At 38.7% G+C, this 72,089-nt stretch overlaps 1 pseudogene; it reads right to left on the minus strand.

Annotated features, from left to right (window-relative positions):
• Positions 1-2,067: 2,067 nt before the first annotated feature.
• On the minus strand, positions 2,068-53,789 carry LOC149263301 (uncharacterized; annotated as a pseudogene).
• Positions 53,790-72,089: the final 18,300 nt, after the last annotated feature.

The raw sequence follows: 72,089 nt of genomic DNA on the forward strand, positions 1-72,089 counted from the left end.
GTCAAGTGTTAAAAGTCCCCTACAAGGAGGCATGAGGATATATTTATAGAGGTGAGGAGGATCACCCTTCACCTCCTCCTATGACCGTTCATCTGCCTCCATGACTCTTGACCTTCCTGATTATTCTCTCATGTTCAATTATTATTACATCCTTAATTCACCTCAACATGGTTGTTGGCATTATGATGAGAAATATTTGCATTATAATAACATAGGAGACATAAAACTGTTGTTGGAAACCTTATAGTCCTTACTTCAATGGTGCTATGAAGCCATGGAGACTTGCATGAACTACTGAACAATATTTCGGTGTTCATCTCCTATATTGAATGTATACTCGCTTGCTACAGCATTTGTCATTAAGGTTAACACTGTGCCTTGGTCCACTACATGGATCTAGATAGCTTATTTGTTGAAACCCTAGTTATGTTGCCTCTATGGCAAACCCTGGCCCCCTCTATTCTACCTGTAAATAAAACATATAGGTCATATACATAAGCAATCAAAGAGAAATGAAGAAAACATAACATGTTCACGAAAATCACATATCAGTTTTGGACCCCTATGTAGCCCCTTTTGTGTGGCTATGTTCTGAGAGAAATTGGCCTTTGGAGGGTCTTTCTTAATCATTTTTTCATCCATAGAACTACTATCATGCAAATTCATTACCATGTAGTTCCAAGAGGCATGTGTGCCCATCTCTTTGAACCTATTTATTGGACAACTATTCATCAGGAAGAGGATCTTCCTTCTTTGTGGCCTCTTCAGTATCTCCTTCATCATCTTTGTAGATAATCTACCAACCTTGTTTGCATCCTGCAGTTGTCCTTTTTTTTTATCTCGATATAGCTCCTTTCAAGTACATCAAACATAACTACAGACTCTCTTAGACATCTCTCAAAGATTGGAACTAGGTTGCTACTCAATGGCTCCAATGTTATTAACTTACATAGCTCTAGTCATATTTCTGTCCACATCATCATGTGTTCCTAAAACCCTTAATTTGCATGGATATATCCTATGTATCTGTTAGAAGTATGGCCCATTTTGGTAAAGGCGACACCACTTATTTGTTTCTAATGGTCATATAATGAAAGGCCAACCATTCCCTTCTCAAATCGTAGGTTTGGAGTCATGTATGGGTGCAATGTTTTCCTTCTAAGATTATGTTTTGCACTGCTCTAAGGAAAACAACAAGGGATGGTGTAACTTTATAACATTTATGAGATAAGCAATGTCGAGACTGATTGCAAGAGTACGTCATATGCTCTTCGCTTCACTTAATTCCCTGTCCAACCTCTGCATTGAGTGTGTTTACTTGGCATTGTCTCTTCAATTTTATAAAGCGTTGCCATATGTAGACTATGCCAAAACAATGTCTTAATTTATTATATTAGCACATGTGATATCGCTTTCCCTCTAGCACAATACTTTCTTTGATAACTACATAAATCTAGTGCAAATGATCAACTATTTTTTATAGTTTGATTGAAGGAATGAGGAGTTGTGAGCACAAGGGAAATATGAGTGTTGGAGGATATAAATAATCATGGAGAGGGTATATGAAATGAACATTAAACAAAGGTGGTCAAAATGTAACTTTTAAACATGGGCCGCATCATTGAAGGGGTCGCTGGAGAGGGATGCGACCCCTTCCATTGAACGGTTCACTAGAGAGGGATGCAAATTAGGCAAGTCGCATGGTCGCATTTTGTTTCGGGTCATATTTCTAGTCATTTTGTTGGGGCTAAAAATTACGATTATGTGACCAGCGGTGTTAATCGAATAATCTAAAGGCAAGATAGGTCGTGAGTTCACATTACAATGGATGTCACATTCTCTTACTGCATTTTTGGGCTCATCATTGCAACATTGCAACCTGAAGAGAGGTCACAAAGTTGCAGTTCGGCTAGGTCGCATTTTCTGGTTGTAAGTTGAAGCTCTAGGATGCAATCTAGTGATCTTTGGTCAATAGCAATCGTGTCCTGCGAACAAAGTTTTATCTGCAATTCTGTGAGGTGTTGCCTCTTCTTTTCTAAATCAAGTTTTGAAAACAAACTTCCTTTCCTAGTATGGAATTTTACGAAACATAGCTTCATATGCATATGGCCTTTGCTCTTTGACTGACGTAAATATTATGATGGGTCTAACATGAGCTTCATCACCATTGACACTATATGGACTAAACACACACATAGTCATGATCCCAACTAAAAAATAGGAGCCTTTTTTCTGGTACTTTGGTCTTATCAGTAACAGTTTCTTCAAGCAATAATGCACTTTGTTGGATAAACATAAGTGTGGCACCCATTCCCTTCCTCACAACCTAGTTAGAAATTGGAATGGGATATTCTATATTGAACAATAAAATTATGGCAACCTACTCTGATTTCAATTTGCCACTATTGTCAACAGGGACGGGTGCGAGAACAACAAAATTGGGCCTGTTGGAATCAGCGTCCAAGGCTTCTACTAGTAGATTATATGACCACCAGACACACAGTGTTGATAGGTTCCAAATAGAAAGTCATGGGTTTGAACCTTTTTCGACTGATAAAATGATGTGACTTCAAAATAAATGATAACATTGAGATAGAGGTTAAGTACAATGACTTGCCAATGACTGAAACGTGACTATTTCTCTCTGGGTTCCAAAAAGTGATAAGATGTCCAACACCCGTAGCCATAAGGCATCCATCTGCAGAATAGCTAACACATAACATAGCTTTATGTTTGTATGATCCAATCGATCAACATCTCCAACCACACCCCTGTCCAAATTCTTGTTTGCTCGGAACCTTTTCATGTTCAACCCATACCTTGAAATTTCCACCATAGGGGCAACTCACTGCCATATCCTTTAATGGATGTAAAATGAGGGTTGAAATTATAATATCACTGTGAGATTCATCAATAATAGTTGATAAGGAGAAATGTCCATTTCTGGCTTTGGCTTCCCAGAACTTAAGAGAAAACCTGCCACCAACCCCACCTTCTGGAACTTTCATTTCAACTGTACCCATTACAGATCCATCTGATGAAAGTGTCACAAGAGTTACAAAAACTGAAATATCATTTGTCAGAATATAATTTCTCTCAGAAACCTTAACCTCTGACACTGGCCTATCATAGTATACATCATAAAATTGAACGTTGTGATTTTCTACTAGTAGGGCAAGCATTCTTGCTTTATAATGGACTTGATACCATCAAACAACTTCTCAGTAGTCATAGTTGATAAGTTCATGAACAATATTCAGTTATCTGCACACGAAATCTTAATGTACTTATTGATTGCAAACGTAGTATGTTGGCATCATGAGCATTCCTTGAAAAATTGTAACGCATGGCAAAGTGTTCCTTACATGCATTGGCATGTTGTTGATTCTAGCACGTGTGTTTGACATGTGTTACGCCCTCCCTTTACTGCATAGCTTTATCACATGTCACATGATTATAATTGACAAGTGACTTTAATTTCCTTGCGATATGGCTATTATGGGCACTGGTAAGGTTGGTCAAATTTCTTTTGGACTGAAATTTTGCCACGACTTTTAAATTTTTCGCATTGTTTGGGGCTAATAAACGACCTATACTCCTTATGCCATGGTTAACACCTCATCGAACCTTTGACCATTCACCTTTAGTCCTAGTATCTTTATGAGGTGTCATTCTTTGCATGATTTCAAGAAAATGATATTTTATATTTTAAAAAGTACCACACCAAGTGGTATATTGTCTAATGGCAACGCATGTCATTTAATATTCAACCCATATAGATCCTTCAAATTCTTTAATGAGATTGCATTGAGTATGAGTAACCAAGGGGCACGCTAATATTAATTTTCAACAAGTCTCTTGTCGTTGTACTCCAATCACTATCATACATTGTATCTTTGACACTTTAGGCCACCTTCATCAATGATCCAGGTCTTTTAAGTCATTGAACACAACTCCAACTACTCTCTAGCTGATCATAGGTCCACCAATGACTCAACACTTAGGGTCTTCTCAACTGCCCACTTGTTCCTCCTTAGTCCTTCAAGAAGTCAACACACTTTCGAACTCCTTTCCCACTAGCTACACCTTAGTCCTTCAAGGACAACTCTTAGGGAATTCTTCCCAATGAAGATAAACTTGTGGCATGGAGGGCTACCCACTTCTGATGTAGATTTCCTTCACTTACAAGCAATCTAGGGCTAGTCAAACTACTCCCTTTGACCTCCTTCTTTTGTCCTTCAAAGATCAGTCCTGAGCATCCTCAAAATCTGCCTCTCCTAATAGCTCATTATCCCTTCAATGACTACACTTAAGGCTCCCAAGATCATCTACTTTCTACCCTCCAAATAGCCTTAAGATGACCTTCAACTTCTGTCTTAAAATAAGACAACCATCCACTAGCAAATCACATCAACTCAAGAGGATAACATACCTTGTTATGTAACCTTCTACTACTCCTCTTAACCTCAACACCTATGCAACTTCTGATGATGAATTTTATCTTTGGATGATCCAACCATTTTCCAATACTTGGACCCAATCTTGCACCCTTTCTTCCTAGAATGTGTACTTCATTATCCCTCCAAACACAACAGATCAGGCTTGAAATTTTTGAGGTATGTGGCTCTAATTATGGCATCATTATATATAAAATATACAATATAAAAACCCTCATAAAGGAACCCTCCTCCTGCGCAAATGTCACAAGGAGATTCAACCTTGTTTTGGGAGGCCTCATCCCCCAAAACAATCCCTTTCTCCAGCCTCCAATTACACAGAAAAATATCAAACCTTCTCACTATGAGAATCCTCCTTTTCTAGCTCGGAACCAACCTCTTGTACCTGGGCCTAATGTCTTCTGCTCCTGCCTAGATCGCTTTCCTCTTTGTTTCCCTTTCCCTGCTTAAAACCTCCCTAAACAATCTTGAAGGAACACACCAAAAACCAGGTCAGATTCCTCCTTTGTTAGGTCTCTTATAGTTGTGGTTATCTCAAAGGAACTCAAGCTCATATTTTAGTCTTCAATTGAGAAAGAAGTGCTATGATTGAATGAGGAATGAGGCTTCTCCTCACTCATATTTACATCCTTCCTTAGGGTGATGTCTAGCCTTCTCAAATGGTCTCCTCAAGCCAAGTCTAACTTGCAACTTCAAAAAAATTCACCCACATAGTCACAAAAAATTATTTTATCTCAATTCACAAGGCCTCTCTTGGTGCAACAAGTCGCCCCTTATTCCTTTAATGGTTCCCTCCAATCTCAGAGTGCCAAGTGTCCAAATATCTCCTTGGTCTTGGCTCAACTCCTTTGGGTGCAAAAACCCCATGATTGGGTTCTTAGCCCACAAGTGGCTTTATGGTGCCAATTCCTCCACAACCATCTAGCGTAGGGTTTGAAGTACCTCCCAAGTTACAAATCTTAGCACCTATCATTATCAACAGATCATGTTCTACTTGGAAATCCATGCTCGTGTATAAGTACAACTCTATAACTATAGTTGCTTATGTAAGTAGGAAAAAAGGCCAAGGTGAATGCCTAGCCCATAGAGCCATCACCTAGATGGGCCATCGAATCACCTTAGCGATACATCCATTAATCCCAAATGCCTCAAGCCATAATTTCATATTACAAATGAATAGGGAACTCACTTAAGGAAAAAATAATATATGAAGGAACCGAGAGAAAATTGTGCCCCATCCTACCCAAAGCACTAGGTTAGTTCTACTTGTAGCACTTCCAATAAAGTGAGGCCCACACAAGGAGATTCCCTACTAAGACCTACTTTATGAGCCTCATCTAACCACCAAAGGTCCTATGTAGGCCATGTGAACCCAACATTTTCACCATTGTAGCTACATTGTTTCTCATTCCAAAATATTTGATCCTGGCAATTGATATCACCATATCACCATATCCACTACCTACCAAACGGGATGTGTCTCTCTCTTCAATTGTTTGATGAGGATTCCAGCCAAAAATTGTATATCCAAAAGGATTAGCTTCAAATGTTAATCCCTCATATCAAAATTTGACCCATCAAGGTGCTACATCCCAACAATCCTCCATAATCACAGAGTGCATAAGTGGGTACTGAAAGAACTCAAGTAGAAAATAAGTAAATAGTTGTCTCTGAGCTAATGAAATTTAGGACACCTCTATATGGATGTAGTCATAATCTCACTCTCTCTGGCTTGTCGACATTCTTGCTCACCTACCAAATAAAATAAAATAAAAAACCTTTGTATCAGTCCCCCACAATCTATACATTTCCTCGCCACATCATTTGTGCATTTGTTTCATTAAATAAAGGTGCCAATGTAGAAACACCCAATAGTGATCATGCTCGAGTTAAGTGCACAACCCATACATAGAATGACCACATGGGTACACACATATTCCATAACAACTATGCGTAATTACGCACACCACTCCCATCAATAGATATATGCCTTGGTTGCTTAGGCAAGAGTCTCATTAACCATGTGGTTGCATAATTGTTAATCAAAGCAATTTTGCAACTTCACACTTATCCATCCAATAACGGTTTGAAGTGCCCACATGGATGAGATCCTAGTGTCTTCATGAATATCAAGGAACCAACCACACCATTCATACAACCATTCCTTCAATGTCCATGTGATCTAGTGGAAATCCTAGTGGGATTTTGTATGTCACTGGAGCCCTACTCTGAGAAACCAAACAAACAAAAATGAAGAGAATAATGAATCCTCTCACCTTGTGGTTATGGAATCAAATTACAACAATACAATATGGTGTAGCAAGTTTGGGGAGTTTTAGGGAATCAACAAACTTACGAACTTGAAAATGCACAAATAATTACTGATTTGTGTGCTTAAACCCATTTATAAGATTGACAATACATTAATTTTTGTTAGTATGAGATCTCAAGAGCTTCATTTTTTGCACCATTCACATTGATTGACTCATTTTCTCCAAGTCTTCCATGGCATAGGATCTATTTTTACAACATATTTACTACATAGAGAAGCCATTATCCCACCATTTTCATGTTAATATTACATAGCTCAGGAACCCAGTTATTTTAACTATTTGTAATGTTGGATTCATTTTCATGAGTTATATTTCGTTGTAGTATATATTTTACATGTGCAAGTGTTTCATATAGGAGCCATTTCCTACCATTTTAATTAAGGCACGTTTCCAATCCCTTTAGGTATACTTTTTCAAAATAAAATTTAAATATCATATCCCCTCCATTTACAATGCATTTCCCTATCCCCCCCCCCCCCTTGAATGTGACTTTAGGCTTCCCTCCCACCTTGATAAGTAGCCTCACTTATTCAAATCGCTCAAAATATTTCTCGATTGTAGTACTCCACTTTCATAGGTTGCCCTAGTTTAATCCCCATTGAATGTTAGCACCCTTATCACTTCTTCCCAGTGCCATTGAATGTTAGAACTCGATCTACACCATATCTTCATTGTATTGAATGAACTTGAGAGTTGCATGTGTTGTTGCTTTAATGATCACGCAAAGGATAACTTCGCACCTCATGAATACTTATGAAAGAGCATCATACTTTGATGAGTTTTATATTAATGGAACAAAGAGGACATAAAAAATAATTACTCTTTGTAAAAATAAGTATATCTAAAAATCCATTTGATTAAACTTAGTTGAACCAAAAAATTATTATATATAGTAACACTACAAACTACATGAAAGGTAATTAGGTAAAACCTTGCTTATTTATTCAACTCACTCATACATCTTGTGATTATCATTATACCAGTGATAGGAAGGATGTTATTCTGGAATATATATATATATATATATATATAGATATTGTCAAATGACAAACATCCATACTTAATCTACCCACGACCTTACCTGACAATCCTTGTTCTCCCTCAAATCATGGAACCATGCCATTGAATATCAACTTTTAAAGTCATATTAAAGGGGTCATTATATACTTTGTCATTTATTTTGGTACTTTACAAGGGGAGCATTTGGAGCTATTGATTTGGGGTTGTAGAACCTCCATAACTCACTTCAGGCGTTGAATTACTATTTTGGGATCAAACTTTGCAAACAAAGTTTTCAAACCCTTGCATGTTATTCTATGTATTGAGAGCTTATAACAATGCAATTATCACCTCTATAGGAGTTGTTGTTGAAGTATGTAGCTATGGTCAGTCTTCATAATTGTCATTGTACTTGTGTTAATATGTATTTAATGTAAAAATGAAAAGATGAAAAATTATTATTATTATTATTATTATTGTCAAGCATGTTCTTCATGCTTTATTTTGGTCAAAAGAAAAAATCAAAGGGCATGTTCTTCATGTCCCTATGAAATGAAGAAAATTAGAATTTTTGTAAGTGTCATTTGTTCCTCCAAAGTTTTCAAGTCGGCTCTCCTACCCATCAAGTTTTCTCTACTATTTAAGGCACGTTTTCACACGTAGGAACAAGTATATATTGGCACCAATCCTTCATCATTTGGCGACCATCCGGATCTCCTTCTGAAGAAAACAACTTAGGTCTATGGTGTGGAAATCTTAAGCATATTCTCAAGAAAAGCAAGCTTCCTGTAATATCTTTTGTCTCTAACAATGCATTTTCCTAAGGTATTTTCTCTTATTGACAATGTTGGAAACCACCAACATACAAGGGGTCTTCCCAATATGAAGTCCCAACTAGACCTCACACCGTTGGGAGTAGACGCCCCATCTAGGAAATGGGATCGATTGCCACTATCATATTCTTAATGGTTTGCATTGGCGGAATTTTACAACATAAGAGAGCATGCATATACTTTTGAGATAAGCGAGTAAAGAGGTTTTATGAAAAAAATAGTTGCAATGTGTACAAGGTTCTTTTGTAGAGGGGAAAAGAAAGAGTGAGCCTTTGGAAGAAAAGCAATATTAATATCCTAATAAAGACACACACATATATGTAGGAAGAATTGTCAGTTAACCTGTGAAATGGTTCATTTTCTTTAGTATGTATGAACAAAAACACTTATCATAAACATTAAAATAATAGTCTTACAACATCCACGATACATCAATGAAAGTGTGTCAGCTCTGAGAGCTTCAAATTATAAAGTGAAAGTTCCAAGATACACAATTACAAAAATGCAACACTAGCCCCAAAAGTGGAAAGTTAAGCCACCACTTGATCCTCAAAAGAATGATATTCTCTCTTATGCCTAGCTTGAGAAGCCAAGGTGAAATGCCTTTTGATTGAGCTATGAGGGTTTGTTTATAACGAACAAGGTGACTATTCACCTCCCATGTGACTCTTGACCTTCCTCATGACTCTTGAGCTACCATGTAACTTTTGAGCTCCTACACGACTCTTGGACTTCCTAATGACTCTACACATTACATGTGTGACCCTTGATATTCCACACATTTTTCATTTTCCAATTTTCGAAATTACATATTTAACTTCCACCAATAATGTGTCGAAAATACATGAGACAAGGCAACACTCTTGTGTTGACACTTTGAAGAGTTACAATTTGGCGACTGTGACATGAGACTTCATTATAGTGTATCAATGCCAATTTATCTCTTTATTTGTTGCCATGTCTTCAATCCTTCATGGTAGATATTGCCTGTACTTCATCTTCACCCTTCCAAGGGCTTTGTTTTAGCGTCAGAGTCTTCCATGTTATCTCTGTCTTCATCCATCTGTTGTACTTCATGTTTCCTTTGTCTTCCTTGTATGATGATCTCTTTGTGTCTCACCTCCACAAGTGTATTCTTGCAACCTCTCTTTGATGAATTCCTTAAAAATTATCTGCCATGTAAAGATGATTTTGCCTGCAAGTGAAGTTCACTCATGGCAAGACAATATCAGTCCAAAAATTACCTAGTCTACCTTGTTTTCTCATGCCAATTTCTAATTGTTATGGGATAGTGCGCAAGGGTCTAGAGAGAGACCTTGTTAGGCGCAGTGCGTAGGGTTAGGAGGCAAGGATGACAAGTCTAGGCAATGGAAGTTGTGGTGAAGTAAAATTATGAGTACAGACACAAACAATTCCTCTAGCCCGATAATGGGTCTAGCCACAACCGATACATTCTATGGAAGATTTCCTTAGGTTAGAACCAATTAATAGGGCCTACCTCTTAGTACACTTATCCCGTTTGGTGATGACCTTGCTTGCTCGCTCCAGCTATCTCCCGTTTCCTTCTTCAAACACCTGAAACAAGTAAACAATAGCAAACAACAACTGTGATAATAGACAAATTGTAATTCAACCTACTTAACAAGTCAAGAAACATTAAGCCATAAACATGTGAGATGACACATTATGTAGGAAATCAATCGATAGTTGCATATATATTGAATCAAGAAGAGATTACAACCATTGCCTTGACGTTGTCGTTCTCCTCCGACAAAACCAGGTTCCCACACACTTCTGTTAGCATTCCATGATGGCCTCAACAATGATAGTTTTAAGGCTCTTCCCTTTAGGCTTCACACTAAACCAAATTCACACTTCTCCCTCACACAACTAGAGAGCTACAACTATGAATAGCTTGTTGTTTACTCCAAACTTAATTACCACTAGCACACAAACATTAACACTTCAACACTAGCTTGTGCTCGGGAAAAATGGAGGTTTATATAGCATGAATGGATGGGAGATGGTTCCTATTCTCATGGTAGAAGGACTTATCTCTTGAGGTAGTTCCATCCTTATAGGGGAAATTAGCCCAAACTAACATCCTCAACTCCATTCGGCCCAACCATTTACGAGACTTCCATTACAAAGCTTCTAGAGTTGGAAGCTTCGACTCTTTATTTAAAAAACTTTCCAAAAGAGGATTAGCGCGACTGAAACAAAGCTCAGTCGCTCTGGTCGGTGCTAGGGACAACGCTAATCCCTACATATTGGTGCGAAGAGGACAAACATCATTAGCGTCGGTCTTGTAAACTGGGAAAAACAGAAGATTTGTGGGAAATGGTGCAAACGGGAATTGTTCTGCTCATGAAGAGGGACACAATGGGAGTTTATTCATGAAGGGAAAGAATGTAGGGTTCACTATAGAGGTCCTCCATGATCATGGAATGGGGAGTACAGGGACAGTGACAAAATGTTGTGTAACAGAAGCCCCCTAAAGCGTGAAGGTTGAACTAGAGTGAGGGATGAAATGCTTTATGAATTAGTGCGGGCAACCAGAGTCTGTCATTGAAAAACTGACAAGAAAGTACAAATACATATACATAACTGAAAACTTTTTCAAATGATACATGAATAGTGGCATGGACGCAGCCATCCAGAGAATGATCATGTAAATGGATCCAGGTATGGGCACATCCATCCGATAAAGAGGATCATATCGAAACCAAGGTATGGTTGCAGCCATCCAACAATGAGAAGGATCACATATGATAACTCATGGTATGGTCACAGCCATCCATCTAAGAGAGACATGTATATCAACATAATCATGTCACACCACTTTGCAACTTGGACTTTTGTAAGTACAAATTCTAACATGTGAATAGACGTGTTGACATTGAACATGCTAGAAAATCGCTTGATTACCAGTAAATAATGTAAATTGTTAACAAGAGCGAGAGAAACCACCAATAATGACAACAGTCCTCAAGGTACTAGCAGCACAATCCATAGAATGTGAATAGAGGAACTGAAGTCGAACCCCTGTGAAATCACCCGATCGAAAGCCAATGATGCAGACTTGTAGTCGAGTGCGAAGAACCTGCCATTAGGGCATGCAAGCTCTAAGGTACTGGAAGGGAGTCTCTCAGTCAACTTCCCAGATAATGAGCTAAAGTCGATAGGAAGGACCATGTTGAAGGAGGGCCATAATGTATCCCACATCATCGACACAAGACAAAGGAATGTAAAATGATTTTGGATGATACAGAGAATCAGAGGTAAGTGTAACTGCAAGAGGACAACTCTTAAACATATCAACGACACGATTGGAAGTTTGGCAGCTTTTGGATCCATAGGATCGGTGGTCATGATGACGTGGTAGAGATCAAATGGAAGGCAAAAATGAATGGCCCAACCCAGGAAGGTCAATGATAAAAAGGAGGATATCCCAACCCAACATGGAGTAGAAAGTGGCATGTTCAAGAGTGAGCTACCAACACAACTTATTAGATTTCCAAATTTTCCCGCACCATTTCTGGCAAGTAACCCAATTATTTTTTTAATCGCAAGCTTGAAGGGGATAGCATATGCTTGCACTGTAAGTTCATCCTTCGGATGAATCCGACCTAGTAAGTTTAACGAGCCCTAGGAAGGAGAAGCTCATGTTCGTCATGGTGACGAATCCGATGTTGTTTAATATTTTAATGAGTCCGACAAAGGTGCAACTCGGTATCTTTTTCATGTTTAGAGAGTTTGAAAAATACGTGGAAAAGAAAACTCCACATGGTCCCTTTTTGTATATTTGTGTCTCTCGAGCCCGAAAAGGTAGAAAACGATACTTGAGAGAACTGCTTGACCATTTCAGTCAAGAAGTACCTTTTTCGTAAATAGTGCATCTCAGCGTGAAAAATGGGTAAACTTATATTGGGCGCGTGACGTTTCGCATCCGTTAACGAGTTCAAAACAATAAGATCTCGGCAATCTTTCGTGTTTAAAGGGTCGCAAAAGAGCTTGAAAGCAGACCCCCCATTTTATTCTCTTTTACGAGTCAAAAGGGAAAAAATACTCGGCAATCTTTTCATTTGAGTTTTACGAGTTGAGAAAAGAGCTTAAACGTGACTCGGCATCATCGTCGTACATTCATCACCTGTCGTTGCGCAAAAAGGTAAAGTGAATTATCCAATTCTTGAGGCAAAATAGGTCAAAACATTTTAAAAACCTAATATTTCATGAAAAATTTGAATAAAAGGGAGGAAAAGTAAATATTTTTTACCATTTACCATTTTACCTTGCTATGAAAGTCTTTTCACCCAATTTTTCCCTAATTGTTCCAGAGCAGATTGCGGGAGATCCGGGAGGTCATTCGCCGAGCCGCCAATTGCAGGTAAGAGCCAAAGCCCTAAGCTCCATTTTCATACCATTTATTCCTATTTTCATCCATTTTTTGGATTTTTGAGGGAGGTTTTGTCAAAAAAAAAAATTGCCCTCGGTCGGCACGAGTTCCAAGCATGGAATCGCGCCAGCCGAGGGTGATTAAAATGTCCTATCACGCCACCGACGCAACTATTTTTAAAACAGGCGTGTTGGCGCCATGAATAAGGAAAAAAAACAGTTTCCCTTCAAAACCATCGTTGGAATCCAAATTTTATTGGCCAAAAATGATTATTGACTTGAATATATGGTTTTTGCTAGAAAGAATCATCGAAAATGGTAGACTCAAAAGAACGCCAGCACGAAGATGTGCACACCGAGGCACTGAACGATCCAAATTCCCTAAACGCTCTTAGGAACTGTGGGCTCCTCAAGTTTTTTCTCACACCAGGGACGCTGGCCCAACCTTAGCTGCTTCGATACCTGATTAGTCTCTAGGACATAAATCGGGAAATATTCATCATTGGTAACCTAAGAGCTGGAGTTAGAAACTTCATACATATTTCATCACAGGACTGTCCCAGAGAGGGGAACCAGTCAACCCATATGGGTAGCATATCCATGCTGCTTGCCGAACATTGCCCTCAAGCCCTCAAATCCAAGAGCGGCAAGATTGAGATTGCCACCGTGTGAGATCTAACACTGAGAGTGCTATTTTTTGACTATCAACAGAGTGGCAGGGTCCCAAGCAGTGCATGAGACTAACAAGTCAAAATTTCTATATTCCATTGACTATACAACACCGGCGACCTTCAATTGGGCAGAAGCCATGAAGATCAACATAGAACTCCAGCTGACAAAAGTTAAGGTGGGGAATCTTAAGCAATTTTGCTTCGGCTCCATACTAGTGACCTTTTTCTTGGAACGAGTGCCGTTGTTCCAGTACCAGTTGATTGAGGTAGATCCTTCGATGCCACGCGACCCGCAGATGGCCCGCTAGAGTCATTTGATACCTAGGATCACTGGGGGCCAGCATATGTCTTATAGGCCCGCCTTCTTTTCATGGCTATGATGACAACTAATCGTCGTATAGGACTGGCCATACAGTGGCACCAACTTCCGTGGAGATCCGGACATGCCACTACCAGATGGAGAGGATTTTGACAATTAAGGTAAAAAATCAATTTTTTAATTTCGTGATTTTTTAATTGTTTTTGATATATGTGTGTTTATAGCATTTCATTTTGTCAATGCAGATGTTGGACCAGAGCATCCTACTGGGATGTCCCCAATAGCTAGGCGTGTCGCCTGCCAATTTGATGTCACTCCCTATCAGGAGGGGAGTGACAATGAGGGGGAGATCGAGAGGAACCTTGAGGGGTTGACTCGTGGTATCCCAGAGTATGCTCGGGTGGGAGACATTCCTCGCCAGTACCAGAGACACACGGTGGGAGTATCGGATCGGATCCATCGATTGCTGACTCGTGTTGCACGAGAAATTTCATGCTACCACGATTACCATGCTGATTAGTTCCTAGGTCCAACATTTTACATTTTTTAGGCATGCGTGCCACGGATACATGAGGCCTGCAAGTCGCCGATGTTATTTGAACACACATATTATTTTTTGGGGTTTTGATGTATCAAACATTATCACCATATATATATATATATATATATATATATATATATATGATTTCTTGCTTACTATGGTACAAATGATTTGTTTTGTCTTTTCACATGTTTCGTAAATGTTTATCCAACACATAATTAGCTAATGCATCTGTCAATGTATTCATGTGTCTAGGAATATGATGATATGTAATGTAATCAAAATGCCTTTCTAGTAGATGAATACGGAGATACATTCTCAATATCTGAGGGTTTCTGACAAAATATTGCCCGTTGAGTTGAAGGACAACAAGTTGTGAATCTAGGTTGACAACCAACTCCCGAATGTCAAGAGCAATGGATTTTGACAACAGTTTGATGACTGCACTGTATTTAACAATGTTATTAGTTGTGCGACCTAAACAAATACCTTGAAGATCAATCAACTCACCGTGAGGGTCATAAATAGCCCATGCCACAGAGGATAGATTCTGAGTACTACAGCAAGCACCATCAGCGAAACCAATGTGAGGAGTCACAGACATCTGCAAAGTAGGGAAAACATAGTAAACAAGAAAGTTGTTTGAAAATTAACACACCAAACCACACTGCACAAAAATGAATGACACACTAATGTACATAAGTAACCATGCAAGATGACCTAAGCATAGTACTTTTTGAGAGAGTCCATGCTTGGACTCGGGTAATCAATCAACACAGATGAACACCAGAGTTTTATCGTTGACATGACGAGTAAGCATCGACTCAGCCAAATAATAGAGTAGAACTCATATAAGGCTTTGCCCCCATGCCCCCTGGGCGAGGGAGGGTTACGAGTCAAATGACAACCCCATTGCAATAATGGGCAATAGGAAAAAACGTGGGGAGGGAGAAGAAATATGAATCCATGAGGGGATAAATGTGCCCTCAGTTGAAAGATCTTGACAATGTCAGGTGAAACTAACATGTCAATAGGTAACACTGAAAAGAACTTCTCAAGAGACATAGACATGACCATCGGGCGAGGCAGGAACGAGGAACGATGATGAGTATCGTTCCAAGGTGGTTCCTAGAGAGACATTACTTCCATGATATTTTCATCAACAAGGAAATTCTCAGCTAAGGGATTGTTTAGTCAATTTAATGTTTCTAAATTGATGTCATTAATTGTCAACCCGGGGCTCGTAAGCTGATGAAGTGAAGGTGTACTATATGTACTTAAGCAACCTCTTAGATCTTTTTTTCGTTTGGGGGTGTTGTTTGTGGTCAATTTATCTTCCTAAGATGGAATGGAGTTTTTATAAACAAATGAGTGAGTGTGTGTGTAAGGTGATTTCTAGATGAGTGAGTGTGTGTTACAGGTGATTTCTAACTACCTTCTAAACTTGCAAAGAAAAAGCTTGAAAGAAATAAATAACTTGAAATGAACTGAAAGCAAAGAACCACTTTCTAATGGCACTAGACACCATTCACGTTGCTGCAAATAAAAAGGTAAGAAAACCACTTTAAAAACCAATGATAATGTTTATCTCTTCCTAACTCTCTGCTTCCAACATATGGTACTATGTAAAACACGATTAGGAAGTAGTTAGAGATGAGTTTAAAAAGTGATCAAAAATAAGAAAAATCTACTTTAAAGACTAGTTATAATGTTCGATTCTTCCTAACTCTCTGCTTTTAGCACATGGAATTATGTGAAGCACGATTAGAAAGTAGTTAAAGATTAGTCTAAAAAGTACTCAAAGCCAGCTGTAATTTATTAGTAATCTGATCTCTTAAAGATGAACAATTTATGATAAAGAGACCATCCATATGTTAACATACAACTTTGAGAAACTAAACTAGAAATCAGCTATGAAAATAGAGTAAAGGCAGCAACTTTGAATTTGTCAACTGAAAATACCATCAGATATAAAGCAAATACACAAAGACAAAAACAATCCCGGGTTAAAAACCTGCAAAAGAACAATACTGATCAGTTTAAAATAAAGGCTGGAAATGAAATGACATAAGATCAAATGGTACACTATCATACATGATGAAAGAAATAAAGATTGCTGAAAGCATGAAAATGAAACCAAACACTATGTACACGGGCTGTCATAGATGGGGGCCCTCCATCCACGCAACCAACTTAAAAGATCAACTACGAAAAGGTGAACAGAACAGTCTTCTTTTTATAAAACCAGCATGTCAAAATACAGTGAAAAGTGTTGTAGGAACAGCCTTCTAAAACAGAGTTTCTATAACAGAATCAGCGCAACAATTACAATACTCAAAAAACTAATCTACAAGCGTTGGCACACGCTTATTTATAAGCACAGAGGCAACTACTCTCTGCGTGAATTAAGCAACTACAGCCTAACCTATTAACTACGCAGCAACACGCAGTCTTAGCTAATTAGCTTGTGTAGCAAACACGTAGGTAACTCCGTGCACTTTTAAGGGAAACGGTCATCATGGGAGACAAATTTATGCTTGGATCCTGTCTTTAGCTGTCCTCGTGGCGTGGAGGAGGTGCCAGCTACGGTTCTGTGTCCCAACTGTTCACGGCTCTCATGCCACCGTTTAGAACTTGATCGTTTGACCGAGGGAGTACCTGCGTTGACCAAGGGCATACGTGACTGGTTTGGCTCAACCAATAGCATACGATCCATGTGTACATCCAACCCAACATGCCCATGTGGCTCATTCCTTGAGAAGACACGTGGAGCATATCAAACAACAAAAAGGCTGCGGAATCTCTGAACAGCTGCGGAATTGCTGAACAGCTGCGGAAACTCTGTTTATATGTCAAAAATCTAAACCAACAGTAAAACATAAGCAAAGTTAACTAATTATGCTTAGAGACATCAAATGTAATGATCTGGGCGGAAAATAGAGCAAAAGAGAGGGATAAGTGAAGAAAAGCTGTAGGTAATGATGGATAATCAAGTGCAAGTTTGAGGCTCTACATACCCCCACTACGAGGGTGTTGCATGTCCTCATGCAACGAAAACATTGTTCAATCCACCTGCTGAGATGCCTCTGCTAAGACATCTAGTCTTCTCTTCTTCCTCTGTGTGGCCACATTGACTCTTGGTCTTTTCATCAAACACCTGAATTTTAAATTGATCAAAGCTCTGTTCAACTTCCTGCATCTCTTCTTGAGCTTTTTGTTTTCCTTTTGCCAAAGGCCCATATGAAGCATGGTATTATCTTGGACCATCTTGTCCACATTGCTCTGTTCCTTCAGTCTTTCATTTTCTTGTTTGATGTGGCGATTTAGTACCTCTAACTCAAATACTTCTTGCTTCAGTGATTGAACTTGTTGTTCAAGAGGTAGAACAGTGCTTGGACCAGCAACAGCTTGTTCTAATGTTTCCAAGTAGTTATATACTCTTTGTTGATCTGGGTCAATCTCTGGTGACCTCTTTGGACTAGGCTCATGCTCAAATTCAGGTTCATGTTCAAATTCAGGCTCATGCTCAAAAGGACTTTCCTCACGTGGAGGGCTAGTCTCAACCTGCTCAACATGTGGAGAGCTTTTCTCAAAGTCAAGTCTTGTAGCAACCTTTGTAGGTGTGCTCAAGTCAATAAAGAATGACTCTTTGTTCCCCATTTTGCTTTGTAACCTGCTGCTCCTTCTCACGGTGGTGATGCTCTGTTTTTCTTTTTGTTGCTTCTGTTTTTGTTTTTGCATCTTCTTGGAAAGGGCAGCCTCATGCAGTTGGGCCAACCTATGTGCCAATGGCTGAGTGTCCTCTTCACTAGAATTCTCAGGAGTAAGGTAGGTTTCTTGGGCTATGGCTTTTCCTTTATCTTTCTTTTGTTTCTTCCTACTCTCCTTTTTCTTTTGAGCAGCTTCTTGTACAATTTCTTGCAGGGTTTCTGTAATGATTCCTTGGGCTGTTTGATCAATGTCTACAGCAGGTTCAGGGTCAATTTCATGTTCAGAATGATGGCCAACATTTTCTTCTTCAACAAGGTCTTGGACAGTTTCTTCTTGGACAGCAGTTTCAGGGGTAACCTCTTCTCTTTTTCTTCTACTCTTCCTAGGCACAGAGGCTTCTCCTGCCTCTTCGAAGTGGTTTCTCACAAGAAATCTTTCCCAGGTATCCCTTTTAGCCTTTAACTGTTCTTCAACTAGTATTTTGACAAGCCCATGATGGTATAAATGTGGCTCAATGTTTCTTGGGTTTCTTTGGACTATTGAGCACATTTTTCTAAGGCTTGAGAGTAAAAAGTATGGAAGGTTAATGTCATGCTCTCCTAAGAAATGCATCATAATTTTGGCATGATAAACATATAGAACTCCAAACCTTCCCTCACATGTAAAGAATTTTTGTACTAGTAGAAGCAGAGCTGTCCATTCTTCTTTGACAAGATTAACAGGGATTCCTTTTGTAAAGATGCTAGTGTCCATACCTGGATTCTTCAGAATTTGCTTCCATTGCTGGTCTTGTACTGATCGGTTTTTGAACCATCTCTCTCCAGTTTGTGGTAGTGAAGTGGCCTGTGCCAAACTGCTCTCGGTGACTGTGAATTTCAGATCTCCTATCTCCACTTGGTTGTCTTTCTCTTTGAAAGAACGTGCAAAAGTCTTTGTGACCTCTCTATGATAACCCTTGAATTTTTGAATGCACTGGAGCCAATTTGCCTTTTGCAAAGGGTCTTTGACTTGGGGATATCCTTCCAGAAATTTGGAGCCCTCTGGCTCTGCCCTCAGAAGTTTACCCATTGATTCTCTGGCTCTGTTTTAATACTCTTGAGGAAGGGTTATACGGTTTCAACAGTGGCTTTAACTCAACAGCTTTACGGCTTCAACAGTGGTTTCCACACAGTAGACTTACGGCTTCAACACAACAGTCGTAATACATTCACAACAGTGGTCAAAGTTTAGCAGAGGAGAGAAACGAAACAGAGTATGGTTACGATGACAGAATGGTGAATAAGGCAGAGCAGTGGAAAGCAAGGAAAATGCGGAAGTGAAACAACTGCGTGAGTGAGATACTACATGCGTAGGAGGGTTATGAATGATGGAAAGAAACGATTAAGTCCTTCAACTTCGGTCATGAGTGTACATTTGGCTGCGGAATCATAACGCAGAGAGTCGTAGTACAATTGTCTACGTCACTTAGGTACGAAAATTTAAATGGAAACGCAGCCGTGTGTGGGCTTTTAAATCGTGATGAATGGTGGCTGTTAAGGTTGAGAGATACGGGGATTCTGGTCGAGTAATGGAGAGGAATTGGCAATCATTACATTGAATGGCAAAAAACAAAACCCGTAAACTATGCAAAATGTTATAACCGTAGGTTTAGAAATTAAATCATACCTTAGGTGTCCGTGTTTTGATTCCTTTTGCTTATCTGAAATCAATCTTTCATTGTTTGTTGCTGCTACATGACCTTTCAATTTTTTGCTGATGACCTTTGGACTGCAGATTCCTTCTTTAAACAGACTGTGTTTTTTTTATGCAGGTGCAGAAAGTGTATTGGCTGCGGAATTGGGATATTGGCTGCGGAATTGCTCCTCAGCTGCAGAAACTGCAGAAATACCCTTCTGACTGCACAAAACAACTTTAGCTGTGTAAAAATAGATCTGACAATGACTTTATTGGTGGAATGGAATGTAATGGATGGATGAATGAAAAGAAATGAGGTGGAGTGAGAGTGATTGAATGAATGAGATGGTGAATGAAGTGGATGAAATGGCGAAATGAGATGGAAGAGAGAGATATTTTTTTGGAAAACATGAGGTGTCAGGTGACCCTGATTTTCACCTCAGGTTTTCTGCATAAGACTGCCAATCAGAGATTGGTTTTCAGGCTTATACATTTATTCTTTTTTTTTTTTCTTTTTTTTTTCTTTTTTTTTTCTTTTTTTTTTTTTTCTTTTTTTTTTTTTTTTTTTTTTTTTTCAAAAACCAAAGATTAGGCTGATGGAGGAGAAGAATCCTTCTCCACCAACCTGATTGCAGAATCTTCTTTAAACAACTTGACAAATTCCTCTTTTGAGAGTGGCCTCTGGTAGACTTTCAATCTATGGCCATTCACAATAAGAGGAGTATGAAATTCATCAATAGTTTTCACTCGAACTGCTCCATTACTAAAGACTTCATCAACCTCATATGGCCCAAGCCAATGAGTTTGAAATTTTCCTTTGAAGTCCTTAAACTTTAAATCAAACAATAGTGCCCAATCTCCTTTCTGAAACTTTCTTTCTTTGATATGACGATCATGCCATTTAGATCTTTGGTGCTGAACTAGATCGGTCCTTAGAATTGCATCTTGTCTTATTTCATCTAGCTCATTTAACTGGTCCATTCTGTGTCTTTGGGCTTCTGAGAGGCTCATTCCCAATTGGACTGCCATCTTGAAGGTCTTGATTTGGAACTCAATGGGGAGCAGGACTTCCTTCCCATAAACAAGTTCATAGGGAGAATGTCCTGTTGTGTTCCTCCATGTAGTTCTATAGGCCCATAAGGCTTCAGGAAGCCTTTCCGCCCAATCTCTTCTATGAAGATGAACAGTCTTGGTGATAATGCCTTCAAGAACTTTATTGGTAGATTCCACTTGGCCATTGGATTGCGGATGGTAGGGAGTAGATGTTCTGTGCTTGATCTTATATTCCTCCATCAGCTTCTCCATCAATTTAGATGTAAATTGGCTGCCCTGATCTGTTACAATTTCCCTTGGGACACCAAAACGAGTGAAAATATCCTCAAAAAGAAATTGAACAACTGAATTTTCAGTGGCAGAAGGCAATGCCTTGGCTTCTACCCACTTAGTAACATAATCAGTACAAACCAGTATATACTTATTTTGCTTTGATGGTGGATTAATTGGTCCAACGAAATCTAGAGCCCATTTCTCAAAGGGTTCGATGCATACCTGAGGCTGTAGTGGCATTTCATTTGAAGGAGTTGGTCTCCCAACTCTTTGGCAGCTGTCACACCTTCTAACATACTGCTTTGCATCTTTAAAGAGAGAAGGCCAATAATATCCTAGAGAAAGGATTTTATAGGCTGTCCTCTTGTCAGCAAAGTGCCCGCCGCATGGTTCATCATGACATGCCTTAAGGATGTCAGGCATTTCATCTTCCCGAACACACCTTCTGATTATACAATTTGGCCCTGTTTTGAACAATTCATTAGAAATCCAAGAATAATGTGAACTCTCCTGAATGATTTTCCTTTTCTCATTAGGAAATAAGTGTAGAGGTAGCTTCCCTGTAACTAGATAATTAGCCATATCTGCATACCAAGGAGTCTTGGTAGTTACTGCAAACAAGTATTCATCTGGAAACTTATCTTCTACTGGAGAATCCTCATTAGTGTTTTGGATTCTAGACAAGAAATCAGCTACTGTGTTTTGTTTTCCAGGTCTATCTAACACAGTAATGTTGAATTCTTGTAAGAGTAAAAGCCATCTTGTAACTCTACCATTGGTAACAGGTTTGTTCATTAAATATCTTATGGCAGAGTGATCAGTATGGACAAAGGTTTCATAGCCGGTTATGTAGTGTCTAAACTTATTGATCGCATGTACCACAGCTAAGAACTCTTTTTCTGTAACAGTATAATTTAACTCAGTGGGAGTCAAATTCTTACTTGTGTAATAAATGGCATAAGGGATCAAATCCTTTTGTCCCAAAACAGCTCCTAGAGCTGTATCTGAAGCATCAGTAGAAATGTGGAAAGGGAGTTTACAATTTGGCCCCCTTAAGATGGGTGCTTCAGATATTCTAGTCTTTAAATCTTCAAAGGCAGATTGACATTCAGGATCCCATTTGAACTCACAGTCTTTGGTAAGTAATTTGAAAAGAGGAGATGCTATCTTAGTGAAGTTTTCAATAAATCTTCTGTAGTATCCAGTAAACCCAAGAAAACTTCTAACATCTTTCTGACAATTTGGAACAGGTAACTTAGAGATGACTTCAACTTTAGATCTATCAACCTTAATCCCATCTCCTGAAATATGATGTCCTAAAACAATCCCTTCAGTAAACATCATAAAACACTTTTCATGACTTAAAGAAAGATTTGTTTCCTTACATCTTATCAGTACTTTTTCCAAATTTTCCAAAGCTTCTTCAAATGTATTACCATAAACTGAGAAATCGTCCATGTATACCTCTACACAATCATGAATCAGATCTGAAAAGATTCCTAGTACAGCCCTTTGAAATGTAGCGGGTGCATTGCACAATCCAAAAGGGAGTACTCGGTAGGCAAAAGTTCCCCAAGGACAAGTAAATGTGGTTTTGTCTTGATCTTCAGGTGCTACCTGAATTTGATTATACCCACTAAAACCATCCAAGAATGAGAAATACTTTTTACCTGCTAAAGTGTCTAGTACCTGATCAATAAAAGGTAGAGGGAAATGATCCTTTAAGGTTGCCTTGTTCAATTCTCGGTAATCAATGCAAACTCTCCATTTACCATTCTTTTTGGGCACTATAACCAAGGGAGAAACCCATTGGCTATCTGAAATGGGGTAAATGAAGTTTACCTTGAGCAATTTTTGGAGTTCTTCTTTCACGATTTCCCTAAGGTTTGGATTCATCCTTCTTTGTGGTTGCCTAATAGGTCTGTTGTTTTCTTCAATATAGATGTGATGAATACAAGTCTTAGGATCGATTCCTTTCATGTCAGTGTATTCCCATGCAAATGCAGTGGAATGTTTTTGTAAAAGTTTAGTTAATTCTTCTTGTTGTGGTCTTTCCAAGTTTTTGTTAATGTTCAATGTTTTTCCTGGAAGGATTTCAACTGTAGAACTACCAAACTCTTCCATTGAGAAGAGAGACATCTGTCTAGAGGAGAGATATTCAATGTCTGCATCTAACTGAAACTGTGTAGAGTCATATTCTAAAGGTATTTCAAAATTTTCTAATGTATTTAGAATTTGACTATCCTCACTGATCTCAGAGATGGTTAGAACAGGTTGAATAGTATCCTCATCATCAACCCACTCATCTTCTCCTATTTCTGTTATTGCCTTTGCTGGAGGATACAAGTTGAATTTCTTGGTGGAATTACCATCTGATATATACATGTCCCCAGACCTACAACTGATAAAAGCATCAGCTGTTGCTAACCAAGGTCTTCCTAAGATAAGAGGATGTCCTCCTAGATTGTTCTTGGGAGTTAAAATCATAAAATCAACTGGATATTCCCAAGAGTCTAGGGAGACTGGAATGTCTTCCAATACACCATCAGGTTTAATGATTGATCTATCTGCAAGCTGCAGTAAAGTAGGTGTAAAGAGAAGGTTAGGAAGCTTTAACTGATCCATGGTCTGTCTACTCATGATGTTGATCGCGGCTCCTAAGTCAATCAAAGTATTTGGGATTTCAACCCCATTAATATGAGTTTTGACAATAGGGCTACCGGGATCCACATACTTTTGCATGGTAATCTTACCCATCATAATGTCTGCAATTTTTCCAACTAGATGTATCCTTTTGGTATCTCTGGTTCTCTTTCCTGTTTTCTTCAAACTCAACTCCTTTATTGTCTTCGCTAGAATGTGAATTTCCTTAATGGCTTGTAACAAGGGGATCTTGATACAGACATTCTTCAATTCATCTAGAAAACTATAGTCAAGCACCCATATTTGCTTTTCCACTCCTTTGTCAATTTGTAATCTTTCAGGAAAAGGAGGTGTAGCTAAAGGTGTAGGTTGCTCAACTATGGGAGTTGTAGAGGTTGATTCTTTTTCTTTTTCTTTTTGGATATTTTGGTTTTGAAGTGATACTTCAGAACCCTTATTGACTTTGAGAGATTCTTCCTCAGAAATGCTTGGTTGTTGAACACTTGTAGAAGGTTGATCTAAGATTCTACCTGATCTGAGTTGTACTTCATTGAGAGGAACAACCATATAGGTAGGGAATGGTTGACCTTCCATCATGTAAGCATTTTGAGGGTTCCTATTATTTGGATTTGGTAATGGCTGAGAGGGAAGTTGATTTGATTTCTGCTGGGATTGAAGCGATAGTTGAGAATTTTGATTTTGTGGAGGAGGTTGTTGTTGTTGAGGGTATGGCAATGATAGTTGTTGACCTTGATTTGGAAGTTGTGGAGCCTGCTGATTCTGAAATGATGGAGGATATTGATAGAATTGAGCAAATCTCCCATAAGGATTTTGCATGCTTTGCATCCATGCTTGAAAAGCATTTTGAGGTTGAGGCCAAGGTTGTTGCCAAGGATTCCAATTTGGTTGGGATTGAGAATTCATAGAGTTGTTAAACCCTTGATTCTGTTGCCCTTGCCAAGGTCTCCTTGCAATAAAACAGAGAGATTCAAGTGTATCTGGATCCTCTTGAAAGACTGCTTTGAGGCCAGGTATTGAAGGACAATCCTTAGTCTCATGAGTTTCTGAGCAAATTACACATGTTTCTACAACGTGTGTGTCCAAGGGACATTCCCTTAAAGCATGTTTCTTTCTACATTTCGGGCAAAAAATGGCCAAAGCCTCAGCTTCTGCTTTTTGTTTATTGTGAGTCTTAAGGGTATCTAGTTGTTCACTAAGACTCCCTAAGATGTCATTTTTGAATTCATCAAGCATATTGCCGATTTCAGCCCTACTTACTGATCCTGTTGCAGATTTATTTGCTCTAAGGAGAGAAGGATCTCTAGGCCCTTTTTGAGTTTTTGATTTGCCTCTTGAGAGATGGATACAAAGTTCTGCTATATCATTGAGTGAAAGTTGAGAAATATCCCCTTTCCCCATCATGTTTAAGATATCTATCCATTCATCCCTAATGGCTTTTAATAAGAGGGCTTTTAAGGTCTCTTCATCCAAGCTACTCATTTTTTCTCTTTTCAAGTTATATTGAAATCTTTCAAGTAAATCTTCTAAGCTCTCATCTTCTCTTTGTATCATTTTAAAAACCTCGTCCTTGTGATTAGTAGGCATACAATAGTCCAAATACCTATCCAAAAATGTCTGTTTCATTTCATCCCAAGACCTAATGGATTGAGTGAGTAACCCCATGAACCATTTCAAGGCTTGATCCTTCAATGTTGAAGGGAACAATTTGAGTTTCTGAGAGTCATCCAGGTAGTCATAAGTTCGACACACCACTTCAAACTCAAATAAAAATGTTTCAGGGTCCTCAGTCCTTAACCCATGGAAATTTGGGAGGACAGATGGTGATATGTTTTTCATAGTGGCTCGGGAATCCTCATTAACAATGGGAAACCCAAATGAATTATCCCCATCTCTATTTCCTCCTCCAAGGGGACCTCTACCTCCATTATTGTTGTTGTTGTTTCCTCCTCCTCCTCTACCTCTACCTCTACCTCTACCACCTCCTTCTTCCTCTGCCATGATGGTTCTCCTAGGGATTTCAAAATCTTCTGGTTCCTCTACAAAAGGTGAATGAGAAGAGATTTCTCCTTCTTCTTCAGATGATTCCACTTCCTCAATTACAATTGGTCTTTCTGTAGGAGAAAGAGAAGAATCTCTTCCTGGTTCAAATTCAATAAAAGGTGTAGGAGAGTCAACTCTTGGCTCTTGAATTCCAGGAATTCTAGGACTAGGAGTGTCGGTTGGAGATAAGGGAGGTGTCTCTTGTCTATCCCTTGAAGCAGATGGACTTGTAAAAATTGAACTTCGAGCTCTAGCTAAAAACCTTCCCCTAGAATCTCTAGCTCTATGCATGTCATTTTTTATTTTTTATTTTTCTTCAAGTCAAGTTAATAGTTCTTTTTCTGATCTTCCAGTTCACTCTAGGTGCAAGAAGAGAGCATACTCAAGAAACTACCAAATCAATAACTTTCTCTTTTCTGATCCTCCAGATCACCTTGAAGTGCAAGAGGAGAGCATACTTTGATAGGTTATCAACTTCTTTCCTTGAAATTTTTATGTTTTTTTTTTCTAAGAATATGGCTACTTAATTTCACTTCCCCGGCAACGGCGCCAAAATGTTTAGTCAATTTAGTGTTTCTAAATTGATGTCATTAATTGTCAACCCGGGGCTCGTAAGCTGATGAAGTGAAGGTGTACTATATGTACTTAAGCAACCTCTTAGATCTTTTTGTCGTTTGGGGGTGTTGTTTGTGGTCAATTTATCTTCCTAAGATGGAATGGAGTTTTTATAAACAGATGAGTGAGTGTGTGTGTAAGGTGATTTCTAGATGAGTGAGTGTGTGTTACAGGTGATTTCTAACTACCTTCTAAACTTGCAAAGAAAAAGCTTGAAAGAAATAAATAACTTGAAATGAACTGAAAGCAAAGAACCACTTTCTAATGGCACTAGACACCATTCACGCTGCTGCAAATAAAAAGGTAAGAAAACCACTTTAAAAACCAATGATAATGTTTATCTCTTCCTAACTCTCTGCTTCCAACATATGGTACTATGTAAAACACGATTAGGAAGTAGTTAGAGATGAGTTTAAAAAGTGATCAAAAATAAGAAAAATCTACTTTAAAGACTAGTTATAATGTTCGACTCTTCCTAACTCTCTGCTTTCAGCACATGGAATTATGTGAAGCACGATTAGAAAGTAGTTAAAGATTAGTCTAAAAAGTACTCAAAGCCAGTTGTAATTTATTAGTAATCTGATCTCTTAAAGATGAACAATTTATGATAAAGAGACCATCCATATGTTAACATACAACTTTGAGAAACCAAACTAGAAATCAGTTATGAAAATAGAGTAAAGGCAGCAACTTTGAATCTGTCAACTGAAAATACCATCAGATATAAAGCAAATACACAAAGAAAAAAACAATCCCGGGTTAAAAACCTGCAAAAGAACAATACTGATCAGTTTAAAATAAAGGCTGGAAATGAAATGACATAAGATCAAATGGTACACTATCATACATGATGAAAGAAATAAAGATTGCTGAAAGCATGAAAATGAAACCAAACACTATGTACACGGGCTGTCATAGATGGGGGCCCTCCATCCACGCAACCAACTTAAAAGATCAACTACGAAAAGGTGAACAGAACAATCTTCTTTTTATAAAACCAGCATGTCAAAATACAGTGAAAAGTGCTGTAGGAACAGCCTTCTAAAACAGAGTTTTTATAACAGAATCAGCGCAGCAATTACAATACTCAAAAAACTAATCTACAAGCATTGGCACACGCTTATTTATAAGCACAGAGGCAACTACTCTCTGCGTGAATTAAGCAACTACAGCCTAACCTATTAACTACGCAGCAACACGCAGTCTTAGCTAATTAGCTTGTGTAGCAAACACGTAGGTAACTCCATGCACTTTTAAGGGAAACGGTCATCATGGGAGACAAATCTATGCTTGGATCCTGTCTTTAGCTGTCCTCGTGGCATGGAGGAGGTGCCAGCTACGGTTCCGTGTCCCAACTGTTCACGGCTCTCATGCCACCGTTTAGAACTTGACCGTTTGACCGAGGGAGTACCTGCGTTGACCAAGGGCATACGTGACTGGTTTGGCTCAACCAATAGCATACGATCCATGTGTACATCCAACCCAACATGCCCATGTGGCTCGTTCCTTGAGAAGACACGTGGAGCATATCAAACAACAAAAAGGCTGCGGAATCTCTGAACAGCTGCGGAAACTCTGTTTATATGTCAAAAATCTAAACCAACAGTAAAACATAAGCAAAGTTAACTAATTATGCTTAGAGACATCAAATGTAATGATCTGGGCGGAAAATAGAGCAAAAGAGAGGGATAAGTGAAGAAAAGCTGTAGGTAATGATGGATAATCAAGTGCAAGTTTGAGGCTCTACAGGGATCAGGAGATTTTGAAGCACCAAGCCATGGGGATTGAGAATACATATCAAGAGTAATCCTCAAAAAAGGGGAATCAGAGGATACAGAACTTGAGGCCGAAACAATCTCCACGTAATTGATTTTGGCGGGACTAACTGGCATAACCTCGCCCCAAGTATCAACAAGATCTGTTGAAGGTAAGACCCAAGGATCAGATTTGACCGAGATCATGTTGACAGAGGCAACATGAGGAGGTGGGAGCGGAAAAATTCCCATCAAGGCAGAATCTTTAAAAATACCTACCCCCACACTCTCATGAGGAGCACTAGTGTGCTTAACATACGGAACATTGTCATCTGAGGAGGAAGAGGCAAAGAAGGACAGATGGTCAACAGTCACGATCTTCCCTTGATGGGGAAAACGAATCACACAGAAATGGGAGGAGGCTACAGCATGCATGGCATGGGTCCAGCTCTGTCCAAGTAGAATATTATAATTGATATTAGCGTCAACAATCTCTACCTCGACTTGTACGGTCTTGCGCTCCAAAGTAATGGAAAGGTTAGGTAAGACACCGAAGGGTCGCGAATCGTGCCCGTAGAAAGCTTCCAAAGTGTTCAGGGATTGATTGAAAGTAGGGGAACCAATGGCTTTCAAGCAGGAAATTGACATGATGCAGGTAAAAGCACCTTCATTTATGACAGTCTTGTGAATGGTTTTCTCATTGATGATTACCTGAATGAGAAAGGCAATCTGATGAGGCAGGCACGGAACATGGTTCTCTATATCAAAACATATCAAATTGGAATCGGTAGGATCAATACCTCCAATAGTTGACATCAAATATTTCCGCTGAGACGGACAGCGTTGGAGCACCTCGAGGGCAGACATATCTGACGACGCCTAAGCCAAGTCTTCAACAATATTATAGTGTTGAGCGGCGCGAGCGTTGGGATTGTACGAGGATTTCCTTATCACACCTCAAGAGGGTGGTCGAATAGTGGAATCAGGGTTAGGGCGCTCAATATGAAGAGGGCCAGAACTCGGGGCAGAAGAAGAAGGGGTGGCCTCTTTCTCTTTCCCGGTTGTCAGAGCAAGAGTTTGGTAATCTTTTGATCTAGTAGCCACATTAATAAGCGTACTCATCATGAACACTTGAGATCTTGAGGAAGCAGATGATTGAGGTTGGTCTACCATTTGAGTCTGCTGAGATGGAAATGGCTCTTTCAGGATAGCTGGGGTCCCTTTGAGCAAACGACTAACTTTGGATCGTCAGGGACAATCCTTGGTATAGTGATCCTCCCTGCAGATGAGGCATGAATACTTAGGCTTTCGTTGTGAAGAATCACCAGCAAACGACTTAAGAGGACCCTGTTTTGGGGCATCAGCTTTACCCTTGCCTTTGCCTTTCTTCTTACCTTTCGAGGATTTGTACGCTATGGTAGACTAAACAATGTGGACCTATGAGGTTTTACCAGGGCCAGGTGGATTCTGGGAGGAACTATTGGAAGCAGCATTTGAGACCGACTTCTGTTTGGAAGAAGATTTAGCAAGGGTCTGGGACACTGAACCAATTAGTCCATCAATAGGAGGTGTAGCCTATGACTTCGATGCCATGGGATCGGATGATGGCCGCGGAGCATCGGGTAATAACTCATATAAAGTGCCAAACAGAGAATAAATAAGATCTAAGTATTGGGCATGAGTAATGGCCCTTTCCACATCCACCCATATCTATGTCACGAGAAATTGGAGTGACAAATGACTTAGTAAACCATTCAGTGAGAAACTGATCATTAATCGCCAATTTGTGGTGAAGTAAAATTATGAGTGCATACACAAACAATTCCTCTAGCCCGATAATGGGTCTAGCCACAACCAATACATTCTGTGGAATATTTCCTTAGGTTAGAACCAATTAAGAGGGCCTACCTCTTAGTATGCTTATCCCATTTGGTGATGACCTTGCTTGCTCACTCCAGCTATCTCCCGTTTCCTTCTTCGAACACCTAAAAAAAGTAAACAACAGCAAACAACAACTGTGATAATAGACAAATTGTAATTCAACCTACTTAACAAGTCAAGAAACATTAAGTCATAAACATGTGAGATGACACATTATGTAGGAAATCAATCAATAGTTGCATATATATTGAATCAAGAAGAGATTACAACCATTGTCTTGATGTTGCCATTGTCCTCTAACAAAACCGGGTTCCCGCACACTTCCGTTAGCATTCCATGATGGCCTAAACAATGATAGTTTTAAGGCTCTTCCCTTTAAGCTTCACACTAAACCAAATTCACACTTCTCCCTCACACAACTAGAGAGCTACAACTATGAATAGCTTGTTGTTTACTCCAAACTTAATTAGCACTAGCACACCAACATTAACACTTCCACACTAGCTTGTGCTTGGGAAAAAGGGAGGTTTATATAGCATAAATGGATGGGAGATGGTTCCTCTGTTCATGGGAGAAGGTCTTATCTCTTGAGGTAGTTCCATCCTTATAGGGGAAAGGAGCCCAAACTGACATCCTCGACTCCATTCGGCCCAACCAATTACCAGACTTCCATTATGAAGCTTCTAGAGCTGGAAGCTTTGGCTCCTTATTTAAAAAACTTTCCAAAAGAGGATCTTCACGACTGAAACAAAGCTCATTCGCTCCGGTCAGTGCTAGGGACAGTGTTAATCCCTGCATATCGGCACGAGGAGGACAGAGGTCATTACTGCTGGTCTTGTAAACTGGGAAAGAAAGAAGATTTGTGGGAAATGGTGCAAAAGGGAATTGTTCTACTCATGAAGAGGGACACAATGGGAGTTTCTTCATGAAGGGAAAGCTTGTAGGGTTCACTGTATAGGTCCTCCAAGATCATGGAATGGGGAGTATAGGGACAGTGACAAAATGTTGTGTAACAGATGCCCCCTAAAACGTGAAGGCCGAACTATAGTGAGGGATGAAATGCTTTATGAATCAGTGCGGGGAACAAGAGTTTGTCGTCGAAAAACCTGCAAGCAAGTACAGATACATATACATAATTAAAAACTTTGTCAAATAATACATGAATTGTGGTATGGATGCATCCATCCAGAGAATGATCATGTAAATGGATCCAAGCATGGGCGCAGCCATCCGATAAAGAGGATCATATCGAAACCAAGGTATGGTCGCAGCCATCCAATAATGAGAAAGATCACATATGATAACTCATGGTATGGTCGCATCCATCCATCTGAGAGAGACATGTATATCAACATAATCATGTCACACCGCTTTGCAACCTAGACTTTTGTAATCTGAGCCCAGGGTCTTGTGCTCCAACGTGACCTGATCAAAGTACAAATTCTAACATGTGAATAGACGTGTTGACATCAAACATGCTAGAAAATCTCTTGATTACCAGTCAATGATGTAAATTGTTAACAAGCGCGATAGAAACCACCAATAATGATAATGGTCCTCAAGGTACTAGAAGCACAATCCACAGACTGTGAATAGAGGAACTGAATTCGAACACCCATGAAATCACCCGATCGAAAGCCAATGATGCAGACTTGTCATCGAGTGCGAATACCCTTCCATTAGGGCATGCAAGCTCTAAGGTACTGGAAGGCCTCTCGGTCAACTTCCTGATAATGAGCTAAAGGCGATAGGAAGCGACCGTGTCGAAGGAGGGCCATAATGTATCCCACATCATTGACACGAGACAAAGGAATGCAAAATGATTTTGGATGATATAGAGAAACAAGGGTAAATGTAACTGTAGGAGGACAACTCTTAAACATATTGGCGACACAACTGGAAGTTTGGAAACTTTTAGATCCATAGGATCGGTGGTCATAATGACGTGGCAGAGATCAATGGAAGGCAAAAATGAATGGCCCAACCCAGGAAGGTCAACGATACAAAGGAGGACATCCCAACCTAACACGAAGAAGAAAGTGTCATGTTCAAGAGTGAGCTACCGACACAACTGATTAGATTTCCAAATTCCCCCCCACCATTTCCGGTCATAGGTTGTTGATAAGAAACATACGGGTTAAGAGGCTGTTGAGCCTGTTGACCTTGGACATATGGATATTGTACCTATTGTCCCTGAACATACGGATTTTGAACCTATTGCCCCTGAACAAGAGGATTTTGGACCTGCTATCCTTGGACATAAGGATTGTACACTTGTTGCCCTTGGACATAGGGATTATGTAACTGCTACCCTTGAGTAAAAGGATTTTGTACCTGTTACCCTAGGACAATAGGGTTTTGGTCCTGCTGCTACAGGACTTGTCCCTGGCCTTGTCCTTGCAAGGGTTGACCCTGTTAATATGTATATAAGGGTTACTGCTACCCGGGTTGGTTTTGTTGCTGCAAGGGTTGAACTTGCGACTACAAAAGCTATCCCTGGGGCTGTAGAGATTGGCCCTACGAAGACATAGGCTGGGAGGTTTAGGATCATACTGCATCTGTTGCTGCATGGTTTGCTGCAACTGTTGTGAGGGTTGCCCCTGTGGTTGTTGCAGTTGACCTTGTTGCGGTATCATCTGCCCTTGTTGTTGCACAGACGATCCTTGCTACAACAAAGCTTGCCCCTGTTGCTGCAGAGGCTGCCCTTACTGTTGCAAGGGTACTTGAACAGTGCCCAGAAAATTTTCAAACTGAATCTGGCCATAGCCACCCTAAAGAGTGGATGAGCCAGGCTGAACGTACTACCCAGATTGAAGGACGTAAGGCAGATTGACCATTCCTTGAGAATAATATGGAACGTAAGGATTTTGGTACTAAACCTGAGCCTTGTAAGGCTACTGATACTGGAAATTGAATGACCCATATGGACCAACAGAATTTTGAAACTATTGGTACTAGACATTGCTTGATCCAGTAGGACTAGCAGGGTTTTGAATGATGCCAGAAGAAGGTTGGTTCATGCCAACCATGTGAGCCTATGAGCTACTCACATTGGTGGTTCCTGACACCATAGAAACACTCAAATTCCGCTCCCCAAGTGGTGGAATAGCTTGGCCACTCACTGGAGGTATGGAAGAACTGACAGTGACATTCTTCGAGACCGTTAGTTGAACCGGACAGGTAACTGGGACAGACGATACAAGAGGGTTCAGAACGGTGGGTTGCACTGGCACTGAGGTAATGGCCTGTTGGGAGGTCGGATTTGTAATGAACGGACCTGCAGTAGGCATGACGCCAGATGCCCAAACAGAGTTATGGTAAAGTGATGAGGCACTAGGTGTACCTGAAACCAATTCTGCCAAAGACACATAATTAGGCAGAAATTCCTCATACACATTGATGGGAATGCTCCCTGTATAAGGGAAACCTTCAGGAGGAAATGGATGTTCTTCCTCCTCGACATTGTGTGGAGTAGAAACTTCTGACTCATCCAGAGAGGTGATTGGAGAATCGCCTTCAGGTTCCATAGCTCAGAACAAACAACGGTGAACGACCGAAGAGGTACGAGGGGATAATTCCAAAGGAACACCCGGTTGATCGTACAAACTGTACGGATGCTGAAGTGATATCATAACAAGGTCGAACAAAGGATTCAAAGGATAGATAACCAGTCCAAGCTGACCGTCAGTAGTCGACGAACTCTCAAGAGTTTAGACGGGATTGTCCGGAGATTTCGGGCCAAAATCAGCAGGTGACCCAGTATCTAAAGTAGGCGAAGGACGAGATAACAAAGGTTGAATGCTCAGAACGATACCAAGTTCAACACCTTGGTCCTTGAGTGGCTCTGGTAATTCAGGAAAAGGCTCCTCGAACAATCTTTCAGATAGAGGAGAGGAAGAGGAACTAGGTGAACCAGATGGTTCAGCCACGATGACCTTGTCTTAGTTAACAGGAAAAGAGAGAGATAAAATTCAAGGCTTTAAAATGTTCTTTAGGGAAAACTCATGATTTGGTCTAGAAACGACTAACAGGATGTTATAAGATCATGGGCAATCAATTTTTTAAGACTTATAAATAGATTGGTGCTCTTTCATGTTTTAAGAGTCAAGAAAGAAAAAAAGATGACTCTATTGCTTTCGATTGGAAACGAGCTCGAAATGACAAGCGCTCGAATGATATTTTAAGTTTAATAAGTCAAAAATATCAAATGACTGCTCTAGATGATCTAGGTAAAAAGTATTACCAAGCAACCATGAACTACAGAATACCTCCAGGCGAACCAAGAAGTATAGGCAGGCCATCTCCCGAATGTTGTGTTCGGTATATCACGTTTGCAAGGTGGCCGACTCGGCTTCCTTTGGATAAAGGATTGCAGCCTAGAGGGGTCTCTCATTATATAATTGACGGTACGGGGAGCAAAAATCCGTACTAGTGTTGTCTAGTGCCGAAGCTAACGACAGCTGCTATGTTTAAAGATGTCAGAACACATCTCTGGCCTAGACCTTTTAGATGTGATCGTTAGATTTCAAATGCTCCTTAGGTTAGTTGAGTTCATTTTAAAGTTTATCTTGTTATGTCTCAGTTTTCAAGCCTTAGCGATGTGACTCGAAAAACCCTAAATTCAACTAAATGAGACAAGACCCTTTCAATTCGATGAATTGTCTACACTAGAGAGGGTAAAAAACACACAATCAAATGCAAACAACCAAGCAACCGAAAGTAAAATGATATTTCACTACTTCACTTGTTGGGAAAATAAACTAATGAAAAATACATTCCAATTCCTAATTTCTTGACAAGTACATTTCTAACAATCCTTTCAAAAGCAAAGAGAGTTCTTTTTCTTTCCAAATGCCAATGCAATCCTAGTCTTCAATGATGCTAACTACCGTAGCATACTGATGCAGCAAACTAGAATTTTATACTTTTCATGAAATGACGAAATGAATTTTCTCATAAAACACTTCAATGAAAAAGTTTTCGAGACAATAAATTCTCAAGAAAATGAAAAATGCGAAAAGAGAATCTCTTTCAAACTAATGATACGAAGACATTACCAAAAACAAGACAAGCAATGTGATCCATGCCGAAAAATAAATGTTTAGACAAGCAAACGAAAACTTTTCAAACTTGTGTAATGGAGGTCAAAGCTGTAGAAGGACCATAAACGAAATGAAAGGAGTAATTGCACCAACAACTTGACTCATTGAGTTCACAATCAAATGAATGGATGAAAGCCTAGATGCTCTAGTGCCACTAACCATCCAATGACCCAAAAATCAAGCGAAAAGATGACAAATCAACAAGCAAACAAACCAAATGAAAATCAGCTTTCTAGTCAGGGAGAAGACGGTCTAAAAATCTTACAGGGTTGAAATCATGAGAGCGAAACACACTGACAAAGATTTGGGGTAAACCCTAATCTTCACTTACAAGCATCAACGCGATTTCCTAACTGACAACAAGCGCCAAAAGGGGGTCGGCACAACTGTTTCTCAGCATATCGCGTTGATCGACGCGACTGTCAGCGAATTAAGTGCGCTGAGTGAGGATGTTAAGAAAAAAATAAAAAATTTCAAAAGCTAGGACTAGACTTGCTACTATGAATTTCAAACCCAGACCGGTAAGCAAAAGAAAACAAATAGAACTAAAGGAAAATGGAAAAACTAGAAAATTTCACACAAAACCATGAAATTCCAATCAAACAAACAGAAGGATTGGTTCCCCAATGGAGTCGCCAATTTGTGGTTAAGTAAAATTATGAGTGCGGACAAAAACAATTGCTCTAGCCTGATAATGGGTCTAGACACAACCGATACATTCTATGGAAGATTTCCATATGTTAGAACCAATTAAGAGGGCCTACCTCTTAGTACGCTTACCCCGTTTGGTGATGACCTTGCTTGCTCGCTCCAGCTATCTCCCATTTCCTTCTTCGAACACCTGAAACAAGTAAACAACAGCAAACAACAACCGTGATAATAGAAAAATTGTAATTCAACCTACTTAACAAGTCAAGAAACATTAAGTCATAAACATGTGAGATGACACATTATGTAGGAAATCAATCGATAGTTGCATATATATTGAAACAAGAAGAGACTACAACCATTGTCTTGATGTTGCCGTTCTCCTCCGACAAAACCAAGTTCCCACACACTTCCATTAGCATTCCATGATGGCCTCAACAATGATATTTTTAAGGCTCTTCCCTTTAGGCTTCACACTAAACCAAATTCACACTTCTACCTCACACAACTAGAGAGCTAAAACTATGAATAGCTTGCTATTTAATCCAAACTTAATTAGCACTAGCACACCAACATTAACACTTCAACATTAGCTTGTGCTTGGGAAAAATGGAGGTTTATATAGCATGAATGGATGGGAGATGGTTCCTCTCCTCATGGGAGAAGTTCTTATCTCTTGAGGTAGTTCCATCCTTATAGGGGAAAGGAGCCCATCTAGCTAGAGAGAGAGAGACAAGGCTTTGCGTAGTGGGCAAGTCCATGAGACAAGGGCAGTAAGCTTAGGCACTGTGATTGCATATTGGTTAAAGAGGAGGCTCAAGGGATTGCGTAGGTTGCCACCATAGGGGTCCACAAATGGCCCTATTATCCATTGGGAATGTGCAATTCACAATTCAAGCCAGGTTTGGTCCAAGCTTGCGCAATGGGAAAGTGTAAGCAGCAAGGTTGAGTGACTATGATCTGAGGTTGCTCTATGCATAGTAAAGGAGGTTGTCCTCTAGATGGCACAATGTGCATGTCCAAGAGGTAAGGATCTCATCATTTATGCTTAGGAGTGTGCAATGCTCTCATCACTTGGCTAGAAGTTAGATGTGCTCATGAGTTGTGTAAGATGTGAGGATAGGAAAGAACTCCAAAATTGACTAAGTGTGAAATCAATGAAACAGGAGATTAAGAGCATATAAAAATTATTGAACATCATTTCTCACACACATATACAAGTAATAATATGAAAAGAAGATGCACAACACCCAAAACCAACATGCATACAACAAAATGATAGTAAAGCACACTTATCTCCAAGTGTGACACTTATGGTGTATATCTTTATGAAACGACTATCGACTGCAACCAAAAGGTGTTTATGCCATGAGAAAGTGTCCAATGCATGTTCTATAGGATCAACTAATGTAAGAGAGTGTGCTCAAGTTGCCTCTTAAAGGTGTGCCCGAGCTGCCTTTAACAAAAGATGACTCTTCAGGCTTCTTTAGAAAGGAACTTGAACACTTAGAAAAACTTAAAGCATGGAGCAACTTTAACAACTCAAAATGACAATTCGCATGACTAATGGGAGGCTCCAAAATTTGAATATAGGAAAAATTGGAGGGTGTTGTACCAGCGACAACACTTGGTGATTCACTAGAAGAACCCCATTTTCTCTATTCAGGTCTATTTTTTGTGCATAAAGTCTAGCCCTTCAGGAAGTACTGATTCACCGTATAAATTAACCCCCTAATTATCTTGATTATTGATATAGTCTCCTCTATTCCCTTTCTTGGCTCAACAAAATTACAAAACTTGCTATATCCAATTGTTTTGATTCAAGAGAAGGATAGTATATATATCCGTGAGTTCAGGATGATCTGAGTTTTAGTATCATCTCTGGTGTTTCTCCTCTGCCTGCAATCTTGTTCAATAACCTCACAGAGTCACTTCAAGGAATCACAAGCATTTTTTCATTGCTAGCAAGCCTATTCAGTACCTCGGTGAAGTTGCTTGCTTCACCTCTCTATGTAGGAAGCCTTTCTCTTCTTTCACCCTTTATTTATTTTCAATATGCTCTTAGAATTTATTAAGAATTTTATTTTTCCATGGTGGAAGAGGGATCTTGACTTATTTTATGAGCAAGAGAGGTCATTCCTTGTTTTAGAAAGACTCGTATACTTAGCTCTAAGATTAATTTGCTCGTTTTGGTTTTATCCTTTCCCTTTTCTACTCGATTAGATCGACATGTTACAACACCAATTAATTAAAATGTCGAGTCAAGGAATGAATATACTAGAATAGATATGGGCATCATAGTTCTGCTAAAGTTTTCTATTCGAAACGAGTTGTATTTTTAATTTAGACATCATTGGCCTTACAAATATTAACACCCAAGCGAATAAGAGGGACCAAAATCTAGCCAAACGTAGTTGAATGTTACATTGCCATTTAAAAAAAAAATTCACATTTTCTCTGAGAAAAAAAAACACTTACACATAAGATCTTATTTATGTACATTCATCAAAACAATGCAAAAACACGAAAAAAAAGACATGACATAAACAACAAGAACAAGAAAAGATAGGTGAGGAAAGCAATATGTACATAGGTAGAAACACAACCCCTTGGGTACTACTGAAAATAGTGTTTCAAATCTTGGCCATTTATAGGAAGAGAGTCGATCCTCCCATCTAAATATTGAAGACGGTAAGAATTATGGCCAGCCTTATCATGAATGGTGAAGGGTACAATCCACAAGAATTGGAACTTGGTATGTTTACCTTTCTCTTCATGGGTCTTATCCAATTTCAATACTATGTCTCCCACACCAAACTCCTTGGTCCATGCAGATTTCTTGTCAAACTAATGCTTAATATGATTCTAGTGCACAACAAATTTTTCTTTTGTGTTACGCTTTTTTCCACTAGTTTTAGAAGGGTGTTTATCCCGCTCTAAACAAGAAGACATGGTTTACCTTGGGATTCTTGAAAACGCTGCAACGTAGGGAGGTACAAGTTCGAAGGAAGGATAACTTCTTTTCCATACACGAGGAAGTAAGGTGAGGTATTTAGAGAGGGCTTAGAGGTAACACGATCAGCCCATAAGGCATTCACCAATGCATTATGCCAATTCCTTTTCTTAGAGAAAACAATTTTCTTAATGATGTGAATTAAATTCTTAGTTGTATATTCAACTAATTTGTTTCCTTGAGGGTAATAGTTAGATGAGTGATTTACAACAATACCGTTTTCCAATGTAAAACCATAAAGTTTTAATGACAAAACGTAAGTTGCATTGTCAAACACAAGTGATGTGGGAACACCAAACCTAATAATGATATTTTGTTTGATGAAGTTAATGACTTCCTACTCGTTCACTTGTTTTAATGGAACTACTTCGGCCCACCGTGTAAAGTAATCTATGGCGGTTAAAATATATCGATGTTGCTTTGATGAATGTGGAAAAATATCTCCAATAACATCTAATCCCCATTGTTGAAATGGTTCTTCGATGATAATGGGCTGCAATGGGGCAGATGACTTCCTATTATGACCAACACATCTTTGACATATAAGACATTTACGAGCATAAGTGTGTGCATCCTTAAATAATGTGGGCCAATAATATCTGACCCGCATTACTTTGTGAGTTGTAGTATCACCCATATAATGTCCACCAATTGCTTGTCATGAAAGTCCTTTAACACCCTTTTCAAATCAAGAGACTCCAAGCATATGAGTAAGACACCATTGTGGTGCTTTCAAAAATCACACCATGAACAAGCTTATAAGATAGATTTTTGAGATGAATTCCCCTCTTTTGTTTTGTCGATAAGTACGAGGGCAAGGTGCCTTGCTCTAGATATTGTCGCACATCAGTGTACCTAGACGTGGTTGTATATGTAGGGGTAACTTCATCGATGTTATACATTTCAAACTCTTGTTCCCACCTAGAAGAATCCTCTTCTGGTGAGTTGATTGCTTCTGTTGCACGCTGACAGCGACCATGACCTTTGATTCTATGGAATCGCTTGAATTATAAATAATATACTTGAGTACTTGTCATCCAGTTCACACTCCTCTCACCCAAGTCTTGTTGTACAAAGAGGTATCTAACCACTGGATGAGGCACAAAGATGAGAACATGACTTCTCAAGAGATAAGGTTTAAAATGATGAACTTCCTTCTAGATCATGTATGCTTATTTATCTTTGGCGGTATAATTCAGTTGCGATCCCTGTAGTGAAACACTCATAAATGATATTGGTCGTTGTTTCCCTGATTGTCGTTTTGAGTTATAATGACTATTGTAGATATGTCAAAATCAAAGGTATACAACAAGAAATCTCTATTAAAGCCCGAAGAAAAATAATTTTCCCCAAGAAAGATTGCATGGATTTCTTGTTCACGAGATAGGAAATCTTAGCAATAGTCTTGACCCGCTCCGAGTCTACTTTAATTCCACTCTTTGCTATAATATGTCCCAATATGTTTCCCTAGGACATTTTGGAGATGCTTTTATTAATATTTAATTATATGCCATATTTCTAACATCGCTCAAAGATTTATTTTAGATGACGAAGATTATCTAATCTTTTCTTAGAAAAGAATGTGATGTCATCCAAATAAACAACCACAATCTAATTGATTAGTCCTTGAAATCTCGTTGAAAGGTAACACTAGCATTTATGAGTCCAAACGACATTCGCGTACATGCGAATGTACCCCACTTTGTCGTGAATGTTGTTTTCAATCTATCGAGTTCCGCTATAGAACTTGGTTGTATCCTAAAAATTTGTCCAATAGTGAGAACATATTTGATCCATATACTATCTGGAGGATCTGTTCCATAGATGGCACGGGGTAATTGTCCTTATCGAAAACCCATTTTAAATTATGAAAACTTACACATAAGTGGATTTTACCATACTTCTTTTTGACCGGAACCAAGTTAGATACCCATGTAGAATGTAACAACCCTAGTTAAAAGTCCATGTAAAAATATATGATGCCATAGTGATGGGACACGTATTCCAAGTTGAATGGTGGGGGAAATATCCTAATGGGTGTTGATTCGGTTTATTATGGCAAATGCAATGGTAAAGGATTTGGAAAGGCAAAGAGGCATTAATTGGCATTTTATTTATGAAATTAATGGAAATTTGGAGAAAATGAAGGTGAAAGGTCACAAGTTACATGTGAGGAGGAAAATGAAGAAAATAGAGGCCTCATTGATTAAAAAGCTTCTAAGGATCAGTTGATAAGATTTTGACAGGTTTGGTGGAACTCTCTTCTATTCTCTCTCTCTCATACTCTTGGAGACTTAGAGTTTCCTTGGGGCACTTTTGGTGGGTGTGGCATACTTGGATTCTTGGAGAAAGAAGGCAAAGGAAGAGTAGGAAAGCGCAAGAAGGAATCGAGATCAATAACTACATCATATTTTCTTGTTGGTACCGAGTTGCATGTATGTTTCCTTTACTAGTTTTGGCAGGCAAGGCACATGCATGTGGTTTCTTGGCAATGATCTATCATTGGCATGGAGGCCTTGGTTGGACAAATGCTCTGGAAGCCCTGTAATGGCTTGGGTTTAGTTACTAGTCCCATAGCCTTGGTTGGAAAAACGCTCTGGAAGCCCTGTAACTACTTGGGTTGAGTTACTAGTCCGGTAACCTTGGTTGGAAAAACGCTCTAGAGCCCTTGGTGGATTGAGTTACTAGTCCTAAATCCTTAGTTGTACAAACGCTCTGGAGCTCGGTAGCAGTTGTGGGTTGAGTTACTAGTCCTGGAGCCTTGGTTGGACAAACATTCTAGAGCCCAGTAGTAGTCGTGGGTTGAGATACTAGTTCTGGGAGTTGGGTTGGAACAAATGCTCTAGAGCCCTAGAAGGTTGGGATAAAGACCGATCAGATGTTGGTTTTGGTGATGTCCGACCGTGAGGTGGAACCATTGTTTGATGGGTTGAGGTGGATGGCCTTCGGAAGCCCTGGATGGTTTTTTATTGATGTGTTCTATGAGATCTCACATTCATGCTTGGAATATGGCACAGGGGTGAATCGCTGAAGAGAGATTTGGCTTAGCCATTCTACGGTCAGGTGGAACGTGGAAGTCCCATCCCGAGTTTGGGTTTTGCATCATTAATGAAAGGTTATTTCCCCTTGTATTTCTATGATAATTTTGATGGATTGTATGTGGTCTATATGGTTTTACTTTCATGAGTATTTATGTCCCTATTATGTTGGTTATGTATGTGTTTTATGACAGCAGCCATGTATGGCTTTCCTCATGTTTTTACTTGTAATTGAATGATCAATGTATCTATGACCTAATGGATGGAATGGTAGTTGATGTGTTGAGGAATCAATGGTTCTTAGTGATTCTCAGCTAAGTATGAGACCCCTATGCTCATAACTGTTAATTACACCTGTAGATTACACATTTGCAATATGTTTGACAAAATTCCTGTCATGGCTAGTAGGGGTCCAATCAAGGTCTTGAACAAGTATTTTCTTTAGTACTATCATTTCCATGTTATTTTACTGATCTGAAGAGATGGTTCAATTTTAGGCAGTGACTTGGGCTCTGGGCCTGAAAAAGTGGCTCAAATCCCAGAGTCGTTGGCATAGCACTAATAGTTTTGGTCTCTGGTCGCTAGCAGGCAAGCCTGTGAGAGAGACTTTGGGTTGTTGGTCGCACTCATGCCTATAGCATGGGAGCAACTGAGCCTTAAATTGTCCAAAAACTCAGGGGGACCCCAAGGAAAGTTGTCTAAAGTATTGGATTGGTTCTTGAGGATCCTGTAGCTGATAATTAGTGTATGTATGTTGTGTTTCTGTCGGTTCCACTTGCTTGACGTGACTTAGGAGGTCAAATAATATCATAGTGGCCTCTCATCACATGTTTACCATGGATGGTCGATTGCTTGGGTAGATGTGGGAGGATGGTGTTATAGAGTGGTAGCAGAGTGTGGTTTCACTCTCTTTGGGATGTATGTTGGTCATGCATTCATGTTGGTTGCATATGTTTTCCTTATGCATGTAGTCTAGGTGCTTATTGCATTTGCATGGTGTTGATCATGGTTGTGGTGATGTCGCCATGTGAAGGTTGAAGGTGTTGTCATGGAATATGTCTTCATGTGTGTATGCTTGATTATGCATTTTTTATGCACATCAGCATTCACATGTTATCAAGATCACTTGATGTGGTTGTTGTCATCATGCATGATGTCATGGTTTGTGTAGTTGATATGGTCATGCATTGATGACTAGACTCTAGCTAGAATGGTGTGTATATGGTTTGCACTCATGTGTTATATGTCTATATGTAGTTTTTATGCATGTATAGCCTTGGGTATAGTTATGCATGAATAGCAGGTCAAAAATGCCTTGTGAAGTCATTGTATGCAAATTTAGTCCATCATGGTGCTATTGGTGGTTATGATGCTAATGTGTTGGTTGAGATAGAACAGGAGAAGCAAATCATCATAATGAGATTGCAACATTCAACTTTGGGGTAAGAGCATATCGTCATACAGGTATTGTATGTTTGACATGCAGGTATGTAAGTTAAGGATTGTCATATGCATTAGGTTTATATAGATTAGGTTTATGTACATGTCTTTTGATGTTATGGTTACAAACATAATAGATGATAGTTGATTAGTGTAGTCATATGCACATGTGTCAGATAGCCATGAATGATAGTAACCTATGGTTGTATGCATTGCTATTGTTGTTTTAGGTTAGATAACTTGAGGATTATGTTATATGTTCTCGATGAAGTGTCTTATAGGTTAACTTCTTGTTGTTAAATGACAATTATCTTGATTATTAGGGTTATAGCATTTATATCTTGATGTTATATGTATCATACTAAGTTGGATTGGCCTATGCAGCTGGTTATGGTTACGATATTCAGGCATGAGCCAACATATTTGTGATATGGTATTCTATTAATCTAGATTGACTTTGCATATGTTTGAATGATGATTGTGTATGAATTATGATGTAAACATGCTAGCTAGTGACTATTTGGGTATCATGATCTTATTTATGTTTGAGTTGACATGTTGTAAAGTTATATCTTGCTAACTAGATTGATTGTGCAGACAAGATGGCCTCCCCTGAGATACATTAAGGTACAAGCTTTCTTATGTCTTCTATTTAGTGTTTGAATGTTTGATTATGTTGTCTATTTGGTGTTTGAGTGTTTGGTGTCTATTATATCATCTAGTTGATTTATTTAACATGGTATGTTTGCAAGTTGGTTGAATGTTTGAAGAATTTCATAATATGAGTATGTGTTTATAAGCTTGCTTGCTTAAATGATCTTGTTTTAAGATGATTGTACTAATCCATATATGTTGAGACAATTGATATGTACTTGAGTATAGTAGGTAAAAGTTGTAGCATTATGTATAATGACTATGAGTTTACTATGGATTATGACATGATTGTTTGTAAAGGTTGATTTCAAATTGATAAATATGTTTTTCTTGATATTTGGAACATGTTGTTGACATGTGTGAGCAGTTGCGGGGTAACATGTTAGGTATTGGCATGACAAGGTAACACTTGATGTGTTTATATAACTAATAGTTGGGTGATGTGACAGTACATAGTAATCCTCGATTGCAACAAGGTAAAAAGGGTAAAAGAAAGGAATTGGACAAGAATTTCTTTGGCTATGTTTGGAAACCCTAATTCCAAACGAATGAGTGCCTTGCATACAGGGAGTCTTCTTAACCTTGATTTTGTCTGACCTTATGTGGATATGTGCTATAGTCATGAACATGTACTTGACAAGTATATGAACCAGTCTCTAGTTGCGGGAGGATCTGTCAAGAGAATTGGAGTCCCTTGAGAGATGGTGTGAATGTGTTTAGCTACAAGGCAGCATGCTTGGGATAACAATATAAGGTAATTAGAGTATTGTTATGTTATATACACACTAATAGTTATGTTTTTATGGCAGTATGATGCAGGGGATTACATGGCAAAGGAAATTTCCATGAAGGCTTAGGTTGAGATTTCCTTAGGAACCATGGGGATTGAGTCATGGTGTTTTTTGCCAATCTTGTGCTTTTGGTATTTTATGAATTGTTGAGTTTGATTGTGATTTTTTTTATGTCTCGTGCAAGGCCTTACCACTTTGTTGTGGTGTCATATTGTTATTGACTTTCATGGTTTTCTTCTTAGTTGTTTCATGTCTTGCCTTTTATGTTTTGAGTCTTGGGAATTATTTGGGAACGAGGAAATTAGATGGAGCTTGGGAGAGTTGTGTGGTACCCGAAAGGTAATGTAAGATTTAGATGAAGCTTTGTGTATGAGTAAGCACAGCGAAGGGTAAGACTATGACAACCTAGTTGGACTGGTTGGGTCCATTGGTGTAAATTGACGATGGCAGGATAGGCAAGAGAAAGGTAACTAGAAAAGGTAAAGTAAGTGGACCTGAGATGTAAGATGACTTGACTATGTTGGGAATGGTGGTTCTCAATGTTGTGCATGAATAAAGGAAGTTCTCTTAACCTTGACCTTGATATCTAGTATTTATGTTGTGATCATGATTGCTTTATGCTAATGATTATATGCATATATGTATGTATGTATGTTGTTATCTGATAGGGTCATCATGGATCATGATTTTTTTATGCTAATGTTTATGTATATGTATGTATGTGTCTATGTATCTATGTCACTATCCGACAGGGTCATCAGGAATCGTTCTTGTGGAGGAATGATTGCTTACATAGGAAAATGACATGAAAAGGTTCCTGGTCTTACGAGGAATCAATTGGGAAGAGTAATCATGACAAATATATGAGGTCAATATCACATGGATATGAATTGATATTGTATGTTTGTATTATGCCTATGTTTATGTTATGATAGGTAACACTAAGGGATGCATCAACGAAATGAAAGCAGTGTGGTCTGCGACATGTTGGGATAAGCATGGATAAGACACTGGAAGCAAGGTTTCTTGGTAGAGGTAGTGTGGTTTTGGATGTGTGGTATTAATGTTATGCATATGTCCTACATGTTGTATGTGTTGCATCTATGATGATTGTGTGCATGTAGTATTGTGCATATGTAGTGTGTGTACATTGTTTATACAATATTGTGTACAGGGTGTTAGTGCAGATAGTGTTGTATGGATGTTGCATATTCAGTGTTGGGTATAGATGATGCTATGTACATATTGGGTATATGGTGTTGTGTACATATTGTACTGTGTGCATGATGGATATGCGGTGTTGTATGCATATGGTTCTCTGCTTGTGTTGGATATGCGATGATGTGTACAGATGATGTTATGTACATGTTGGGTATGCAGTGCTATGTACATGTGGTGTTGCATGCATGTTGTACATGTGGTGCTATATACATATGGTGTGGTGTGCATGATTATACAAGTGGTGTTGTGTGCATGTGGTGTTGTGTACCTCTTGTACAAGTGGTGCTTTGTGCAGGTGGTGTTGTGTACATGTCATGCATGTGGCATTGTGTACATGTGGTGTCGCGTATATGGTGTGCATGTGGTACTATGTACATGTGGTATTTTGTACATGTTGTACAATTGGTATAATGTACATGTGGTGTTGTGTACACGTTGTGCAGGTGGCGTCATGTACATGTGATGTTGTGCACACATTGTGCAGGTGGTGCAGTGTGCCTATGGTACTATGTACATGTTGTACACATGGTACTGGTGCATGTGTGGTATTGTGCGCATGTCATACATGTTGTATTGAGGGCATGTGGTAGTAGGTATGTGCATTGTGTAGGTGCATGTATTGTGTGCTGTTGTACATCGAGTATAGATGTATTGTGTTGTGTTCTACGTAGGTGTAGGTGTATGTATTATGTTATGCACTGGATGTAGGTGTATGTATTGTATTGTACACACTAGGTGTAGGTGTATGTGTTATATGTCAGATGTAGGTGAATGTATTGCATGTCGTGTGTGGTCATATGTGTGTGATGCACACTATGTATATGTGCACCTGGCTGAGGAGAAGGCACTGGGTGTTTGTCGGGTGTGGCAACTGATCTAGTGTGCGTATGAAATAAGAACAAAGGAAGAAGGAAGTATTGATTAAAGGATAAGTATCGGTATATTATTTCAGTTTTCTTATGCATGTGATTTATGATTCTGGTATATGATGATTACATGTGAATTATGATTCTCGTTTATGATGGTTACATGTGATTTATGATGTTGATCTATGATGGTTATGTTTTGAGCTAACCTGATGAGATATTTTTATACATGTTGATTTGCTCAAATATGCTACTTTGACTTGTTGTGACAGGAAGCGAACAAGATTGCAAATGTACCTTATTCACGAGCTATCAATTAGGTATGATGTGAATTTATATCAATTTATTTTAGATCTAATGGAAGTTATTGTCATGGTACGGGAATGCATGAAATTCCCAGTTGGGTGATTGAAATTGACTGCAAGAATTTGCAACAACAAAAGGGATTGGAAAATGCAGCAGTATGCTAGTAAAGCATTCAAGAACAGGGCCATTGTGGAACACTGGTACCCAATAGTGTCCATTAATTTCCATGAGAATGTTATGATCGGTATAATGGTTTTGAGGCAGGGATATGCCTTAGTTTTTGTATCTTTTGATGCGAGGAAGCCTTTCGAAGGGATGGACTACCCAAGATGGGGCTGCCAACGGAACTTGGAAGGTAAGTGAATGCACGAAAGGGGTTGAACGGATTGCCCGAGGGACTGTGTAGAAGGGAAGGGAAGATCAAGGATGGGTTTGTTTTGGTCATTAACATTGTCAGATGGAATCAAATGCACATTGGGAATGTGCCCTAGAACAATGAGCCAGTAACCGTTCACTGAGAGGACAAGTGGCACAGGATTATAGCATTGGACATTGAATGCAATTTGACTGTGGCTTTGGATATTGGACTTCCAGTGAAGGAGGTGAATCCTGGTACTACTTGAGGGTGGAGGTGTGAGCCTTTAGATTCCCTTATTGTGGATGCAGGCATCATATCCTTTTATTTGCTGGTTGAGCAAATGTGCATATGTGTATATGTATATATTATTGTAAATATTGTATCGAGTTGGATTTATAAATCTCCATAAATATTATGGTTATTTACTGGTTGAAGCAAATGTGTATGTGTATATGTGGTTATTGTAAATACCATAATGAATTGTGTTATAAAGCTCCAGTAACGGTATGCTTGTCATGTTTCAGCAATGGTCATTTTAAATACTACAACGAGCTATGTTATAAAGCTCCATGGGCAGTATGTTTTGTTTTCAGTAGTCTTGTTGGTTATCGGTTTGATTGAACACCAAGGACTGTGTTCCACCAAGGGGGAGGGTTCTATAACAGCCCTAGTTAAAAATCATGGTAAAAATATATAAGGCCACAGTGATGGGACACGTATTCCAAGCTGAATGGTGGGGGAAACATCCTAATGGGTGTTGATTCGATTTATTATGGCTAAGGGAATTAGCAAAGGCGATGACAAAGGCTTTGGAAAGGCAAAGAGGCATTAATTGGCATTTTATTTATGAAATTAACGGAAATTTGGAGAAAAAGAAGGTGAAAGGTCACAAGTTGCATGTTAGGAGGAAAATGAAAAATGAAGACAATAGAGGCCTCATTGATAAAAAAAAGCTTCTAAGGATCAGTTGGTAAGCTTTTGACAGATTTTGGTGGAGCTCTCTTCTATTCTCTCTCTCTGACTTATATTTTTCTTGGAGCACTCTTGGTGGGTGTGGCATAATTATTGGAGAAAGAAGGCAAAGGAAGAGCAAGAAAGTGCAAGAAGGCATTGGGATCGGCAGCTACATCAGATTTTATTGCAGGTACCGAGTTGCATGTATGTTTCCTTCACTAGTTTTGGCATGCATGGCACATGCATGTGGTTTCTTGGCTGTGATCTGTCATTAGCATAGAGGATTGCCTAGATTGACAGTGGATTTCCTAGCCTTACCATTACCTGGATAACCATGGTGATTGTGGGTTTACTTTCATTGTTTATTTTTGGTTGGTTCTCATGTTTCCTTAGCTTGGGTTGAGTTATTAGTTCCTGGAAGCCTTGGTTGGACAAACGCTCTGGAATCCCTATAATGACTTGGGTTGAGTTACTAGTCCCATAGCCTTGGTTGGACAAATGCTCTGGAATCCCTATAACAACTTGGGTTGAATTACTAGTCCCGTAGCCTGAGTTTGACAAACACTCTGGAGCCTTTAGTGGGTTGAGTTACTAGTCCTAGAGCCTTGGTTGGACAAATGCTCTAGAGCCCAGCAGCAGTCATGGGTTGAGTTACTAATCCTCGAAGTTGGGTTGGAACAAACACTCTGGAGCCCTAGAAGGCTAGGATAGAGATCAATCGGATGATGGTTCTGGTGATGTCCGACCGTGAGGTGGAATCGTTGTTTGATGGGTTGAGGTGGATGGCCTCCGGAAGCCCTTGATGGTTTTTTATTGATGTGTTCTATGAGATCCCACATTCATGCTTGGAATATGGCACGAGGGTGAATGGCTGAAGAGAGATTTGGCTCAACCATTCTACGATGGGGTGGAACATGGAAGTCCCATCACAGGTTTGGATTTTGCATCATTAATGAAAGGTTATTTCTCTTTGTATTTATATGAGCATTTTGATGGATTGTATGTGGTCTATATGATTGTAATTTCATGATTATTTTTGTCCCTATTATGTTGGTTCTGTATGTGTTTTATGAAAACAACCATGTATGGCTTTCCTCATGTTTTTACTGTAATTGAATGATCAATGTATCTATGACTTAATGGATGGAATGGTAGCTAATGCATTGAGGAGTCAATGGTTCTTAGCGATTCTTAGCTAAGTATGTGACCCTTATGCTCAGAATTTTTAATTACACCTGTAGATTACATATTTGCAATATGTTTGACGAAATGCCTATCATGGCTAGTAGGGGTCCAGTCAAGATCTTGAACAAGTATTTTCTTTAGTACTGTCATTTCCATGTTATTTTATTGATCTAAAGAGATGGTTCAATTCTAGGTAGTGACCTGGGCTCTGGGCCTGAAAAAGTGGCTCAAATCCCGGAGTCGTTGGCATAGCACTAACAGTTTTAGTCTCTGGTCGCTGGCAGGCAAGCCTATGAGAGCGACTTTGGGTTGTTGGTCGCACTCATGTCTATAGCATGGAAGCGACTAATTAAATTGTCCAAAAGCTCAGGGGGACCCCAAGGCAAGTTGTCTAAAGTATTAGATTGGTTCACGAGGGTCTTGTAGCTAATATTTAATGTTTGTATGTTGTGTTTCTATCGGTTCCACTTCCTTAACGTGACTTAGGAGGTTGAATCATATCATAGTGGCCTCTCCTCACATGTTTACCATGACCGACCGGTTGCTTGGGTAGATGTGGGAGGAGGGTGTTACATAAAGTGACGAACTTTGAAAATGATTCGAGCATCCAACAACTTCCTTAGTTCTTTATGTATAAGGGGTTCAACCGTAGGATTAATATTTCTCAACTTTTGTTGAAATGGCTTAACCTCGTCTTTGATTGGTATTATGCGTTGGATTATTTGTGTATCATTAAAATCATCATATGTTCATGTGAAAACATCTTGGTACGGTTTGAAGAGACAAATAAAATCTTATCATTCCTAAACATAACAACATGTACCAAGGTTTACATACTTTGGATCTTCTCTGGTGCCCAAGTTGACTTATTCATGCAACAATGTGGAACTTTGGGTTTTTGTATTTGTTGGTCCCCTAAAGTGATTTTGCAAGTCATAGAGCCTTTCAATTGATACTACACCCTTTGGAATGGAGTTTCCTTTATGTGCTTCAACTCTTTTTGTCAATGACCTCCCGTGCTCATCTTTAACAATCACAATGTCTTTAAACACATCAACATTAGCCATGCAATCCAATATTTGCTACTCATCATTAAACACATGTAAATTGCTAATTTTATCAGGAATAGATGGCTTATAAACAATTTCAATAAAAAAACAATCTCTAAGTGGTAACAACCTAGAATTTGCATTAGCTAATGTGTCTACGACTACCTTATGAATCCTAGGAACAAATTTAATATCAAATTCTTGAAATAAAGATATAAGATACCATAACTCTTGCTAATACTTTTTAAAATTAAGTAATACCATAGTGAAAAGGATTTCGTACCTGTTGTGTAACAATCTCTGAGTCACCTATTACTTTAATGCATCCACCTTGAGGTCAATGGCCTTCTTTAATCTAAGAATGAGTGCCTAATATTTTGCAACATTATTTGGGCACTCTAACTCCAAACAACATGAAATAGGATGTTTGTTCTTATAAGGGTCAATCAGAATTCAACCAGCTCCAGAGCCCTCTTATGTCTTCGAACCATCAAAATACATAATCCAAATACTAGTAACAGTAGGGTCAAATTCTACACTAATATTATTTACGTCTATAATACAAGATCCATTATCTTGAGTTGGATTGCAAGGAAGGATTTTTAACTGTGTGTCTAGTGGTATAGAAGATGGTTGTGAAAGATAACATCCAAGACCAACTTCTAAAATGCAATTTCTGAAAAAATTCTTATGCAAAGCTAATTGGCTCATTGTGATCTTCAAGCATTGTTATGATATGATTCATAAAAGGTTCACTTTCTACTCAAATCTAATTATTTTTACCCTTGTAGGGAAGCCATAAATGTGAACAGTCAGTAACAAAGTATCCTTGCAGCTTGCTAGACCAATCTCTACTCCGAAGAAGCCTATCAGCTTCTAGAATGTCCACAATGACAATGTTTGTGCATTAGTGAACTCTATCATCAGAAGATAAACAAATTATAACATTATTTAGTTCACCAATTGCTTACACTTGTGATCTATCTAATTATATAATTCTGGAATTTGTCTTTTCCTATTTCACATTAATTTTCATGACATTCACATATGCACTAAAATCAACTAGGCAATTATGGATATTATAATTAAAGATTTCAAATGTTAAAAGAAAAGGGGGGAAAGTAGATCTTGAATTTACATTAGCTTCATTGACAAGAGATTCAAGTATAGTATTTGACTTATCGAACGGAGCTTTTGAAGAAGCAGTAGTCATACTTGATGGAGGTTTAGATGAGAATACCTGGATAATAAATGCCTCATGACCTGCCAACTTTTCTAGCTCATAAATGCAAATATTTGCACGAGTTTTATTCTTGTCTTTGATAATGTTATAGTCAATATCCCACACTACATATTTGTCCTTGGAAGGTTGTGCTGAAGTGGTTGGAGGTGAAACTTTATCCAATACCTTAGGGGTGACAATCTTGTTCTTGGTATTCCTGGAAGTGTTCTTTTGAAGTTGAGTGCTTCCAGATTTCGTCCCTGCGCTCTGAGCAAGATTTATAAGAGGTAGGATTTTCCTCAATAGTTGCTTCCTCATGTCTTGCTCAGGAACCAATCTTTTGCTCCTCAAATTGTATGACTTGGATTGTTGTTCAAGAGAAGCTTCACCGACTGGGGGCTCACTATCACCTTGTCTATCATTGTTCAAAATAAGATCAAGAGTGAAAATTGAAGCACCAACACTTGTATTATCCTCTAGCAAGGCTATTTCATTAGCCTCTTGAGTCTGCTCATACTACTCTTCTAATAACAAACATTCCAGGACATTTGCAACCACCAAATTCATATTATGATTCCATTGTGGTCATGCTTTTTCAGAATGTGGTTCTTGATGAAACGTGCAGTATTTGTCCATACCTAGGTTCTCAGCATTAAATACTACATTAGAACTTTGATCAAACTTGGCCAGTTGATTGGTATTATCCTTAAATAATGACTTAAAGGAATTAGTGCTGGTATATGCCTCACTTGACTTCCTTTTCAGTTTGGATACTTCATTAGAGAGAAACTTCAAGGAATTAGTCAAGCTTTCCATGTCAAAGGGATCATTCTCTTTAATTTTAATGGAAAAGGCTTGAGTCCTTTTCCCAGTGTCCTTGGAGTCCTTTAAATATTCCTAATCAACAACAACTCTAATAGATCTTAAGTCATTTTCCACGGCAATTGCTTTTGCAAAGTTAATAGGCAATGTTTCCTTCGCGACTCTTTTCACACAAAAAAAATAAAATAAAATAAAATAAAATTGGTGGGCAAGGAAACAATGTAATAATCCTTAGTGATTGAATCGTGAGATTGCACATTGGTGGAGAATTTGTTCAAAATGTGAGTAAATATATTATTAAAATCTTTCACCTTTTCTTTATCCCCCAGCTTAATATTGTCGAGTTCTTTGAGCAACATGGCAGGATTTTTATCATCAATAATTTTTCTAAGAACAACTATTTAAACTCCCTTCAATTATGGATTGAACTTGGTGGAAGGCTATTGTACCACACTGATGCACTACCCTCAAGAGTGATAGGAAATAGTATGCAAGAAACATCATTATAACGTACCTCTAACATCCATAGATGCAAGTAGAAGTCATCAATGTGATCTTCAACCTTCGCTTTCTTGCCTGAATCATACTTTGTAAGCAGCTTTTTTGGGTGCTTAGGTAAGCGATGAAGGTTGTCTGGAAGAGTAAGGGGCCCTTGGACCATCCAATCCAATTTGTCATCAACAATGTATTCATTTTCTTCCTCCTCTTCACTCTCTGATTCTGAAGATTCTTCTCCTTCAGTATTTAGATTTTTGTTATAATTTGGTTGTTCATTGTCTGAAAAATGAAAGTCCCCCTCGTCTCCCTCCATATTTTCTGCAATAGGTGGTGGAATGTCCCCTTGATGGTAATATTCTTCAAGTGAGTCAGTTAAATCATCAAGGGTACTCGTAACCAAATATTCCATTGAAGAAACTAGACCACCACAACGGGTTGTCTCTTTCTTTGATTGCTTATGAGGAAGAATATATGTGACAAGGAGTAATCCAAGAGCTCTAGAAAACTAACGAGTGATAGGTCAAATCCTCTGGAGTTGCTTAGTAAGTAACATCGTAAGCACGCTCTAAACCTTGATGAGATGTTTCTTCTTTCTTATATATGTGATTCTGAGTCGTACTCGAACAATTGCTACCTTGAACTGAAGGTTATTTTGTGAATGTGTTCAATTATCAACCATAAACAAGGTTCCCTCCTTCTAGCACCAGAATGTTGACGGTGCTGGAAACTGCCAACATATAGGGGTCTCCTTGATATGAATTCCTAACTATGCCTCACACCATTTGGAGTAGGATCCCCATTCGGGAAATGAGCCCAACTGCCATTATTGTATCCTTAATGATTTTCCTTGGCTGCAATTTACAACATAAGAGAGCATGCATATACTTTTGAGATAAGCGAGTAAGTAAGCTTTTGTGAAACAAACAGTTGCAATGTTTACAACGTTCTTTCACGTAGGAGAAAAGAAAAAGTGAGCCTTTATAATAAAAGTAATAGTACTATCCTAATAAAGTCACACACAAATAAGTATGAAGAATCGTTAGTTAACGTGTGAAATAATTCACAAAGCAACAACAATCGTGAAAGAAAAAAACAACCCACATTCAACAAAATATATACCAAAGCCAATGAAATAGTTCATTTTCTTTAGTATATATGAACACAAACATATACAACAAACATTAAAAGAATAGTATTATAACATCCATGGTACATTCATGAAAGTTTTTCGACTTTGAGAGCTTCAAATCATTAAGTGAAAGTTCCAAGATACACAATTACAATGTTGCAACACAAGCTCCAATAATGAACGTTAAGCCACCACTTGCTCCTTAAAAAATTATTTTCTCTCCTATGCCTAGCTTGAGAAGCCAAGGTGAAAATTCCTTTTCTTGAGCTATGAGGGTTTGTTTATAACAAATGACGTGCTATTCACCTCCCATGTGACTCTTCACCTTCATCATGACTCTTGAGCTCCCATAAGACTTGTAACCTCTTACATGACTCTCGGACTTCCTAGTGACTCTACACATTCCATCTGTGACCCTTGGGATTCCACACATATTAAATTTTCCAATTTTCAAAAATACATAATTAACTTCCACCAATATTGTGGAAATAATACATGAGACAAGACAACACTCTTATGTTGACACTTTGAAGAGCTACAATTTGATTATTGTGACATCGGACTTCATTGTAGTGTATCAATGCCAAGTTATTTCTTTCTTTGTTGCCATGTCTTCAATCCTTCATGATAGATCTTGCTTGTACTTCATCTTCACCCTCCAAGGGTTTGGTTATAGCATTAAAATCTCCCATGGCATCTCAGTCTCCATCCATATGTCGTGGTTCATAGTTCCTTTGTCTTCCTTGTATGATGGTCTATTTGTGTATCACCTCCACAAGTGTCTTCTTACAACCTCTCTTTGATGACCTCTATGAACATTATCTGCCATGTCAAGGTGATATTACCTACAAGTAAATTTCACTCATGGTAAGACAATATCAGTCCCAAAATCACATTCTCTACCTTGTTTTCTCATGCAAGTTTTAATTGTGATGGGACAGTGTGTAAGGGTTGAGAAAGAGGCCTTCTTGGGCATAATTTTCAAGGTCAGGAGGCAAGGATTATGTGTCTAGGCATTAGAATTGCGTAGTTCATAATGGAAAGAGAGAGAGAGGCAACACTTTGCATAGTGGGAAAGTCCAGGAGACAAGGGGGACAAGCTTGGGCACTGTGGTTGCGCAGTGCACAATGGTTGAAGAGGAGGCTAAGGGGATTATGTAGGTTACCACTTCAGGGTTCTATAAATGGCCATATTGTTCACTGGGAATGTGTAGTGTGCAATTCAAGGTAGGGTTGGTCCAAGCTTTCCAAGTGGGAAAGTGTAAGCAATAAGGTTGAGTGATTATACTCTGAGGTTGCTCAATGTGCGGTAAATGAGGTTATCCTCTAGATGGTACATTGCATAGGTCAAGGAGGTAAGTATATCATCACTAAGGATTAGGAGTGCACAATGTGCTCATAACTTGGCTAGAAGTTAGATGTGCAAGATGTGAGGATAAGAAAGAACTCCAAAATTGATTGTCTGAAATTAATTAGACAAGAGAGTAAGAGCATATAACAAGTCTTGAACATGATCACACACACATATATAACCAAGCATATGACAAGAAGATGCAGAGTACCCAAAACCAACATGCATACAACAAAATGATAGTAAAGTGACACTTATATCCAAATGTGACACTTAGGGTGTATATCTTTATGACACGAGTGTCGACTACAACCAAAAGGTGCACTATGCCATGAGAATGTGTCCAACACATGTTCTAATAATAAATATGATCAACTAACACAAGAGAGTGCGTTGGAGTTGCCTCTTAAAGGTGTGCCAAATTTGCCTTTAACAAAAGATGACACTTCAGGCTTCTTTAGAAAGGAATTTGAACACTGAGAAAAACTTAGAGAACAAGCATGGAGCAAGTTTAACAACTCAAACTGATAGTTCACATGATTAATGGGAGGCTCCAAAATTTGAATGTGGGCAAAATTTGGAGGGTGTTGTAGCAATGACAACATTTTTGTAACAAGGTGAGTTCCCTAAGGCTCCTTCTTCTATGATATACTTTATAACTAAGGCACCAAAATTATATGATGATGTGAAATTTAAGAAGTACATTATGAAACAAAAATCATAGACATATTCTCCATGACGATACGAGTTTAGAGAGGCATATTATTTATGATGATGTCGGTTCAGAGAGACATATTTATTATGATACCTCCCCAACTAAGAGGGAGTGTTGAAGTATGTAGTTACGGTCAGTCTTCATAATTGTCATTGTACTTATGTCAATATGTATTATATGTAAAAATGAAAAGAAGAAAAATTATTATTATTATTATCGTTAAGCATGTTCTTCATGCTTTATTTTGGTCAAACGAAAAAATAAAAGGGCATCATCTTCATGTCCCTATGAAAAGAAGAAAATTAGATTTTTTTTGTAAGTGTCTTTGGTTCCTCCAAAATTGCCAAGTCAACTCTCTTATTTAAGGCCCCTTTTCACATGTAGGAACAAGTATATATTGGCATTGCTAGGATATTCCGACACATAGGAAATAATTAAGTATAACTTGGTCTAGTGTATAGTTAGGTAAAGTGTGTTTCTTTAGTATGTACTTTTTGTAACTTACAATCCGACGGTCACGATATGTTCTAGACATGAAGTGATCTAACGGTTCATTCTCTCCTCGGTATTATTGACACTTGATCTGTGGGTTAACACCCGATTGGTCCATGATCTCTATTTAAAGAGCATGGAGAGCCATTTGTTAGGTGATTGTTCATGAGAAAATATTATGTAAATTTTCTTTCTTTTACATTAATAAATTTCCTGAAGTGGCCGCGTTGGCTCAGGCTGTGGACTGTTTCCCTCTTTGAGCGTTTTAACCACATCAAGAATACTAGTGTATTGATATGTGATCTGTTTATGAGCAGTGTCCTTTAGTGTTCTATCTAAGGAACTTACCCTGTAAATTCTTTCATGGTATCAGAGTTATTCGATGGTCGCATTCGTTGGTGATCCAAATCCAAAGCCGTTACAGCTACATCCGACTATCGTTTCCTAGATCTACTATTTTTGACTGCTTTCAGGCCGAGAGGACTGCTCTATTGTGTTAGGAGCATCTGTTCCAGTGAGGAACCCCTTTCGTTTCACGTGAAAAGGTTTCTGGTAGCCCTAGCTACATCATTTTTAAGATCTGGAGGTATACCGTCTTTATTTGTAGTTTTAGTTATTATCTCTCTGTTTATTTCAGTTTATTTATTTGTATGTATTTTTATTACCAGATCTATACCTTTAATTTATGTGTATGCTCTTTTCCCCACGACTCTGTGTGATCTGGGCAAACCAGTAACAAAAATAAAGGATTTTTCTCATGCGTATGCTCTTTTCCGCCATACCTTAGTGTGATCTCGGAAAATTAGAAACATTGAGGAAAATATTTAGTTTCTTGTGAAATCTAACTTTAAGCCATAAGGCTCGGCTTAATTTTGCTTGTTCGTTTTGGGTTGTGTGGTTTTTTTGTTTTGTAGGCAAAAAGGGGTTTTCTAAGTAAGCATGCACTCCAAAGCTCCAGTGAGAAAAAAAATAAAACCATTCCTATTTTCCAAAAATTACTAACCTTTTAAACTAGCTCACTTGGTCCAAAGTTACTTTATGAGAATAGAGGTCTTGGGTTCAAGTTTTTCTTTTTGTTGAGTTACTTTTTCAAAAAACACGTGTAACTTATGTTTTAAAGTCACTTTATGTAAAAGTGTTCTCACCCATTATAAAAATTGAGTCACTTATAATTCTAAAGTCACTTTATCTTTTATTTAAGTTACAATTTAGTGGATAGTTCATAAATTACCATTGTAAAAGTGACTTTCACTTATTTATAAAAGTGGGTCACATAAAGTAACTTTTTTTAAAGTGAGCTAATTAGATTAAGTTTGGAAAGGGGGGGGGGGAATTTTTTTTTATATAACATTATCATTCACTTCCCAACATTCACGTAGTTCATTGGTATCTTCAACAACTTTTTTTCAAAAAGCCATAACTTTTTCATCTGGAAGCCGTTTTCAAAGTCGTTTTTTTTTTAATTGGCCTAAATTTTCAAGATCTTTCCATTGGAACACTTAGTTTCAGCATCTACAACTTCAGTTTCTTTTATAATGGAAAGCCCATGCCTAGTTATTCTTTCAATCACTTCTACTTCCCCTAAAGTTGATGCTACCTTATACCGTCAGCTTGTTGGAAACCTTTCGTATTTGACCCATACCCGTCCTGACCTTTCCTTTGTTGTTGGCCTTATTTATCAGTTTATGCAAAACCCACATGAAAGTAATTGGAAAGAAACTAAAAGAATACTTTGTTATGTTCGAGGTACAATTCAGTTTGGGATTCATTTCAGTGCAAAAGCATCTCCTCTATTGGTTGGTTTCACTCATTCTAATTGGGCTGGTGACCGTGATGATCAGAAGTCTACTGCAGGTTATGTCTTCACTCTTGGTTCTGGACCTATTACATGGGCTTGCAAGAAACAAAGTGTCATTTTTCTTTCTTCAACATAAACAGAGTATCGTGGTGTTGTTGGAGCTAGTAAGGAAGCCTTGTGGCTTCGTCAGATCCTGTCAGAGTTTGGTTTTTAGCAGCAACATCCGACTACACTTTGTTGTGATAATCAAAGTTCCAAACAACTATGTAAAGATCCAGTCCAACATCAACTGATCTAGGTGGATGTTGGTGGCCACCCACCTATCCCACTTGGGCCCCCACAACTGTCTCTTTCAATTTTTTAGTTCCTTAAATTGTAGCATAGTTTACTATTTTTAGCAGTTTTTCGAGTCCTGAACTTCCGGAGCCGTTTTGAGGCCCTAGACGATGTTTTTTGGGAAATATGGGAGCAACATGGGTCCATAGATCAATGTTGCTCTTCCCAAAGTTATATTTGTCGAATAGATATTTCTAACGAGCTATTGTACGCGTCAAACGAAGATCGGGAGCCAAAGTTACGACCCCAGGAAGTTGATGTACCAACTTACCCAAAACGTGGCCCACAATTTGGCGTTTCATCTTCTAGGGTTAGGTTTTGGGATGTTAAGGGTTTTCCATTGTTTCTCAACAATAAATAGGCCTTCGAGCCTCATTGTAACACAGTTCAGAGGCAAGTAGCCGCCGCCGCCACATCTCTTCTCAAAGATAAGCTACCATCGCCCTAGCTGGTTTATTTCCATTTTTGTTTGTAAGCATATTTCAGTATTTTATAGTAATGAAATGAAGTATTATTTCCGCTACATCTATGTGTTTACAATTATCTCTATAATTTGTTGTGTTCCTATTTAAATCTAAATCAGTGGTATCAGAGCGGTCTGCTTTTTCTCTGTTTTTCTTTGCATGTCCCCAACAACGTCGGGATATAAGGAGTTAGGGCTTGAACTGGTCAAACCTTTGCAAGACCAGCCTCGCAATTCCCGATGGCCTCCCATGGCGAATGAGAAGAAAGACGAGGGGGCAGGAGATCCTATCAAAATCTTGCTCGAAGAAGCCCTCGAGCGACAAAGGAACGAGATGATGGACAACTTTGCGCAGATCCTTTAGCGACTACCCAGAGGTGACGCATCGGCTTCCAGCACCTACTCTGGAAAAGCCATGCCCTTTAAGGTACAAGTTAACTTTGAAATCTCCATCCTTGAGGGTCAAATAGACACAGATACCATAGATAAATGGTTAAATATGCTAGAAGGGTTATTTTCTGTTCATGAATTTTCGAGTCAGGAAAAGATTGTTTTCGCTCTTATCAAAGCAGCCCCCCACGTCAAGGACTGGTGGGAAACCTACTGCGAGCAGAAGGATGAAAGCACAGGCTCACTATTTTCAGCCACACCCACTTAAGATTCATTCCTGGATGCCATCAAGGAGCAGTACTACCCTGTCAAAAGCTACGAGAACAAATACATAAAGTGGACCATGCTGCGGCAAGGACGAGACCAAGATGTGTCAGAGTTCACAAACATTTTTCATACCCTTCACACACAGTTGGGTATCAAAGATTCTGAGCTGCATCTGGTACTCAAATACGGTGGTTGTCTACACAGATACATCTAGGAAGAGATGGAGTTCCTGAACATCTCCTCGCTTGGCACGGCGTACCGATACGTTGTCAAAATCGAGCAAAAGTTCAAACAGAAGAAGCGAGACTTTGGATCTGCAAATTCGAAGACCAAAGGACAAAGCCAAGGTGGGGTTGTAGAAATTTTGAATAATTTAACACATATTCAATGGAGATTATCCTGATCATGTACTATTTCCAAATACATACACAATACATAAGCTCCTCTACGTTGATCATCAATATAGCAGCATCAATAACAATAAAACATCAAGAGCATTCACACATTAACACAGTATGTAACCCGGGGAAAGCATCTCGCTAAAAACCCCACACTATCTGTATATTAATGATTGAGAACATGTAACATTACAAAGTACAATTCTTATCACAAGCAATCCAATACCAGCTCCACCTGTTACACACAATACAGCTCAGATCTGATCTCCAAATCTATTCCACTGCTTGCCTGCCTCCCCAGCTCAATACCTGCTCAAGAATTGATGAGAATGGTTTACCAAACTCGTATTTCACCTGCAAAGAATCACTCACACTGTGTTGGACGTGAGAACATGCTACAATTCTTGATATTGGCCAATTCATTGGCATACTCAATCCCTCTGATTGTGCAAATCATCATGCACAGCTATAGTCACAACTGATAGCAATCTGATCCTCTAACACCTGTCCCTGCTGAACTGAACATGCACTGACATGCAACTGAGTTAACTGATGTATTCTATAGTTGCATTATGAGTTAATAACTTGTGAATTAATTAATAACTAATTCACCCAACTCATCTCTAGTCTATTTGCCAGTTAGACTAAATACAACTAGTTTAACAAAGCTAAACTGAACACAACTCCATCAACTGCACCTCCAGTCCACTAAACTCAACTCACTTGAGTTCTAACTGAAGTCCTGCATGCAAATATTAGTCATCCCATAGGTAACCACGTATTTCCCTCTGGGATCTGCATGTACCACATCTGTAGCTCATCCTGAAGTGCTCCAAGAGAATAAGATCAAGTTTATAGTCCAAATATTATTATGAGACAATAATATTTGACTTTTCTATTTTTGACAGCCAGTCTAAAAATAGACTTTGATCACTTATACTGTGATCACTCACACTGTGGTCACCCACACTGTGATCACTCATACTGTGGTCACCCACACTGTGATCATCCCTGCTGGGATCAAAAATAGAACTTGCGCCATAATTTTCCTGCGGGCCCACTTAGTGAAGGCGACTCTTTTCACTAAGCTCCATCATCTTGTTGCAATCTCAACAGGGGTGACCCAAGACAACCCATCGAAGCCGTAAGAAAAGAACAACACCACGAAGTCGAAGAAGGACACAGGAATGTGGTGTGAGTTCCACAAGAGTCCCACTCATAACACAAGTGAGTGTTGGACCAAGTAGTCGTTGGTGGCCGAGTTGAAGGCTTCAGAATCAGATGCATGTTATGACCCTGAGTCAGAACCCGACAAGGGGAATGGAAAAGGGAAGCAAATCATTGATGTGGAGCCCAGTGTCACTGTTTCCACCGCCAAGATCCAGAAGAATGAGCCTGAAGATCCGAAGGAGGGGGAACGTCTTTTCCACTCACGGATGTGGGTGAAGGGTTCACCGCTGCAATTCATTGTCAACAGTGGCAGCCAAAAGAAACTCATTTTAGCAAAGGTCGTGAAGCGGTTGGGCCTACTGACTACACCACACCCGCAGCCGTATAGTATCAAGTGGCTTCATGAAGGACGAGATCTCAAAGTTCGCCAGTAGTGCCGCCTTCCCTACAACATTAAGCCCTTCACAGACGAGGTATTATGTGATGTTACACCTCTGAATGTTTTTGATGTACTATTTGGCCAGCCATACTTGTGGAGGCGACATGATGTGTATGAGTCAAGACCTCGCGTTGTTATTATTACTTTGGGTAATTCATTACACAAGATACCGGAGGTAGCCCCACCTACTGCTACCTCTTTGATCTTTGCTAAGTAATGCAGCAAGATCGTCTCCCAGACTAAGAAATTCATTTTATGTCTGGTTCGCTCCCAAAGTAAGGGGAAGATCGTAGCCACATCCATGACCCCTGCAAAGGGTTCCTCCACGCAGCAGCAACAACAAAGGGATACGGTCATGACAGAACACAGGAACAACTTCTCCTCACCCATAGGGGTACCACACAAGCTTCAGGTGGGCAACAAAGTCTGGTTGCATCTGTAGAAAGAACGCCTTACAAGAGCCCATCAGAAGCTCCGACCATGCCGACATGGTCCTTACACCATTACCAAGGTTGTGGGAAATAATGCTTTGGAGCACAACATTCCTCCATTCCTTCACTTGCACTAAGTGTTCAATGTGTATCGCCCTCGACCATGCTTCCCAGCATTACTGGACACATCCGAGATTGCAGAACAGCTTGCCAGGGACCAAGTTCAGCAGATGGAGGAACTCAACGCAATGAGGACCATTGCTTCCTAAGGGGGGAGGAATGATCCAGGTGGATTTTGGTGGCCACCCACCTATCCCACTTGGACCCCCACAACTGTCTCTTTCAGTTTTTCAGTTCCTTAAATTGTAGCACAGTTTACTATTTTTAGCAGTATTTCAGGTCCTGAACTTCTGGAGCCGTTTTGAGGCCCTAAATGATGTTTTTTGGGAAATTTTCGAGTAACATGGGTCTGCTCTTCCCAAAGTTATAGTTCTCGAATAGATCTTTCTAACGAGCTATTGTACGCGTCAAACGAAGATCGGGTGCCAAAGTTACGACCCCGAGAAGTTGATGTACCAACTTACCCAAAATGGGGCCCACAATTTGGCATTTCATCTTCTAGGGTTAGGTTTTGGGATGTTAAGGGTTTTCCATTGTTTCTTAACAATAAATAGGCCTTCGAGCCTCATTGTAACACAGTTCAGAGGCATGTAGCCGCCACATCTCTTCTCATAGATAAGCTACTATCGCCCTAGCTGGTTTATTTCCATTTTTGTTTGTAAGCATATTTCAGTGTTTTACAATAATGAAATGAAGCATTATTTCCGATGCATATCTGTGTTTACGGTTATCTCTATAATTTGTTGTGTTCCTGTTTAAATCCGGATCATCAGCGCAGCAAACACGTTGAACTACACATGCACTTCATCAGAAATCTCATTGATGACCATGTTCTTGAAGTGCAATATTGTTCAATCGATGATCAAGTTGCAGACATCTTTACAAAGGATCTCACAAAGGTGAAGTTTAATAAACTTCGATTTATGGTAGGAGTTCAGGAATTTGTCACTAAGGGGGGATAGGCTCTTATGCCTACTTCCTTCTCTTTTTGTGTCATCTTTGTACATCCTTCAATGCTATCCCAATTTGTTCTTAAGGGGGGATGTTAGAATATTTCGACACATTGGAAATAATTAAGTATAACTTGGTCTAGTGTATAGTTAGGGAAAGTGTGTTTCTTTAGTATGTACTTTTTGTAACTTACATTCCAATGGTCATAATATGTTTCAGACATGAATTGATCTGACGGTTCATTCTCTCCTTAGTATTATCGACACTTGATCCATGGCTTAACACCTAATTGGTCCATCATCTCTATTTAAAGAGCATGGATGGTCATTTGTTAGGTGAACGTTCATGAGAGAAGCTTATGTAAATTTTATTTCTTTTACATTAATAAATTTCCTGAAGTGGATGCGTTAGGCCGTGGACTGTTTCCCTCTTTGAGATTTTTAACCACATCAAGAATACTAGTGTACTGATATGTGATTTGTTTATGACCAATGTCCTTTGGTGTTCTATCTAAGGAACTTACCCTGTAAAGTCCTACATGCACCAATCCTTCATCATTTGGAAACCATTCGGATCTCCTTTTGAAGAAAACAACTTGGATCTGTGGTATGGAAATCTGAGGCATATTCTCCTTAAGAAAAGCAAGCTTCTTGTAAGATCTTTTGTTTTAACAATGCGAGTTTCTTGAGGTATTTTCTCTATAACAATGTGAGTTCCCTAAGGCTCCTTCTTCTATGATATATGAGATAAACTAAGGGACCAAACTTATATGATTATGCAAACTTCAAGAAGTACATTATAATACAAATTTCAAAGACATTCTCCATGTTGGTCTAAATTTAAGAGAAGATATATTCTCCATGATGATGTGAGTTCAGAGAGACATATTTCTTATGATGATACGAGTTCAGAGAGGAATATTATTTATGACGATGCTAGTTCATAGAAGGCTTATTCTCCAATGATGATGTGAGTTTCAAAGAAATTTAAGGGCATACATATGATATACTATTTTACAAAACATGGCAGGGTTTGGAGGGTTGACTTGGCACTTAAATCATTGGTTAGGTTGACTTGGATTTCTCTTGTTGGCAAAGAATCTACAAGGAAAGGATTGACGATTTTTCCCCTTGTGGGTTCTGCTCTTACCTTTGGCCTAATCTCTTGTGGCTCTTGTCTTTATGTACATTGTATTTGTATAATTACATGATGACCTAATAGAAGAAAATAAATAGTAAATGGAAAAACCTACCTAAACTGTCACAAGTAACTATCATGCATCTAAATTTCAACATTTGTATGAGGAGGTTATGCCCCTTTCAAATTGACTTATTTTTTTCACCATGTTTACCACTATACCAGGGAGGTAAGTTTTTAACCTTAGTCTAGTGGGACCTCCTCTAAGGCCTTAGGGTTATAGGAGGGGCACTACTTGGGAAGCTTGATTTGAAGTAGCATGTCCATGATATTCCATACTACCATTTTCCGTAATTCCCTAGATTTCATCTCCTTTATTCAAGCTTATGGTCATTGGTTCATTAGGATTGACATCCTCTTATCCACGTCCTTGAATTTGGGTTGGAAAATTTTCCCTAAAGGTTGATGCAACTAAAATAATGTTAAAATCATAACATAGCAACGATGAAAGAAAAAGAAAATTAAAATGCAAAAGGTGACCAAGACATTAATTAGCGCATGGGAAAAAGCCTACCATGAGCTCCAACCCCTTTATTGGCCATCGACCAGTTCCTTGAGCACTTAATTCTCCATCACATAATAAAGGATCCCTTACATATTCCAAATTTGATGAGTGATAAGTTATCTCATCATTAAGGAGTAAATAAATGCTAAATATTTAAAATTAAGCTTGGGCTCCTGAGTTATGCCCCCAGTCAAAGCATTATCAAAAAGAAGTAAAAGGCTTAGTATAGGGGTGGACAAAACAGACCAAAGAAAGGGTTAAGTCATGCCTCCATGATTGTTGACTCCTTACATGTATACACTCATGATGATGAACCTCCATCAACTGGTTCCATGGCTATGGAACATTGCCCTGAAGTCCTTCCCCTCCATTGCCACTATTATCACAAGCACCTATGGATTGATGGGTTGACTAAGGACTTTCCATTTCCTCTTAGGGGTTGGAAATACCTAATAGGGTTAACCATCTAGCCATCCCTAACAAAATTAAGGAACACTTTTGGAGGACTTGGTCTAGTTAGATATTTGAAGGTGATCTTAATTTGAAGTGTTATTATGCCCTATACCATTAAGTGTGGTCCAATATGATGCATCCATGGTAATTCTCCAAATAAATTAATCCAAAAATGCTAACCAAAATAGGAAAAACACAAATGGGCTTGAAAAATATATAATCTTTTCACAATGCCTTACTTTTTTGCCTAAAATCAAATGAAAAAGATATAAAAACCAAACAATTTTCCAAAAGAAAAACTAACTTCCAAGGGACTTGGTTTCAATCAAGGAGGCAAGTAATGCTCTTTAAACATAATACATTAACAAGGCCTATGTGAAAACATAATATTTGGAGACGGACAGAACAAAGGACAATTAAATGATTCCAAGTAGCTAGATCACCAAGGCACTTCCAAAGAGGAAAATGAGAAGTGGGAGTGAAAGGGTAAAGACAATTTACACTATGAATTGGTGCAAGGATCAAAGCAACCATGATAACCATTGTAATATCAATGACCATATTGAAGATAAGTATTGGAATCTACAACTAGATCTAAATCAAAAGAAAGATTAGGAGGCCAAGAAGAGGAACATGCTAGCCACGGATTCAAGGAACCAAGTAGAGAGCAACTTAGATGTAGACAAAAAAAATGTTTACACTAAATGCAAAATTAAATAAACCTGAGTAGAATACATCTCAAGAAAGAAAAGGGATTACTAAACTCTTATGTATCAAAATCTAGGTCAAGAAGACAAAAGTTGATTATGTATACAATTCTAGTTTGTAGGCCAACATCATAGCAGAGGATTTGGTAAGTAATCTTGGATTGAAAGTTCATTACCTTCCTTTCCCATGTCATTGGGGTGGGGTAAATAGGGATGTAGATTTAAGGTTATTAAGCAATGTAAGATCAAATTTTCTCTAAGTGTAAACTACATTGGTGAAGTTGAGGTAGACGTAGTACCACTTGTTGTGTGTGGTGTAATGCTTGGGAACCCCTACATGTACATGAGGGATACAATCTCCGTGAGGAGAATAAAATGAAACCCCTAAGCATGGAAGTCCATCATCTTTAGTGTGCACAAAGGTAAATACAAGATATCTTTGTTTAGTGCTAACCAAGCCAGTGAATTGATTAGCTCAAGCAAGCAAGTCGTATTGCTCGTCTTAAGATAAAATAATTTGGGAGAATTTTTGGATGGATGTACTAAGAGAAAAAACATCGATTAGAGGAGCTCTTGTAAGTATATAATGAAGTGTTACAAGAACCTAAAGGGTCACCACCTAAGAGGGATGTGTAGCATGAGATACAGTGGTTGCCTAAATATCTATTGTTAAACATAGAACTATTTATACAATTGATATTGAAAGCAAATGAAGGGAAAAAACAATGAAAACAATTATCTAAGGCGAGAGTAATTTGTTATGAAACCAACTCACAAAAAGATAGAAAAGATAGATCAACGCCTTAGAATTCAGCCTCTTCGAGGGGGCAACCTCCTTTACATTACACAAATGAATGATTCAAATGACAAAACCTCCTTTCTATATATATGAGTCTAAGGAGTCACAATATAACCCAGCCGACCTAACAATAATATTATAAAGGCACAAAAATAACAATATAGAGATTCTATGGGGCACAGTAATAACAATATGGGGACAATAGGGGCACAACAATATTAATAAGGGATATAACTACAATAGTAATGGGGTAATCACTAGTATTATAGGGACCTAACATGCCCCTCTCCTTCAAAAAAGTGTTGTCCTCAACGCTTGAGTAGTTCTGGATGCTTCTGTATAAAATTCTCATCCTCCCATGTGGAATCTTCAACGGATAAGTTCTTCCACTTGATGAGATACTCCGAAATTGATCGATTTCGTAGTTGTTGAGTTCTTGTTTCTGTGACTGCTTCTGGTTCCAATATAATTTCTCCTTCCCCATCAAGTTCTAGCAATATTGTTTGAACTGGGAGCTTGTCGCCTATAACCTTCTTTAAACATGAAACATGGAAAACCGGGTGCACTCAAGAAGCTGTAGGAAGCTCCAATTTGTATGCCATAGTACCAATCTTTTGCAACACCTTGTACGGACCGTAATACTTTGGTGATAATTTATTATCCTTCTTAGCTTGCTTAAGGGACATTTGTTTATATGGTTGTAGCCATAGGAATACCCAATCACCTACATCAAAACTTCTTTCGTTGCGATGTTGATCTGCCTGTTGTTTCATTCTATCCTGCGCCAACATGAGGTTATCCTTTAAGAGTTGGAGGACTTGTTGTTGATGCTCGATGTGATGTTCCACTGCTTGAACCTTAGAATTTTCTCTTAAATATGATGTGATGGATGGTGGCTGATATCCATAAAGTGCCATAAATGGAGTCATTTTTGTGTTGTATGGAAGGATGTGTTATACCACCATTCAGCTAGAGGCAACCATTTGACCCATTGTGTCTGTTTATCAGAGACAAAGCAATGAAGATATCCTTCCAGACATTTGTTTACTATCTCAGTTTGCCCATCAGATTGAGGATGATAAGATGAGCTATGAGCTAACTGAGTACCAAGACAAGAAAATAATTCTATCCAAAAATTTCCAGTAAAGATGGGATCTCTGTCACTTACAATAATCTTTGGGTTTCCATATAGCTTTTGAATTGTTTCCATAAATGCAGTAGAAACTGTACTGGCTTTAAATGGATGTGATAATGCACAAAAGTGTGCATACTTGGTAAGTCTGTCAACTACCACCATGATGACACTCTTTCCCTCAGACTTGGGTAAACCTATGATAAAATCCATTGAAACCTCCTCCCAACGTTGGCTTGGAATGGATAAAGGTTGTAATAGACTCGGGGTCTTAATTGTTTCAACTTTATTTTGTTGGCAAACCAAACATTCTGCCACAAACTTTTCAATATCCGATTTAAGGCCATCCCAAAAAAATTCCTTCTTAACCCTGTGGTAAGTTTTTAAAAACCCTGAGTGCCCTCCTAAGGGAGAAGTGTGCAATTCCATAAGAATCTTTTGTTTGAGTTGGGAATTCTTAGAGAGGTATAAGCGATCTTTGTACCATAACGAATCATTTTGCTAGCTAAATGTATCAGATGTACTGGAATCTTGTTGTAACTTTTGAATAAGTGCCCACACTTCTTCATCATTCTTCCATTCCTCCCTTGCTTCGTTTATCCAATCTGGTTGGATAATAGAAATGGCGCACACAACAGTGCTTCCACATCCTCATCCTTTCGAAGTCATAATCCAACATCTTTGTGACCCACTTTTGTTTCTCTTCAGAGGATAATCTTTGTTATAAAAATTATTTAAGGCTATCATGATCCGTTTTTACCTTGAAGTGTCCATTTATTAAGTGCATGTAGTATTGCCAACATTTCCTTCTCATAAATGGCTTTGTGTAAAAACTTTCCCTTGATTGGACGACTTCCAAAAGCAATGGGTCTTTCATCTTGCATTAAAACAACACCAATTCCATTTCCTGAAGCATCACATTCCACAATAAAGGTTTTTGTGAAGTCCGGTGTAGCTAAGACCAGTGCTTGGCACATTGCCTCTTTAAGATGATCGAAGGTCTTTGTTGCTTTTGGAGTCCATGAAAATGTATCTTTCTTCAATAATGTTGTTAGAGGTGCTGCTATTCTCCCATAATTTTTAACAAACTTGCGATAATACCTTGTCAACTTGAGAAATCCCTGCAGATGCTTTATGGATGTGGGGATTTTCCATTCCTTAATGGCTTTAATTTGCTAGGGTCTACCTTAACTCCTTGATGAGATACAATATGACCCAGATATTCCACCTCTTGTACTCCAAAGAAACATTTGGATCTTTTTGCATATAATTGTTTCTCCTCCAATAATTGTAGCACCCTGTCAACATGTTCAACGTGATCCTTCCAAGACTTGCTGTAGATTAGTATATCATCAAAAAATACTAACACAAATTTTCTAAGGAAGGGTTTGAAAATGGAATTCATCAAACCTTGAAATGTAGAAGGTGCATTGGTAAGGCCAAAAGGCATGACCAAAAATTCATAATGACCCTCAAGAGTTCTAAATGTTGTTTTTGGAATGTCTTCAATCTTCATTCTGATTTGATGATATCCTGAATGAAGATCCAACTTGGTGAAGTAAATTGATCCATGCAATTCATCAATGACAGGAATGGGAAACTTATCTTTAATAGTGAGCTTGTTGAGCTCCCTATAATTCGGACACATGCGCCATGATCCATCCTTCTTGTGCACCAATACTACTGGAGCAGAGAAAGAACTTTGACTAGGTTGAATTATACCATCCTCTAGCATTTCTGCAACCATACGTTCAATTTCACTCTTTTGGGCATAGGGATATCTGTACGGCCTGATGTTTGGAGGAACACTTCCTGGAATCAGATGAATAGCATGATCATGATCAAGAATAGGTGGGAGACATTTGGGAGTCTCAAATACCTTGGAATGATTGTCCAAGACTTTTTGGAGATCTGGAGAAATAGATGATTTCGATGTGGAAACATCTAGCGAACATATTGTGCAATTACACCTCTTTGTTCCTTTTTTAGAAGCTTTGTCATACCGTTATAGCTTATTATCTTTCCTGGTTTCCCTACAATACCCCTTAATTCAACTTCCTTTCCTTCCGCATAAAATTTGATGAAAAGTTCTTGAAAATTAAAAGCTATTGTACCCAAGGATTATAGCCATTGGACTCCTAGTACAACATCAACACCTCCCATTGGAATGAAAAGCATTGGGCTAGTCAATACATATTCTCCCATGGATAGCTTGATATTATGGCACTTTCCAAAGCAATTTATTGTTCCTCCATTTGGAACCATCACTTGACACTCTGGTGATGGATATAGGAAGCAATTCAATTCTTTTGCTACCTTACAATGGATAAAATTGTGGGTACTTCCTGAATCAATCAACACTACTACCTTTTTCTTCTTGATTTGTCCTTCTATCTTGATGGTTTAAGGAGTGGTAATTCCCGCCAATGCATTACAAGATATGGTCGGATTCATTTCTTCTTTATCTAGGCTTTTTTCTTGGAGTATATCCTCTTCTTTTGACCTTTCTTGCTCCTTTTCTTCTTCCTCTTCACAATCTATGTAGAATAATTTCTTCTCAGCACACTTATGACCTTTAGTGTATTTGCTATCACAATTGTAACAAAGCCATTTTGCTCTTTTTTCTTCCAATTGTTGTGGTGTCAACCTTATAGTTTGTGGAAGACTAGGGGCAACAACACTTCCATCTTTATAGTTGTGAGTGGTATGCTTCCTGGTTGCCATAATTTTGCTTTCCATTTTTCTTGCTAACCTGAATGCCTTCTCTAATGAACCAAGTTCCCAAAGACAAACATCATGTTGGATATTATCCTTTAAAGTCCCTATGAACACATCAATCCTATGCTCCTCTGGAATATTTTTTGCCCTTATATTCAATTTTTGGAACTCTTCAATGTGCTCCATTATTGAACCCTTTTGTTTGAGACTTATCAATTGGCTAAAAAAAGTGTTGCTTTTTGTATCCTCATAATGTGTCGTCAATTCTTCCGTAAAAATTGCCCAAGTGATAATTTGTTTACGAGATAAAAGCCATTGATACCATACAAGCTAATTTGGTTCCAAATATAAAGTTGCAATACGTATCTTTTGTGTGTTTTGCACATTATTGAGATCGAAAAATTGCTCCATCTGTAATATCCATGTTACGGGATCCTTGCCATCAAACTTCCTCATATCGATTTTTAGAATATGGTGGGTCTTTGTTCCAACATTAGAGTCTATGAAATCATGATTAACATTTCTTTTGTTCGCATCATGAGTTTCCTTTACTACCCTTTCACCATTTGTAAGTATTTCTTGTAGAAAATTTGTTAAATCTGTCTTCAAATCTGCCATGTCTGTCTTCAAATCTGCCATGTCTCTCTTCAAATCTGTCTTCAAATCTATCTTCAAATCGTCCATCTTAGCTTCCATGCCATTCATCTTAGCTTCCATGCCCTTTATCTTAAATTCCATGCCATTTATC

This window comes from Pinus tabuliformis, chromosome 6 (assembly GCF_031772625.1).
Source record: "Pinus tabuliformis cultivar Carrire ecotype Pingquan chromosome 6, CPIR1, whole genome shotgun sequence".
Taxonomy (NCBI): domain Eukaryota; kingdom Viridiplantae; phylum Streptophyta; class Pinopsida; order Pinales; family Pinaceae; genus Pinus; species Pinus tabuliformis.